This window comes from Cryptomeria japonica, chromosome 6, assembly GCF_030272615.1.
Source record: "Cryptomeria japonica chromosome 6, Sugi_1.0, whole genome shotgun sequence".
In the NCBI taxonomy this organism is placed as follows: Eukaryota; Viridiplantae; Streptophyta; class Pinopsida; order Cupressales; family Cupressaceae; genus Cryptomeria; species Cryptomeria japonica.
In genome coordinates, this window is record NC_081410.1 from 590,381,529 (window position 1) to 590,453,617 (window position 72,089).

Below are 72,089 nucleotides of genomic sequence, written 5' to 3' on the forward strand. Positions count from 1 at the left end.
TGGACAAGTCTAGTTGGTAATTTAACGAAAACCAACCTCTTTTCCATAAAAAAAATGGAATACAAATTGAACAAAGTTGTTATTCTTGACTAACTCTACTCAGAGAGATTCAAGCAAATTGGGTTCTATTCCTTTTGTTACAATAATATAAATTGATCAATCTAGATGTAAGATAATTAGGTCTATAAGAATGCATAAATGATGACATAAACTAGCTAAAATAAATTTAAAGACATGGAAAAAACCAAAAGCTGCAGATATGAAACAAAGACACAAAGGTGCATCTATGATAGTAAGAAGAGCCTAAATTTTTTTGACATAGGTGGAGGGTGCCCTATCTTAGAGGGTGTTTGACAATGGAAAACAACTCAAAGATGGGATCAATAGTCTCAAAATTCCTATCTCTCAAAGCTTCTACCAAAATATGTGCAATAATAGGGAATTGGGAAACCCTATCTAGGTCTTTTCCACTAGATTTGATGTATCAGTCTCAGTCTCTATAAACTTAGTGTTCCTATACCTGTAGTATCATAAAATTCCATACATGTACCAACACAAGAATTAAGAGAGGAAAAATGATTGTGGCTATATATAATCAAGCCCTCATTTTTCTATTTCACCTCCATAAATAGCCAAGTTGGATATGAGATAAAATTTTATGCTCTAAAACCTTCAACGTATCTAAGTTTGTGGTGAGAAATAATGTACATAAAGTTAAAAAAGAGCCTTGCCCAAGTGTATTATAGTGAACCCTATATGAACCGATAAAAATTTGGAGCATAAAATCAACTCAAGCAACTCAAGGGTGCATGAACATGTAAATAATAGTAAATTAATGATAAATATAATGTCTAAAGTTAAAAGATAGAAATAAAAGAATAACATGAAATCATACCAAACCCTTGAGGAGATGTACAATCTAACCATTAGTTAGTAATCCTTTATTATCCTCCAATATCCCTCGAAATTACAATAATGATGATTTACCAATGTTGAAAACATGATTTTGTTGATATTTTTTCATATTTGCAAACCTGTGTGTTCAAGATAGTAGTGTTTTTCTATCATAAAGATTGTATATCTAAATCAGGAAATCTACTAGCTTTTATATCATCCATGAGATGTATTTTTGATAAAAACATAACATAAAATGATCATATACAAAAATTGAGATTGAATAATGTCATGTCAATGCTGGCATTCAAAATATTTGAAATTTCAAAAGATTTTAGTGAGAAATAGTTGGACGAGATGCCTCTTGTTTTTCCGGGTGGTGATGGGCCTTGGCTTTTTCTTCCTTGCTAAGAATCTGGCTTTCGCTATGTACTTTTTTCTAGTGGACCTTCTATTGGCAACCCTTTGCTTGATGTTTTTTCTTATGAATCTTACACTATTGGTCCTATTAAGTCAGATCATGTGGTGGATCCTATTATACTTTTCATTGTTATTGATCATATTTTGGTAGTTATTGTTGCATTTCTTGGTGTTGTGAATTTGGCTCATGATCTTATGGAGGAGTTTTTTGAGGTACATTCTAGCCCTACAGGTCCTATAGAGGTGGATCTTGATGTTTTAGCTATCATTGCTAGCTAGTTATTTTCCCATAGTTTTGGTTCAACTACTCAAGATAGTTGGTTATTGTCACTTTGGTTTGTTTCAACTATTAATGTTGTGAGATTTTTCCAAGATCAAGAGCTCAATGAAGAGTACAATAGAGAGACAAAATATAGGATAAGAACAAACTGTATTCTCATCAATAGATAAATGATCAATTGTTCCATTAATTACAATGAATATGAGCCTCCTTATATAGGCAAGGCTAGGGATATGTGAGCACACAAACATGACATGTGGCTCAATAAGAAACAAGGGTAGGTAGGAAATAGGTGTGGGTAGGTAGGAGAAACAATATAATAGTCCACATGAGGTGGATCACCCACTAAATGTGGAGTGTAACAATAATATCAACACCATAAAAGATGGAAATTCTCCTACACACACTATCCCAATGGGGCACAAACACCCAAGTGTCTCATACCCAAACTACTATGAAATGCATTTCCTAAGTAATCTTAAGTAAGTGTAATAATATCCAAGATGAATAATTATTTACACCAACACCCCCCCTTAAGTGCAACTTAGGGGAATGCACTTAAGTCTACAATGCAACTAAGCAATGCAAGATGGGTCCCGACTACTATGCCATGTTAGGTACCCATGTACAAATGCAAATGCATGAAAACCAATGCAATGAAATCTCTCACAAAGCAGGGAAAGAGAGAAAAACCCAATGGGAAAAAACCCTCCCCCAAAAGAGAGTTGAAAACATACAAGAGAACTCTCATAGAAGAATGTGAGGAACAAAACCCCATGTGAGGAAAAAGTCCCCCCCATATGAGAGAAGAAGAGAAGCTAGGAAGCCCCCCCTTAATGTGGAATCTGCACCAATGATAGAAGCTCGATGTATGAAGAAAATGCTCCACGAACGTCGAACAACAATCCTCCCCTTAGGAAGAAACAAAACCAAAGGTGTATCCATGAAGTCTCCCCAATCATGAAGGGAAGATGTATGAAAAAAACTCATGATGAAAGGAATCTTTGAAAACTGCTCAAGTGTCCCCATGTCGGTGCTGAAAGATATCCCCTCCAAAGGTGGTAAACTGTGGCACACTACTAAAAAAGGCACTCCAAGAGCTAGTGGAGATGGATGTAGAACATGTCCCAAAGACTCACATGTCTCCTCAAAAAATAAAGAGACCTCCTCCAACTACTGTACATAAGTATCCACAATCATGTCAACCTCGAAAGAATGATCATGTAGAGAATGAACAAGAGGGTCATAGTGTTCCCTCGCAACAATCGAAGAAGGATCACCTTCATCAAAGAGAAGATGAATTTCATCAATGGTGTCTCCCAAATCTGCAATGTAGGATTCCACAAACAAACCTGCAATGTCTATCAAATAATCATCCCATGAATCTGAAGTTGGAAGACAATGAATATCCTGCTACACTAAATCACATGAAGGCAAAACTGTCACACTATCCACATCATCAGGTGCAATAGGTGATGTGATATCAATATGAGGAGACAAAATACAAGGCTCAAGAATGGGGTTATATGTGAGAATCCCCATGTTCAAGTGCCCAAAGTTCTCCTCAAAAACTAAACCATCACAAGAAGTGTGATCATCATGTGTAGAATCATCAAATGTGAAATCATCATCATCAACAAAATCTAAAAAAGAGTATAACTGAGATGCATGATCAACCACCCCAGTCGCAATGATAGCTCTAGTCTCTAAGTCTCTAATGAAAACTGACTCGGGTGTGAACTCCACAACTCTCTTAGTTGCGCCATGTGTGATTTGATAGATAGAAAGGAGATTGTTTGTCAAGTGGGGTACACACAACACATCATTGAAGGAGTTATCCCCAATATCAATAGATCCTTTCCCAATCACATCCATGTATGTATGATTGCCCATCAAAATCTGCGGCATGGTGCAAGGCTCAAATGTAGAGAACATAGACTGCAAAGATGCCATATGATGAGAAGCCCCTGAATCTAGAAGCCATCTCTCTGAATCATGACTGACAGTAGCACATAGAGCTTTTCCTTTTCTTGTCCCAAAAGAGTGAGTCTTCCCACTTGTAGAAGCCATGAATGCTTGCCCTTTTCCGTTTGAATGTGAGGAAGTGGAAGTTGATGAATCATCCTTCTTGTAGACAGTAGACAAATCAATGTTATGCTTTTTGATGATATGTGTGAACTCATCAATCTTCTTAAAATGGCAACGACGCTCCTCATAACCTAACTTTTTACAATAGGCACAACTAGGTCTCTCCCTCTTTGTTGAAATATCCCTCTTGGAAGAGGATGAATCTCCTTGTTGTGGAGAAGATGGTGCTTTGTTGTTAGGCTTTGATTGCCATTTCTTCTTGTTTGAGTTGTCTTTTCCTTGATTTCCTTTGTTCCCTTGATTTTCCACTAATGCTTGAGACTTAGAAGCCTTAAGAATGCCCATGATTATCAACTTAGTTTGTTCCATCATCAATATTTCATTGAAAGCATCAAATGTAGGCATTGTGTAGCTTGAACCCATTGTCATCCTATGGGTTTGGAAACTAGAAACAAATGCTGCATATTCTTGTGGAAGCTTGCCCATCAAGTTGAAGATCAATTGAGTATCCTTCTTATCAATGCCACAATCTTTGAGTTGTGCCCTCAACTCATTTGCCTTAGTGACATAATCTTGTATAGTATCAAAGTTCTTGGGATCCAACATGGTGAGACCACTATCAATTTGATATCCCCTAATCTCATCAACTTGACCATATAAGTCTTGAAACTTTTTCCAAGCATCCTTGATTAGAGTACACTTCTCAATATGAAAAATGAGATCCTTTGATACATACTTTCTCAAGGTACCAATTGCCATGATATTTTTAGTGAGCCAATCCAAGTGACCAATTGGAACAACCTTAGGATCAGCAGGAGCAACAATAGTTCCATCAATGTAATGAGTTATTCCTTTTTCCATAAGTTTACTCCATGCATCAATTTTCCAAGTAGCATAATTATGAGGAGTTAAGAGAGGAAACTTAGAAGAACCCATAGCAGCAAAAAAAAAGGAACACAAGAGCACAAAATCACAAGAGACACCCCCCCAAATTCACTCAATCAAAGTACCCCCCCAAAAAATGATGATTTTGGCACTTTATATGTAGTGCCTGTACAATAGGCCACTTGCAAACAATGGCAAGGTGGAATTCTAATTTTGTTTCACAACTGCCCCAATAGGCTGAGAACTTTAAAGAAAAAGATTAGAGAGATAGATCTATGCAATACAAATGCCAAATTGGCCAAATAAGACCATATGATGAAAGTACTATTTCTACCAACAATTTCTGCAAATTGATAGCATATTCTAAGAGTAGACAAAAAATAATGCACTTTCAAAAAAAAGGGTACCTGAAAAGGAGTTCGTATGAGCCCGAACGGAGACCTGGAGTTGCAGAAACGGGGATTGGATAGGTATAGTCACCAAAAACAGATAATTCTGAAACATCTATCTATAAAAATCAGAAAATAATTCCACCACATGAAAGTACACGAAATTCTAGCCCATTTCAAAAAAAATTGCACAAAAAAAGGAGCAAAAATGAGCAAGATATGGCCATTTGAAGTTGAACTGCAAAATCAAAAAGCTCAATGAGAGGGCCCTGCAAAATTTTTGAAAAAATGATGATGTCAGCAGACTGGGGGTTAAATTTGACAGCTGTATGACTATCATCCAAACTTCATGGCTAACGTGGTGCTAACTATGCAAGTGATTTGGCAGGTGATGTGGCAACCAACTAGGCTGCTAACTATGTGTTGCTGACATGGCATTGCTGACTGGGCAGGAGGTACGGATTCCAAAAATAATTTCCAAATTTATTTATTTATTTATTTTTCAAAAACAATTTTCAAAAAATAATTTTTTTTTTTTTGAAAAAAAATCCGAAAATTTCATACCGTACCGCCCAAATTGGGCAGAAAATTTCCTCCAAACCCAAAAATTGATTTTCGCCAAAATAGATCAAATTTATACTTGATTTTTATGGAAATGGCCTCCCAGACACAATGGTGAGGTCGAAAACGCTCTAAGATGCCTCCGAAAAATGCAGTCCCTCAAATCCGAAAATAGAAGCCTTCAACGATGTCTCCAAAAACCAATCAATGAAGCCCCAATGGCTCTAATACCATGTGAGATTTTGCCAAGATCAAGAGCTCAATGAAGAGTTCAATAGAGAGACAAAATATAGGATAAGAATAAACTGTATTCTCATCAATAGATAAATGATCAATTGTTCCATTAATTACAATGAATATGAGCCTGCTTATATAGGCAAGGCTAGGGATATGTGAGCACACAAACATGACATGTGGCTCAATATGAAACAAGGGTAGGTAGGAAATAGGTGTGGGTAGGTAGGAGAAACAATATAATAGTCCACATGAGGTGGATCACCCATTGAATGTGGAGTGTAACAACAAGATCAACACCATAAAAGGTGGAAATTCTCCTACACACACTATCCCAATGTGGCACAAACACCCAAGTGTCTCATACCCAAACTACTATGAAATGCATTTCCTAAGTAATCTTAAGTAAGTGTAATAATATCCAAGATGTCTCACCAACAAATGTTAATTGGCTATTTTCCTTGCAAGGTTTCTCGATGACTTTAAAAACCTATTATTTTTTGAGATATTTGTGGTCTCCTTCCTTGTTTGGGAATGTCTCTATGCAAGGTGGTCATTCAGGAAAAAGCTTACGGGATGCCTTTCAAAACATGTTGTTAGTTTTTTCTCTCCTTGGCTAGTTTGTGTCTAGTGCAATGTTTTTGTTTGGTTTATAGTGTGGGACTCCTTAAATAACTTCTCTATTATAACTATGTGAAGCTTTGTAGGGTTGACACCATTGTTCCTATCAATGTGAGGTTCTAGTCAAAAGCATGTCTTTCAAAAAAGGGTCTTCTCTTTTTGGTGTTCTAGTTTAGTGCTCTAGTCAAAAGCCTCTCTTTCAAAAAAGGGGTTCCTCTTTTTTCATGTTTGTGGTCTCATTTCTTGTGAGTTCCCCCAATTATTTTAAGGGTTTGGTCCTTCTCTCACTTTATTCAATCACAATAATAGGAGGCATCTAGGTCCCACCAAAATAAATTGTTTGAAAGAGAGGTAAAAGGATCTAGGCTTGCACTTTTAAATCTGGTCCTATTTTGGTATTTGATGATGACTAAACATAGAATAAGATAATTGAGTTTTACAATGGGATATTACACATCTCCTTGATTTGGGCAATAAACTCAAAGCTAGAATTAGTCCTTATAGTATCTAGGGGAGTGAAAACTAAAGAAAGTGCTATTGAGACTATGAAACTAGGCTCACAATTAAGAAGTACAATTTAGAAACTAAATTAATTATATTGGAAGTGGTTGTGATGATTTCCCTTGGACGTGAAGGAACTTACTCTATATATCCTTAACCAAATCTTCTAATTGATCAAATCTATCCACATGTTGTTTCAAGATCTCCTACCATATTATTTTACATAATATATCTTGTAATTGAAACTTGTGAAGAGTTGAGATACTCCCAAGATCAACTTTTGAACCCACCAAAGGGAGTTGAATTTGTTAAAGAGAAGCCATTGATTGAATCTACTTTTTCTTTTCCAAAAACTCCTTGATATAATACATGTGATTGGTGGTAGAGAAAGAAGGTGTATTTGATTACTGAGCCTAAGATGATTTACCCTATAGAAGATGGACATAGTCTAAATAGATTGTCATATATTTTTCTTCTTCCTTGCATAGTTGTCAATATGATTTTTTAGTTTCTTCTTTTATCTCTATTTGTATTGTTTGAGTTATCTCCAATTTCTACAACATTATCTTATCTTGTAATTAGTTTGATATAAGCTCCTTATTTTGTAACTACATTACTCTTTACTTTTGTTATGGTGTAATTATAGGGGATACTTCTCCAATCACCAAATATTTTAAGTTAGCTTCTTCCTTAGTTTCTTTTTTCTTCCTAATCTTGGGTGCAATGGTTGAGGAGTATAAGAATATATCCATGAGATCTTCTAATGTAAAATTGGAGGCTACCATATACCTTATCAATACCCTTTTTGTGATTAATCTATTAGTAGATTCCACAATGATGTAGGTTTGTATTGTCTTATCCAAAACCTCCTTCTCTAATATCTTGTTTTATAATTTATCTATATTTACCAAAGTGGAGAATTTAGGGGCCGATATGTCTTCAGGAAGGTAAGTATCCTCTGACATTACTTCTTATTGTCTATATCCTATGGTAAGACCTCCCTTCTTTCCTTTTCCTTTTTACTTTTGTGTCTCCTCTTTATAATAATTTGTCATAATTCCCCTAATGTTTCCTCTTCTAAATATTATTGCTACAGAGCTGTAGTATGGCTTCTTCTTTTCCTTGGCTAACTAAGCCCTCTCCTTGTTTGGGTTTTGTGGAAGAACTGCTTATGTGTACCTATCTGGACTTTCTTGGGGTTTATTCACTTTTCTCCTATATTTCATTCTTTGTTAGACCCCATTCATCTTATAATTTCTCTCTATTTTTCTCTATATGTTTTATATATTATTCTTCAACTATTGAATCCATGTATTTATGGTGTGTAGGAAATATTTCTACCTTAGGGTCTTTGGAGAGGCTCAAGAAAGTTTCCACATATGAGCCTATTTATGCATCTATCACCTTATAGGATAGTTATGGAATCCATGAGGTTCGAGGTTCAATGGATTCCATCAAAGTTCAAAGTCTTCATCAATGAGGAAAACAATATTTTTTGAGTACTTGTAGATTACATCATATGAAATTATCTCCCTTTATTGAATATTCTATTGAGAATATTTAAAGAACCACTAGTAGACAAAGGTGTATGAGGAAGCATATTTGAAGTGATGGATATGGTCAAGGATCTATGTCTCTACCAAATGAGAAGAGTACCATATCTTCCCCACAAAGGTTATTAATTCATTTCAAAAATTAAATGTGAGACATATAACTAGAGTCCCATACATAAAATTATAATGAGACTGCTTGGTGTGTTGAATATTGTCCAATAGCTCCTACTATAGGACCTCACAAAGGTGAATATATTTTCTCTGTATGACCATATAGTAAGTGGGATGAATGGCAATAACATAGGCGAAGTCCTCTCAATTGGTGTAATAAATTTTGTATGCTATGCCCATGGTAGAATATTTCACTATTGGATATGTTATCTTTGTCACATCCAAGCTTCCTATATTGTATGTAGCTATGTTTATTTTTGTGACTTCCACATTTGGATCATCTCACAATAATGGTTCTCACTTTTTTGCCAAAGTAGGGCATTGAAAATAGTATTTTAAATTCATTCTTTACTTTCAAACACCCATAGCAACTAAGCTGTTAAGAATTTGAAGATGATATGAACTAGTGATTTGTGATGGCAAAAATATTTTTTTAAAGTTATGTTTATGTCATCGCACATAAATTTTTTAATACACAGGATAAAGTTCTAGTCTTTTTAAATATAGATTTGCAACATCAATATCTAACTCTTGTATTTTATTTCATAATGTTTTGTTGCATTATTTTCTAATCAAGTTTTGACATCATACCAATTATCATTTAGACATAGGTGTATGCTATAACACATAACTTATTTAGCATAAATCAAAATTTAATTTGTTTCTTGGTTGGAACAAGGACATCAATACCTAATGTATAGATATTTTCAGAATTTTTTTCACTAACTTATTTTTTTCTAAATGTGTAGAAAAAAGAACTTGATGTTGGGTGAAAAATTATGTTCATTAAAACATTAATTTTTTTTTTTATAATTCAACCAAAATATATTAAAATTATATTTGATAAAAAGCTCATTTTGAGGGCTATGACCAAGGTATAAGTTGGTTTGCAAAATTCTTTCCACTTGCAAGTGCAACCCAAGCTTTGAATGTAAATTTTTTGAGTAAAATTGAATGGGATGGTGGGAAGGTATAGCCAAAGACCTTTTCTCATACAAAGGTCCTTCAAATAATGGTATGTTTAAATTTCATAACCCTTTAATATTTTTTTTAAATTACATTAATAGTTATATTTTTGCAAGACCCCCTTGTCACAATATTAAGACTAGGATGTCATTTTCAAATAAATATAATATACTTAAAAAAAAAGTAAGAAGTGGTATATTATTGTCAAATACCACAAGACTAATACTAGGGTATGCGATAAATGAAGTATGCATGCATTCAATAATTGTATCAACACCATAATCTTAACAGATAAACCACAAAAAACCTTAAATTTCATATCAAAATGATGTCACCTAAGTTTTAAATTAGAATCATGTATCTCTACTTCATAGTAAATTATTTTTAGCAAAAGCCATGCAAAATCGTGCTTAAAAATATTTATATTTTAATTGTACCATCTAAATCTTGAATCCTATCAATAATTTCAAATATATATGATAGTTTTTTAAACAATATGTATATCTTACTTATAATTTCAGATTTTGCTGACAACTTAAAATTTAAGATACCAAAATATACGATCTTCAAATTTAAGATAATTATGTATATCATAAATTTATGATATCCTAAATTAAATATAATAAAAAAATTCTTCTAAACAATAGAATTAATTTCTAACAAATAATTTTTAAAATAAATTTTTTTTGGTAGATAACTTACCCAAAAACCACTTCAACATACTTTAGTTATAATGTTCAACTTTAATCAATAAACAACTAAATTATCATTTGTGAAAATGGTTGAATTTTAATAATACAATGTTAACTAATATTTGTTTCAAACATACATGGTAAAATTCATCCATTCACATGAGAGGATTGAATTGTTATATACATTTAAGCTGAATTAATTGCAAGAAGATTGACCTCAACTACATTTGATTTCATTAACAATTATGAAATTAGTGAGAGAAAATAAAGACTATGAATGAATTTAAAAATATAAAAAATGATAAATAACAAATAATTGCATCTAATTAAAAATATAGTATATATAATAAATTACTATAAAACTTTAAAATCATATTAAATTCTTTTTAAAATACATACATCTATAAAGTATAAAACAAAAAATATATACAACATACTTTTAAAATAAGTAATGGGAAAATTGTTGTTAAATTAAGTAAGACAAAACATTCATAGATCTCTTGAAATTTTTAGTGTTGGGAAAAATATTATATTGGTCAAAACTCTCAATAATCAAATATGATGTCTTCACGAGACTAAATTTTTGATGTTGAAAAAAATATTATAATGATCAAAACTCTCAATAGTCAAATATGACTTCTTCACCAAACCCTTCTTTTATATTATATATTCTTTTTATTTTGATTAATACATACATTTTTAAAATTCAAAATTTGACGTTTTCACATTATTGGCCAAGAAGCCACATCCAATTAAGACCAAAATACTAATTAATATCTCGATTATATAGATGTAGTGTTGAGGAATACCCAAAGCACGTTCTTTGAATATTATGGTGCGTCTACTTCTAGATAAAAATTTCCTGCATTTCTACGTCTGGTGATCTTGGCACGTTCCAGGAACGCCATTGAATTATAGTAAGCACACAAATTAACAAATATATATGCTATTGAATTCAACCCTTCAAGATCGGACAAATGAAAGAATCCTTAGTATTTTCTACATTTAGTAGCGATTTTCAGATTTTAGAAAACTTTTTCCTTGAATTAAGTTGACTTTCACAAATAATTGTAACAATGTATCGTTCTCCATGCCATCTGTTCATGAACCTCTCACTGTCAAATATATTTGACTTGACTTTAAACTTTCAGAAGTGGGTGTTTTTCCATGTTTTAGGTTTCGGAGTCTGAGGCTTGTCTGACATTTCTACTACCTAAAATTGACACGAAAAAGATTCGTCGGTGCACCAGTAACATACGCATTAGTGCCTATATATAGGTCAATGAGAGCGTGCTCTTCATTGCCTGTGGTTATTTCACATTTCCAAATTGAAATGTTGAGGTTATTGAATTCACATTTCTAAATTGGGAGGAATGCGCAAGCTATAGAAGCCTAACCCATCAAAGTTCTAACTTGATTGTTAATTGGGCAAAAGTTAGATAGGACTCAGATGGATGTACAGAATCTTTCTTGGTTTTCTGTGGTGATTGGCTGTGTGATTGTATATCTCTTGTTGAAGAGACTAAGGAATGATAATTCCAAGCCTTTTCTTCCCCCTGGACCTCCACCTTTGCCATTAGTAGGAAATCTCCTTCAATTGGGAGGAGGAAAAGCCACTGAAGTTCTGCTGGCACTTTCTCAGCAATATGGCCCACTTATGACTCTCCGTCTAGGCATGAAAACAGTGATGGTAGTCTCCTCTCCTGCCATGGCGAAAGAGGTTCTCAAAACCCAGGATCACAATCTGGCTGGCAGATGGGTTTTACAAGCAGCCAAGACTCTTGATCAGCACAAATCCTCAATAGGCTGGGCTGATCACGGTCCTCACTGGAAGAAGCTGAGGCGTATTGCAGGTACCGAGCTCATGACATCAAAGAGACTGCAAGCTCTGCAGCATCTCAGGAGAGAGGAGATTTTCAGAACCATTCGGTTGATTTTTGAGGAGAAGGGAAAAAGTGTGAATATTGCACATATAGTGTTTTATATCGGTCTCAATCTGTTAGGCAACATGGTCTTCAGTTCAAGCGTGTTCGATCCCAGCAATCCGGAGTCTGTGGAGTTCAAGGATGCTTTTTCCCTGTCAATGAAGCTCGCAGGAACACCAAATGTTGCTGACTTTTTCCCATTTCTTGCTTTTCTGGATCCTCAGCGCCTGTGCCATCAGATGGCCATAAATTTTAAAAAGGTGCACAAGTTTTTAGACGTGTATATACAGGATCGCCTTGCCAAGAGAAGCAAAAACGTTGAGCAGAGCGGAGATGCAAACAAAGATTTTCTAGACGTATTACTGGATTCCAGTGGCACTGATTTGACCATTACTGACATCAGAGCCCTAATTTTTGTAAGTTTCAAGAATTGTAGTTAGTGTTTGCTTCTGGTTTTTTGGCTGGCCATGGGGGTAAAGAAGTCTTAATTTATTAAAACAGCAGAGTTGAAATCAGAAGCAGGAGAGCCAAATTGATTATTATTATTATTTTTTGGGTTGAATTTTAAATTTGGAAATGCAAGTTGACTCTTGACCAGGACTCTTGTGAAAAGAACTGTTTTCAATGAATTCATTTTTATTCTTATTGTTCCTTCGTGATGGATACTACCTAGTATTGATAATTCTCGCTATGCTTAGAATAAGGATCTACGATTCGTGATGTTCTATTTAAAAAGATTGCAATAAATTTTAAAGGGTTTTCATTTGTTGCAGGAATTGTTCATGGCCGGTAGCGACACCACAGCTACAACGATAGAATGGGCTATGGCAGAACTTATTCGGAATCCAGATATAATGAAACGGGTCCAACAAGAATTGGAAGAGGTGGTTGGTCTTAATAGAAAAGTAGAGGAAACTGACATTGATCAGTTACCATACCTTCATGCAGTAGTGAAAGAAGTGTTCCGCTTGCACCCACCCATTCCACTTCTGGTCCCACACAAAGCTGAAAAATCCTGCGAGGTAGCAGGCTACACAATACCCAAGGACAGCCAAATCATTGTGAACGTGTGGGCAATTGGGAGGGATCCTTCCATCTGGGAAGAGCCTTCGAGATTTATTCCAGAGAGATTTCTGGAGGGTGAGAAGAGTAAGATGGAGTACAAGGGGCACGATTTTGAACTGCTGCCATTTGGAGCAGGAAGAAGAATATGTGTGGGACTTCCTTTGGCTCATCGAATGGTTCATCTGGTTTTGGCTTCGCTTGCTCACTCCTTCGACTGGATGCTATCTGATGGGATGCCTTCCTACAAGCTTGATATGAGTGATGACCTTGGAGCTGCATTGAAGAAGGCTGTAGAATTACAGGCCATTGCCATACCACGCCTCCCCCATAACTTGTATTAATACAATTTTTTTTGCCCATAGCTTTTATTAGTATATACCTTTTTTTTTCAGGCTACTCCATATCTACCACTAGATTGTTGTGTTGTTAGCTAGTTTTACTTGCTAACTTTTAAATTATTAGTGTGTTTTCTTTGTAAGAGCAGCAGCTCTATCTTATGTATGTAAGTTCTGTTGTAAGAGAGAAGCAAGTCTATTTTTATTTCTTTATTTTTAAATTATTAGTGTGTTTTCTTTGTAAGAGCAGCAGCTCTATCTTATGTATGTAAGTTATGTTTTAAGAGAGAAGCAAGTCTATTTTTATTTCTTTATCTATTGTAAGAGCACCGGGTCTATTTTTCAGTCTCTCCTACGCGAGCAAGTTTTGTCCAAAACTTTTCTTATCCTATGAAAAAAAGTTGAAGTTGTTTATTAACTTGATATATATAAACATATTATAATGTTCATCACTGTATAATTTTATTTGAGTGCTTAATGAAAAGAGCTGAACTTCTTTATTGATGAGTTCAGTTTATGTGTTATCTACCTCTTTGTTTTTCTTCATCTGCTACCAAAATCGAGTTAATGGTATTTTTTTTCTAGTCAAATTCTTCAACTGAATGAAAGAATTATTGATTGACCGAATTATTGATATTGGTCAATCACAATGAAGGCCTTGTTTAGTTCTCAATATATTTTGGAGTTCTTAGTAGATGACTTTTTTCAATCTATAGATGCAACAACAAGCAGACAAGGATTTTCTTTGAGATAATAGGAAAAAGGATTCTAAGGCTCTTTTCTGCATTTTTTAAGTAGTGCTTGAGAGCATCTTCCCAAAAGTTCCAGTTGCAGCTAAAACAAAATCAAAACAAGCAGGGACATCCTTTAAACTGCATATCAAGGAATTACTAAGTAAAAACTGCAAAATTGTAAATGTGTGAATCTGAAGATTCATATTCTACTCAATTTATTGGAATAGTTAATCAGAATAGATAACATAGTGAGACTCTTAAAGATAGAAGAATAGTTGAAAAGTTTCTACCTACAAAGTTTAAATCTATTGAACTATTACTATTAAAGAAACCAAAAATCTTTCATAGCATTTTGTACATGAGCTCAATGCCTCTCTAAGTTTTCACGAGAATTTTCTTAGTCATTCCTCTAACTCTTCTTTGGAGAATGCTCTTATCTCACAAGTTTCAGTTTGTCATGGTAGAAGAAGAAATTTGTATAGAGGTGGAAGAACCAGCCTAACAAATTCAAGTGGAAGAGGTGCAAATCAAATTCCAAGTCAAAATCAATCACAAAACCAAAGGTATGACAAATATCAAGTTCAATGCCACTAATTGTAAAAAATTTGGCCAATATGAAAATATATTGTAAAAGATGTGGTCAATATGCAAACGAATGTAGAAAAAAAAAAAAGATTTCAACCAAAAAAAGTGTAAATTTTTCTAAAGAAAATCATAGTCAAAGCAATATATTCCTAGCATATAATGTTTCTCAGTAGGTTCAACTCTTTCCATTAAGAATTCAAGTAAAATTACATAGCAATTGACATCAAAATATGCTTTATAAATAACAAATTAACAAACAACTTCAACCATGTTTCGTAGCATAACTGATAAAGAAAACTTTTGGACAAAATATGCTCACAAAGAGAGGACTAAAAAATAAAGTTGGCACTCTTACAATAGATAGAGAAATAAAAATAGTATTTCTACTCTCTTAAAACAAAACTGACATAAGATATAGATGTTATAGATGTTGCTCTTCCTAAAAAACACTCTAAAATTAGGTTTTCTCCTCTTTGTTTTTCAACTACACCATGTATCTACTAGTACATTTGGAATATTAACAATATAAAAATTTATTTAGAATATTATAGATTTGAGTTTATCAATATGTAGATATTTTCACCAAGTCATGAAAAAATGAAAGCTTTGAGTATCTACAAGACTATTTGGGCATCGTAAATGGTAGTAATTTTGGTTAAGAGAGAATGTTACAAAAGGTAATCCCTATGACCATAGAAATTGTAGTTATAAAATCTTTCACATAGCACTTGATTGAGCACAATTGTAGCATTAAATATTTCATGACTTTTGACCTTATCTCTTTTATCCACCTTTCAAATCTTATCTTATATTGTAATTAGTGTATGAATCATATTTATTAGTTGACAACAACTCATACGTAGCTTAGGTTCAATAATGTCCCACAATAGAGGAATTCATAAATGCTTTTATAAGAAATGCAATTATACTTGTGATTATTTAGATAGTGTAGAAATATATAGAAGAAAATAACAAATTTTATTGTTGAGGTAGCAATAGGTCTAATTTTTTCCTAGTTTATTGTGAGAGCAAAAACTCTATCTTCTATAAGTGTGTAGCCTTATTTTCTAATAAGAGCAACAATTTAACATTTTTTTTATTGTATAGTAATTTTTTTGTGTAATAGAAAGGGTTGAGATATTTTTTAATTTATCTTAGCTTGGTGATCTATGCAACTCTTTTTGGTTAACAGAAAGAGTTAAAGTTCTTTATTGATTAATTAAGTTTGTTTGTCAAACTTTTTTGTATTTTCTACCCCCTATTTTTTCTTCATCTAGTATTGGAGCTGGAAGTTAATGATATCTTCTTCTAGCACAAGTCTTATATATCCCTAGATTTGTCAATTCAATGGAAAGAATTTTAAATATTGGTCAATCACAATGAAGGCCTATTTTATCTCTCAAGACATATGAGAGTTTTGGAGAATGTCTTTTTTGAACCTATAGATACAACATACAATGCATTATCTCAATTAGAGAAGGATACTCACAAGGATAATAGGAAAAAGGATTTTGAGGCTCTCTTATACATCTCTTAAGGAACACATTGGAGAATTTTTTTTTGGATTGTAGTAGCAACAAAATCAAAGAAAGAACTAGACATCCTTTAAAATACATATCAAAGTATGGATAAAGTAAAAATTAAAAAATTAAAATTTTTAAGAAGAGATTATGAAACTATGTCTATGAAATATTCTAAATCTATAGATTCATTTTTTAGTCTTGAGTTAATGGACTAGTGAAGCAAAGCTTCTAAACGGAGCCTACTTAATGATCCTACCCACAAAGTTTGAATCTATTGTTATGGCTATTGAACAAACCAAAAACCTTTCACATTTTTTTATGGATGAGATCCATTCTCCTCTAGTTTCTCATGAGCATAGGACTAGTTTATTTTCTAGCCCTTATTTAGAGCATGCTTTGAAGACACAAGTTTCAATTAGTCATGGTACAGGAAAATGATGATCTAACCTCAGAGGTGGATGAAGAAATTCATATAAAGGTGGAAGAAAAGGCTCAAAAATTCAAGTCAGAGAGGAGGCAACCAAATCTCAAATCAAAACCAATCTCAAAGATAAATATATGAAAAATATCAAGTTCAATGTCACTATTGAAAAATATATGGTCATTACGCAAATAATTACAAAAAAAAGAATTTTTCTTTTCAAAAAGGGGGATGAAAATTAATTAAAATAGAGGAAGAACATCAATACAAATCCACCAAGTGTCCAAAACAACCAACCAACAAAAAACAACAAAAGAAAAGAACCACCTAGAAAACCATTATCTAGGCATGTCTTCATGAATTAATTTATCTAAGTATTGGGAATAATACAAATTAAGATGCTTCCACTCACTAATATACCATTCAAGAACATGTTTAGAAGCCCATTAAGCCAAATAATCATCCACCCTATTCCACTCCTTGGGATGTAGTCGAAGGAGAAAAAATCCAAAGAATTACTTAACAAGATAAATTGTTAGGCAATCAAAGCCAACTACAAATTAGCTCCATCAATATTGTACGTGTCTAAAATATTGATCAATAATTTGAGAATCTAATTCACAAATAACCTTGTGCCAACGAAGAGCACAAATTCTTTGCAAAGGACAAAGGATATCAAGATCTTCCATAAGATTATTTGATTATACTCATTTATAGATGGAAAGAAATGAAAGGTCCACACAAGAGCTATCCCTCCCAATTCCACCAATGCGCACATGCCTAGTATTATCCCTAGTAGACCCATTTGTGTTGATTTTGAGAATTCCCTTAGGAAGTGGAGTCCAACTACCCTCCCTTTAGGTTTTCATTCTGGTGCAATCACGGTTAGGAGGGACCTCAATGAGATCTATCCGGACCATGCAATAAGAGTAAACACAACCAAAGCAAGACAAGATGATGGAGGCAATGCAGAACTCAATGAATTAGATCATAAAAACTGATTACAAATGGCAAGTAACATTCAGGCTTCAAGATTCGGCTCACTGGACTACAATATACATGCTTAATTATAGAATATGTCAACTCCGGAGCTCTAAATCTTAAGATATATCTTCTATATTCTCTAGAATGAGTTATGATGCTTAATTACATTGATTTATATGTGCAAGAGAAATCCATGTTGGCCCAAGAGGGATCAAGTGCCAAAGAACAAGATCAAACATGTAAAACCACCAGGTCAGCCTCTACCAAGGAAAATCCTCCAGAAAAATCCAAAGGAAGACGTGTGGATCTGCGGAAGGTTGGCCACATGCTAGGGAGTATTGGAATCAGTGAACTGAAGCTCCGCAAGATTCATCAATAGAATAGGTCCAAGCAGTTCTGGGGTTCTAAGCCAAAAAACTGTCTCGAAATAAGGAAGTGATAACTTGTCGAAAAAAGATCCAAATATCCCACGGTTCATGAATTAGGAAGATAATCATGTTTAGAAGCAAAATCTAGCTCCACAAGATTTGGTGAGAAAATGCAAGAAAATGCAGAAAGGAATGTTGAAGCTACAAAACAGAAAAGAAATTGAAAAGAAATATTTTTGGTTGATGCAAGACTACCAAGAACCGAGGATGCTCCTACATTAGACATCCAAGGTTGTTGAAAAAGTTAGTCCCTCACTTTGCTGGGGTCAGAGAAAAACCAAGGCGGTCCACCTCTACCTAAGAAATCCAATATGAATCTTCAACCGGTCTATCCTTCCATTTCACAAGATACTCCTTGTACTAATTGCTCTAAGTGCTACATCCAATCCTACTGTCCAAAATGTCTTCAATCTAATATGGTTCCTTCTGGGGAAATTGCTTCTCCCAGTCTACAATATTGCCTTCACTGGATTCTAATTCATGATACTGATGTAGATCTGCAATGTTGAATATAGGTGAAATACTCAAACCATCTGATAGCTCCACTTCATATGCATTTTTGCAACTAAACTTCCTCAAGATCTTGCAAGGTCCAAAATTTCTCATCTACGACTTGTTATAGGTTCCAACTGGAAATACTTCTTTCTTCAGATACACCATCACTTCATCGCCAATATCAAATTCCTTATGTCTTCTCTTCTCATCTTCTTTCTCCTTATCCTTGCTACTCATTTCCTCCAAATGTTGCTTAACCTGAATATGTAAGGCCTTCATGTGATCTGCAAATTCTTCTGCTTCTACACTCTTTCTATCTTCATTACTGATATACATCTAGGGTGTTCTATGGTAACAAGCTCAAAAGGTGTTCTTCTGATACTCTTATTCACTAAATTATTGTAGACAAACTCTGCCTGTGCAAGAATAAAATCCCAACTTCCGTTTTTCTCACCAAGAATCTCAACAAATTTCCCAAACTCCTGTTTACTACCTCTAACTATCCATCAGCCTGTGGGTGAAAAGTAGAACTAAATTTCAAATTTGTCTTCATCTTCTTCCAAAGTGTTCTCCAAAAATAACCAACAAATTTTAGTGTCTTTGTTTGAAACTATGCTTTTAGGTAACCCATGTAATCTCAGTACTTCCTTGAAAAATAGGTCAGCTATATGCACTGCATCTGATGTCTTCTTACAAGGTATGAAATGATCCATATTCAAGAATCTATCCACCACCACAAATATAGAATCATTCCCTCTCCGTGTCTTAGATAATCCAAGTATGAAATCCATGATTATGTCCTCCCAAGGTCTCTCTGGTATTGTCAAAGGTTTATACAAACCCACATTCTGACTACTACCTTTTGCAACTTGACAAACTCTACTACTCTGCACAAATTTCCTACTTATGAATATGAAGCCAAAAGCAATGTTCACTCACCAATGCTATTGTTTTGTCAACACCAAAGTGTCCGGCTAATCCTCCACTATGCTTCTCTATTATCAGATTCACCCTCATAGAACTTTTAGGTATACGAGTTAGTGCAGGATCATGGGGGGCCCAAAAGTGGCGATGTAAAAAAAATAGCCTTCTCCACTCACCTAAAAATGCAAAAATCCGTATTGACTTTTTGCTTGGCTTGGGCATCAGTACACCTTGGCATGGTAAACACCTAAGCAAATCGGATATCAGATATCCAATTTTTATTTGTAGTTTTAAATTAAAAAATAAATTATATAATATATAATGTAATATAATAATATATTATATATTACATATTATATAATATATAATATATAATATATTATTATCTTATATTATATATTATATAATACATAATATATTTAATATAATATTAGATTATAAAATATTATATAATATATTATTATATTATATATTATAATATTATAAATTATAAAATATAATATATTATATAATTATATAATATATTATATTATATAATACATAATATATAATATATTATATTATTATCTAATACGTATTATATATATTTGTGAGATTTTGCAAAGATCAAGGGCACAATGAAAAGTATAAAAGAGAGACAAAATAATGACAAGAACAAATTGTATTCTCATCAATATGCAAATGATCAACTGGATTTTCCAATACAATGAATATAGGCCTGCTTATATAGGCAAGACCATATGGATATACGAGCAACCAATCATGACATGTGGCTCAATGAGAAACAAGGGTAGGTAAGAAATACTACGGGTAGGTAGGAGAAATAATATAATATTCTACAAGAGGTGGATGACCCACCGAATGTGGAGTGTATCAACAAAATAAGACCACAAAAGGTGGAATTTCTCCTACAAGCTATATCCCTATGTGCAAACTTCCCTAAGTGTCTCAAATCCAAACTACAAAGAGATGCATTATCCTAAGTTAACTTAAGTAAAGTGTAATAATATTCATGATGAATATTTATTTACACCAACACCCCCCCTTAAGTGCAACTTAGGGGAATGAAGACTCAAGTCAACAATGCAAGATGGCTCTTGACGATACAATGTGGCATCAACTGGTGGAGAAGAACACTGAGCCTCAAGCTTGACTCCAGAAATAAAGGGAGTCGGTGCAGGCTTACAATCAGCCATATGAAAGCATGCAAGTAGATTAAGAGCATACTTGGGCTGCGATAGTGTAATCCTGGAAGGTGACCGTGAAATCTCTATCCCGACAAAGTAGTGCAAAAGACCCAAGTCAGTCATAGCAAATCTGTCATGGAAAGCAAATTCGGCTCTACTAATGATGGATGCGGTGCTCCCTGTAATGATCAAATCATCAACATAGAGCACAAGTATCATGTGTGAGTCATCCTATCATAAAATGTAGACATTCGGATTGGAATGACACCTGGTGAACCCTGCTGAGAGAAGAAAGGAATCCATCTTCGCATACCAAGCCCTGGGGGCCTGCTTAAGGCCATAGAGAGATTTCCTTAGTCTGCGAACCAAGGAAGTATCCTGGATGAAACCCTCTAGCTACTCCATATAAATATCCTCATCAAGGTCACCATGAAGAAAATAACTCTTCACATCCATCTGATCTACAGCCTAACCATGAGGTGCAGCAATAGCAAGTGTCAAATGAATGGAGTTCATCTTGGCTACGAGCGCAAAGGTCTCTGTATAGTCAACACCTGGAACCTGAGAGAAACCTTTTGCAACAAGTCGAACCTTATACTTATACACACTACCATTTGCTGCAAACTTGGTCCGATAAATCCACTTACATCGAACCATCTTTCTCCCCTTAGGGAGATGGACCAAATCCCATGTGTTGTTCCTCATCAAGGAACTATACTCTTCCTCCATAGCTTGGTCCCACTCAGGAACCCCTGATGCTTCCCAAAATGTCTGTAGATCGGAAGTGGTAGAAATGAATGCATGTGGAAGGTCCTGATGCTGTGATCGAGTCCTCCGTGTATCTGAAGGATCCCCAACAAGAGAACCCACAAACTCAAGTGTCTGTCAAGCCCAACAAGGTCTAGGTGGAGGTGGAGAATGAGGCTCCTCAACTGCAAGTGGACCATGTAGAGGGGTAACCTTGAGAGTTAGAGTTGAAGGAGTCTCATCATCTAAATCACTAGCATCACTATCCACAATGGAGGAAGGTGGAGGAGGTAGAGAGGCTAAGCTAGGAGAGCTTTCCTCAAAGTGAACACTCCTCTTAATAAACACCTCATGTGTCTTAGCATGCATCAATCTATATGCCTTAATACCCTCAGGATATCCAACAAAAATGTAAGGCCGACTCTAAGGTTCCAATGCCTTGTGTTTCTGCAGAGGTATGCAAGCCCATGTTGGACACCCAAAGACTCTAAAATGTCTCACAATCGGTTTCCTACCAGCCCAAGCCTCAAAAGGAGTAATACCTTGCAAATCTTTGTGAGGAACCCAATTCTAGATGTGTGTGGTACAACAGATAGCCTCTGCCCAAAAGGTGGGATCAAGAGAACGTGCGTGTATCATACAACTAGCCATTTCTTTCAGAGTTCTATTCTTGCATTCTGCAACTTCATTCTATTGTGGAGTGTATGCAACAGAATGTTGAAGATCAATCCCCTCAATTGTACAAAAATCCTCAAGTCTTTTGTTCGCATATTCCCTTCCATTATTTGTATGAATAATCTTGACCACTTTCTCGGATTGCTTCTCCACACAAGTCTTGAAGTCCTGAAATCTATCAAATACTTCACTCTTATGAATGAGAAAGTAGACCCAAGTGAAGAGGGAGTAGTCATCAATGAAGGTGAGGACATAGCAGGCCTTGCTAAATGAAGGTGTTGGGAATGGATCTGCTAAATCACTGTGAACAAGTTGAAGAACTTCCAAAGCTCTCCAAGCTTTCCCCTTATCAAACTTCTCCTTGAGATGTGTGCCCATGGAACAACTTGAACATACACCCTCTGAAAAACTGATTCGAGGTAGACCTACGACCATGTCTTTATTGTTGAGGTGCTGAAGATAGCAATAGTTGAGGTGACCAAACCGCTCATGCCATATCTTACCTTTTGAATTTGAATGAGTAAGCAAAGCCCTAGAAGGAGAACTTGGCACAAAGTGGGAGAATGAATAAAGCCTTGAGTTGTCATTGACTTGTCCCACTACTACCAAGGCATCATTATCAAGTTCCTCTACCACAACTGAATCTGGTGTAAACTCAACCTTTTTTCCATTCCCATAGTGAGTGATTTGGTAGATAGAGAGAAGATTGGTAGACAAGTTAGGAACATAAAGAACATTCTCAAATGTTCCATCATCCATGTCAATTGAACCTTTCCCTTCAACTTCTACTTGTGTATCATCACCTATGTAAATGTGAGGTACCTTAGATGGCTCCAATGAAGAAAACTGCTCCTTTGTAGAACCCATGCGATAAGAGGCACCCGAGTCAAGTATCCACTACTATGAAGAACCTATTGTAGCCACAAATGCTTTCCCATTTTCCTTAGACTGAGGAAGAGGAAGGAGATGAATCCTTCTTTGCGTAGGCTGATGGTAAGTTGATGTTGTTTTTCTTAAGAAGAATTGTCAACTCATCAACTTGCTTGGTGTGGCATCGATGCTCATCATGACCATACTTCTTGCAATATGCACAAGTTGGTTTATCCTTCTTGGAATAGGATGAAAAATCGCCTTGTGATGGAGAGGATGATTGCACTTTTTCCCGTTGTGGCTTTGAATTAGATTGCTTCTTCTTCTTGTTGGAATCTTTGCCTTGACTCCCTTGATTAGCCACCAAAGCCTTGGACTTTGACGACTTGAGGAGCCCCATGTTCAACAACTTAGATTGTTCCAATATCAACATTTCTATGAAGGCATCAAATGAATGAATGATGTAGGAACTCCCCACCATCAAACGATGAGTTTGGAATCTTGAAACAAATGCTGCATATTCTGGTGCAAGCTTGTCCAACAAGTTGAATATAAACTGAGCATCCTTTTTGTCAATTCCACAATCCTTAAGCTTTGCTCTTAGCTCATTTTCTTTGGTGACATAATCTTGGATTGTATTAAAACTCTTGGGATCCAAGTTGGTGAGCTCATTGTCAATCTTGTAACCTCTAATTTCATCAACTTGACTATACCATTTCTGAAACATATCCCAAGCCTCTTTGATTGTAGTGCACTTCTCAATGTGAAAAATGAGATCATCTAATACATACTTACGTAAAGTTCCAAGAGCCATGCAATTCTTAGTGAGCCATTCTAACTGAGCATTAGGATCATCCTTAGGATCATGTGGTGCTGCTATTGTTCCATCTATGTAATGTGTGAGACCTTTTTCCATTAATTTGCTCCATACTTTAATTTTCAATGATGCATAATTATGTGGAGTTAAAGGTGGAAATTTATGAGGACTCATTGCAACAAAAATGAAAGAGCACAAGGAAAGAGAGGAACAATCACACAAGACACCCCCCAAATTCACTCAATCAAAGAACCCCCCACCAAAAAAAATATGATGATTTGACACTTTACACTTAGTGCGTGTACAATGTGCCACTTGCAAAAAATGACAAAGTGGACTTCTAATTTCAACTTTACAACTACCTTAATAAGACCAAAGAAGACTCAAACTAATAATGCAAGAGATCTAAACTAAGATCCAAGCAAATTACAAGTACCAAGTAGGCCAAATAAGACCAATATTTGAAAGTACAATTTCCACTCAAAATATCTAAAATATGATCATATATTATAAAAGTAGACAAAAAAATATGCACTTTAAAATAAAACGATACCTGAAAAGGAGGTCATATGAGCTCAAACAAAGCCTTTGAAGTTGCAAAATTGAGGATTAGACAGGTACAGCTGAGAGAATCCACAAATTCTGAAACACTTGTGCAACAAAATTAGAAAATAACCATACCACCACGAAGAGCACAAAAAATTATCCCAAATAAAAAAAAATTGCACCCAAAAAGGAGCAAAATTGAGCAAGTTATGAGCCTCCAAAGTTGACCCAAAAATCGAAACTGCTCAGTGGAGAGGGGTTAAATTTTTTTCAAAAAATGTTGACTGGGCGCTAACTGAACGGTTGAATAGGCAGAAAGAACGGACCCGCAAATTTTATTTTATTTTTTAACTAGAAAAAAAATTTCAGATTTTTTAATTTTTTTTTGAGATCCAAAACTTTTGTACCGTATTGCCCGAATTGGGCAAAAAATTCCTCCAACGCCTAAAATTGGATTTTCGCCAAAATAGGTCGAGTTTATACTCGATTTTTATGGAAATGGCCTCTCAGACGCAATGGTGAGGTCGAAAACACTCTACGATGCCTCTAAAAAATGTTTTCCCTTAGATCCGAAAATAGAAGCCTTTCAAGATGTCTCCAAAAACCAATCAATTGAAGCCCCAATGACTCTGATACCATGTGATATTTTGCCAAGATCAAGGACAAAATGAAAAGTATAAAAGAGAGACAAAATAATGACAAGAACAAATTGTATTCTCATCAATATGCAAATGATCAACTGGATTTTCCAATACAATGAATATAGGCCTTCTTATATAGGCAAGGCCATATGGATATACGAGCACACAATCATGACATGTGGCTCAATGAGAAACAAGGGTAGGTAAGAAATACTAGGGGTAGGTAGGAGAAATAATATAATATTCCACAAGAGGTGGATGACCCACCGAATGTGGAGTGTAACAACAAAATAAGACCACAAAAGGTGGAATTTCTCCTACAAGCTATATCTCTATGTGCACACTTCCCTAAGTGTCTCAAATCCAAACTACAAAGAGATGCATTATCCTAAGTTAACTTAGGTAAAGTGTAATAATATTCATGATGAATATTTATTTACACCAACAATATTATATAATATATAATATAATATAATATAATATTATATATTATATAACATGTATTATATAATATATTATTATATTATATTATATAATATATAATATATAATATATAATTATATAATATAATATAATATAATATGTATTATATAATATAATACGTATTATATTATATAATACGTATTATATAATATATTGGATATCCGATTTTAATGTATAAATTTGTGGTCCCAAAATTTTTTCCCATTGCTGCCTTTTTTTTTTACTGTTGCCACATTAATCGCAATGACAAAAATTGGATATCCGATAAAATCCGATATCCGATTTTATTACTCATATTTTAGAGAGAGAGAGAGATTATGGGAAAGGGAGAGAGAGAGAAGGGGGGGAGAGGGAGAGAGAGAGAGAGGGAGAGTGGAGAGAGAGAGAGAGAGAGAGAGAGAGAGAGACCATAAGGGGTTGTATGTTGTCTTTAGGGGTCATATGGTGTCCCATGACCCCTTAGGACACCATATGAGCCATAACGACACAATTTGGTGTCTTAAGGGGTTGTATGGTGTCCTAAGAGGTTGTACGACATAATATGACCCCTTAGGATACCATGGGACCCATAACGACCCAATATGGTGTCTTAAGGGGTCATATGGTGTCCTAAGGGGTCGTAGGACACAATATGACCCCTATGGACACCATATAACTCATAACGACCCAATATGGTGTCATAAGGGGTCGTATGTTGTCCTTAGGGGTCATATTGTGTCGCATGACCCACTAGGACACAATATGACCCACAACAACACAATTTGGTGTCTTAAGGGTTCATATAGTGTCCTAACGAGTTTGTAGGACATAATATGACCCCTTAGAACACATAGGACCCATAATGATCCAATATGGTGTCTTAAGGGATCATATGGTGTCCTAAGGGGTCGTAAGACACAATATGACCCCTTTGGACACCATTGGACCCATAATGACCCAATATGGTGTCATAAGGGGTCGTATGTTGTCCTTAGGGGTCATATTATGTCCTATGAACCCCTAGGATACCATATGACCCCTAACAACACAATTTGGTGTCCTAAGGGGTCATATGGTGTCCTAAGAGGCCGTAAGACATAATATGACCCCTATGGACACCAAAGGATCCATAACGACCCAATATGGTGTCATAAGGGGTTGTATGTTGTCCTTAGGGGTCATATGGTGTCCCATGACTCCTTAGAACACCATATGACCCATAACAACATAATGTGGTGTCTTAAGGGGTCATATGGTGTCCTAAGGGGTTGTAGGACACAATATGTCCCCTTAGGACACCATATGACCCCTTAAGACACCAAATTGTGTCGTTAAGTGTCATATAGTGTCCTAAGGGGTCATACAACACAATATGACCCCTTAGGACACCATAGGACCCATAACAGCCCAATATGGTATCATAAGGGGTCGTATGTTGTCCTTAGGGGTCATATTATGTCTTACGACCCCTTAGGACACCATATGACCCCTAACGACACAATTTGGTGTCTTAAGGGGTCATATGGTGTCGTAAGGGGTCGTAGGACACAATATGAGCGCTATGGACACCATACAACCCATAACAACCCAATATGGTGTCATAAGGGGTCGTATGTTGTCTTTAGGGGTCATATGTTATCCCATAACCCCTTAAGACACAATATGACCCATAACGACACAATTTGGTGTCTTAAGGGGTCATATGGTGTCTGAAGGGGTTGTAGGACACAATATGACCCCTATGGACACATTAGGACCCATATCGACTCAATATAGTGTCATAAGAGGTCGTATGTTGTCCTTAGGGGTCATATAGTGTCCCATGACCCCTTATGACACCATATGACCCATAACGACACAATTTGGTGTCTTAAGGGGTCATATGGTGTCCTAAGGGGTCATAGGACACAATATGACCCCTTGGACACCATATGACCCTTAACAGCACCATATGGTGTCATAAGTAGTCATATATTGTCCTTAGGAATCATATGGTGTCCCATGACCCCTTAAGACACCATATGACCCATAATGGCGCAATTTGGTGTCTTAAGGGGTCATATGGTGTCTTAAGGGGTCATAGGACACAATATGACCCCTTGAGACACCATACGACCCCTTAAGACACTAAATTGTGTCATTAGGGGTCATATGGTGTGCTAAGGGGTCATAGGAAACAATATGACCCCTTAGGACACCATAAGACCCATAACAACCCAATATGGTGTCATAAGAGGTTGTATGTTGTCCTTAGGGGTCATATTGTGTCCCATGACCCATTAGGACACAATATGACCCATAACAACATAATTTGGTGTATTAAGGGGTCATATGGTGTCCTAAGGTGTCATAGGAAACAATATGACCCCTTAGGACACCATAGGACCCATAACGACCCAATATGGTGTCTTAAGGGGTTGTAGGACACAATATGACCCCTTAGGACACCATAAGATCCATAACAACCCAATATGGTGTCATAAGGGGTTTTATGTTGTCCTTAGGTGTCATATGGTGTCCCATGACCCCTTAGGACACAATATGACCCATAACGACACAATTTGGTGTCTTAAGGGGTCATATGGTGTCCTCAGGGGTTGTAGGAAACAATATGACCCCTTAGGACACCATATGACCCCTAACAACACCATATGGTGTCATAACGGGTTGTATGTTGTCCTTAGGGGTCATATGGTGTCCCATGATCTCTTAGGATACCATATGACCCATAACGACACAATTTTGTGTCTTAAGGGGTCATATGGTGTCCTAAGGGGTCATACGACATAATATGACCCCTAAGGACAACATAAGACCCCTTAGGACATCATATTGGGTCGTTATGGGTCCTATGATGTTGTTAGGGGTCATATAATGTCCTAAGGGGTCGTAGGGTATAATATGACCCCTTAGGATACCATAGGACCCATAACGACCCAATATGGTGTCATAAGGGGTCACATGTTGTCCTTAGGGGTCATATTGTGTCCTACAACCCCTTAGGACACCATATGACCCATAATGATGCAATTTGGTGTCTTAAGGGGTCATATGGTGTTCTAAGGGGTCGTAGGACACAATATGACCCATATGGATACCATAGGACCCATAACGATCCAATATGGTGTCATAAGAGGTCGTATGTTGTCCTTAGGGGTCATATTGTGTCCTATGACCCCTTAGGACACCATATGACCCCTAACAACACAATCTGGTGTCTTAAGAGTTCATATGTGTGAGATTTTGTCAAGATCAAGGGCACAATGAAAAGTATAAAAATAGAGACAAAAGAATGGCAAGAACAAACTATATTCTCATCAATATGAAAATGATCAACTGGATTCACCAATACAATGAATATAGGCCTTCTTATATAGGCAAGGCCATATGGATGTACGAGCACATAATCATGACATGTGGCTCAATAAGAAACAAGGGTAGGTAAGAAATACTAGGGGTAGGTAGGAGAAATAATATAATATTCCACAAGAGGTGGATGACCCACCGAATGTGGAGTGTAACAACAAAACAAGACCACAAAAGGTGGAATTTCTCCTACAAGCTCTATCCCTATGTGCACACTTCCCTAAGTGTCTCAAATCCAAACTACGAAGAAATGCATTATCCTAAGTTAACTTAAGTAAAGTGTAATAATATCCATAATGAATATTTATTTACACCAACACCCCCCCTTAAGTGCAACTTAGAGGAATGAAGACTCAAGTCAACAATGCAAGATGGGTCCCAACTACTAGGCCATGATAGGTACCCATGTACAATATGCAAATGCAAGAAAAACTATGCAATGCAATCTCTCACAAATAGAGAAAGGGAGAAAACCTAGTGGGAAAAAACTCCCCCCCAAAAGAGAGATGAATGTACAAAAGACTCTCAAAGAAGAAGGACAAAACCTCAAAGAGGAAAAAGTCCACCCCATAAGAGAGGAAGGAGAAGTCAGTTGACCCTTCCTAATGACACATTCCGCACCCCCAAGAAAGCTCACAACTACTGGAACTTACTCTCGGTGATAGGTTTGGTGAATATGTCTGTAACTTGCTCCGCTATAGGACAATACTACAAATCAATGACCTACTCTTGAATCAGCTCTCGGATATAGTGCATATGAATCTTGATGTGTTTAGTCCACTAGTGTTGGACCAGGTTCTTCAAGATAGAAATAGCACTCTGATTGTCAAAATGTAGAATTGTCGGTCATGGAGTGGTGAACCCAAACTCTGTGAGAATCTGCTAAAGCCAAATAGTCTCAATTGCTGCATTAACAGTGCCTCGATACTCAACCTTAGTTGAAGAAAGAGAAATAGCATGCTGCTTCTTGCTCTACCAACAAATGGGGCTTGAACCAAGGTGAAAACTGTAACCTGAAGTAGACTTACGATCATCAAGATCGCCAGCCCAATCGGAGTCTGTGTAACCAACCAAGCGAAGTCTTGTGCCTGCTGCATAGTGAATCCCATAGTGATGTGTACCCTGGATGTAATGAAGCATGCGTTTGGCGGATTTCCAATGAAGCTCATGTGGTTCCTACATGAAGCGGGAAACCATGCCAACTGCAAATGAAATATCAGGGCATGTATGGATCAAGTAGATGAGACTACCCACAAGCTGACGATACAAAGTGGCATCAACTAGTGGAGAAGAACAATGAGCCGCAAGCTTGACTCCTGAAAGAAAGGGAGTTGAGGCAGCCTTACAATCAACCATATGAGAGCATGCAAGTAGATCAAGAGCATACTTGGGCTGCGATAGTGTAATCCCAGAAGGTGACTATGAAATATCTATCCCGAGAAAGTAGTGCAAAAGACCCAAGTCAGTCATAGCAAATCTGTCATGCAAAGCAGATTTGACCCTACTAATGATGGATGTAGTACTCCCTATAATGATCAAGTCATCAACATAGAGCACAAGTATCAAGTGAGAGTCATCCTGTCACAAAATGTAGACATTCAGATCAGAATGACACCTGGTGAGCCCTACGGAGAGAAGAAAGGAATCCATCTTGGCGTACCAAGCCCTAGGGGCCTACTTAAGGCCATAGAGAGATTTCCTTAGTCTGCAAACCAAAGAAGTATCCTAGATGAAACCCTGTGGCTGCTCCATATAAATCTCCTCATCAAGATCACCATAAAGAAAAGCACTCTTCACATCCATCTGATGTACAACCCAACCATGAGCTACAGCAATAGCTAGTGTCAAGCGAATGGAGTTCATCTTGGCTACGGGTGCAAAGGTCTCATTATAGTCAACACCTGCTACCTAGGAGAAACCTTTCACAACAAGCTGAGCCTTGTACTTATCCACACTACCATCTACTGCATACTTGGTCCGATAGATCCACTTACATCAAACCATCTTTCTCCCCTTAGGGAGATGGACTAAATCCCATGTGTTGTTCCTCATCAAGGAACTATACTCCTCCTCCATAGCTTGATCCCACTCAGGAACCCTTGATGCTTCCCTAAATGTCTATGGATCGGAAGTGGTAGCAATGAATGCATGTGGAAGATCCTGATGTTGTGATTGAGTTCTCCATGTATTTGAAGGATCCCCAACAAGAGAACCCACGGAGTCAAGTGCCTGTCGATCCCAACGAGGTCTAGGTGGAGGTGGAGAATGAGGCTCCTCAACTACAAGTGGACCCTGCGGAGGTGTAACCTTGTGAGTTGGAGTTGAAGGAGTCTCATCATCTGAATCACTAGCATCACTATCCACGATGGAGGAAGGTGGAGGAGGTAGAGAGACTAGGCTAGGAGAGCTTTCCTCAAAGTGAACACTCCTCTTAATGAACACCTCATGTGTCTCAAGATCCATCAATCTATATTCCTTAACACCCTCAGGATATCCAACAAATATGCAAGGTCGACTCTATGGTTCCAATGCCTTGTGTTTCTGTGGAGGTATGCAAACCCATGCTAGACACCCAAAGACTCTGAAATGTCTCACAATCGGTTTCCCACTAGACCAAGCTTCAAAAGGAGTAATACCTTGCAAAGCTTTGTGAGGAACCCAATTATGGATGTTTGTGGCTCAACTGATAGCCTCTACCCAAAAAGCGGGATCAAGAGAATGTGCATGAATCATATAGCTAGCCATTTCTTTGAAAGTTCTATTCTTGCGTTCTGCAACTCCGTTCTGTTGTGGAGTGTATGTGATACAATGCTGAAGATCAATCCCCTCAAATGTACAAAATTCCTCAAGTCTTTTGTTCACATATTCCCTTCCATTATCTGTGCGAAGAATCTTCACCACTTTCCCAGATTGCTTCTCCACACAAGTCTTGAAGTCCCGAAATCTATCAAATACTTCACTCTTATGAATGACAAAGTAGACCCAAGTGAAGCGGGAGTAGTCATCAATGAACGTGAGGACATAGTGGGCCTTACTAAATGAAGGTGCTGGAAATGGACTTGCTACATCGCCGTGAACAAGTTGAAGAACTTCCAAAGCTCTCCAAGCTTTCCCCTTATCAAACTTTTCCTTGGGATGCTTGCCCATGGAACAACCTGAACATACACCCTCTGAAAAAATGATTCAAGGTAGACCTGTGACCATGTCTTTAGTGCTGAGCTGTTGAAGATAGCGGTAGCTGAGGTGACCAAACCGCTCATGCCATAGCTTACTTTCTGAATTTGAATGAGTAAGCAAGGCCCTAGAAGGTGAACTTAGCACAAAGTGGGAGAATGAATAAAGCCTTGAGTTGTCATTGACTTGTCCCACTGCTACCAAGGCATCATCATCAAGTTCCTTTACCACAACTGAATCTGGTGTAAACTCAACCTTTTTCACATTCCCATAGTGAGTGATTTGGTAGATAAAGAGAAGGTTGGTAGACAAGTTAGGAACATAGAGAACATTCTCAAATGTTCCATCATCCATGTCAACTAAACCTTTCCCTTCAACCTCTACTTGTGTATCATCTCCTATGTAAATGTGAGGTACCTTAGATGGCTCCAATGAAGAAAACTGCTCCTTTGTAGAACCCATGTGATATGAGGCACCCGAGTCAAGTATCCATTGCTGTGAACAACCTGTTGTATCCACAAATGCTTGCCCTTTTCCCTTAGAATGTGCGGAAGAAGAAGGAGATGAATCCTTCTTTGTGTAGGCGGATGGCAAGTTGATGTTGTTTTTCTTAAGATCATTAGTTAACTCATCAACTTTCTTTGTGTGGCATCGATGCTCATCATGACCATACTTCTTGCAATATGCACAAGTTGGCTTATCCTTCTTAAGTGGTGTCCCCTTCTTGGAAGAGGATGAAAAATCGCCTTGTGGTGGAGAGGATGATTGTCCTTTTTCCTGTTGTGGATGTGACTTAGATTGCTTCTTCTTCTTGTTGGAATCTTTGCCTTGACTTTCTTGATTCCCTTAATTAGCCACCAAAGCCTTAGACTTTCAACACCTGAGAAGCCCCATGTTCAACAACTTAGATTGTTCCAATATCAACATTTCTATGAAAGAGTCAAATGAAGGCATAACATAGGAACTCCCCACTGTCAAACGATGAGTTTGGAAGCTAGACACAAATGCTGCATATTCTAGTGCAAGCTTGTCCAACAAGTTGAATATCAACTGAGCATCCTTTTTGTCAATCCCACAATCCTTAAGCTTTTGTCTTAGCTCATTTTCTTTGGTGACATAATCTTGGATTGTATAAAAACTCTTGGGATCCAAGTTGGTGAGCTCATTGTCAATCTTATAACCTCTGATTTCATCAACTTGACCATACAATTTCTAAAACATATCCCAAGCATCTTTGATTGTAGTACACTTTTCAATATGAAAGATGAGGTCATCTGATACATACTTGCACAAAGTTCCAAGAGCCATGCAATTCTTAGTGAGCCATTCTAATTGAGCATTAGGATCAGCCTTAGGATCAGGGGGCACTGCTATTGTTCCATCTATGTAATGTGTGAGACCTTTTTCCATTAATTTGCTCCATACTTTAATTTTCCATGATGCATAATTATGTGGAGTTAAAGGTCAAAATTTATGAGGACTCATTGCAACAAAAATGAAAGAGCATAAGGAAAGAGAGGCACAATCACACAAGACAACCCCCCAAATTCACTCAATCAAAGAACCCCCCCAAAAGTGATGTTTTGGCACTTTATACTTAATGCCTGTACAATGGGCCACTTGCAAAAAATGAAAAAGTGGACTTCTAATTTCAATTTTACAATTGCCTCAATAGGGCCAAAAGAGACTCAAACTAATAGTGCAAGAGATCTAAACTAAGATCCAAGCAATTTACAAGTACCAAATAGGTCAAATAAGACCAATATCAAAAAGTACAATTTCTATTTAAAATCTCTAAAATCTGATCATAGATTATGAAAGTAGATGACAAAAAATGCAGTTTCAAAAAAAATGGCACCTGAAAAGGAGGTCGTATGAGCTCAAATGAGGCCTTTGAAGTTGCAGAATTGAGGATTCGACAAGTATAGCTGAGAGAATATGAAAATTCCACAAAACTTGTGCACCAAAACTAGAAAATAACCACACCACGGCAAAGAGCATGAAAAATTAGCCCAAATCAAAAAAATTGCATCCAAAAAGGAGCAAAATTGAGCAAGTTATGGGCCTCCAAAGTTGACCCAAAAATCCAAACTGCTCAACGCAGAGGGGTCTAAAAATTTCCAAAGAAAATGCTGACTAGGTGCCAACTGGGCGTTGACTAGGCACTGACTGGGTGCTGCTGACTGTGCACTGCTGACTGGGCAAAAGGTACGGATGCCAAAAAAATTTTTTTTTTTTTTTTTTTTTTTAATTTCAAACTGGAAAATAATTTTCAGATTTTTTTTTTAATTTTTTAATTTTAAAAAAAATCCAAAAATTCCGTACCGTACCCACCCGAATTGGGCAGAAAATTTCCTCCACACCCAAAAATCGATTTTTGCCAAAATAGGTCGAATTTATACTCGATTTTTATGGAAATGCCCTCCCGGACGCAATGGTGAGGACAAAAATTCTCCAAGCTGCCTCCAAAAAGTGTAGTTCCTCAAATCCAAAAATAGAAACCTTCCACGATGTCTCCAAAAACCAATCAATGAAGCCCCAATGGCTCTGATACCATGTGAGATTTTGTCAAGATCAAGGGCACAATAAAAAGTATAAAAATAGAGACAAAAGAATGACAAGAACAAATTGTATTCTCATCAATATGAAAATGATCAACTGGATTCACCAATACAATGAATATAGACCTTCTTATATAGGCAAGGCCATATGGATGTACGAGCACACAATCATGACATGTGGCTCAATGAGAAACAAGGGTAGGTAAGAAATATTAGGGGTAGGTAGGAGAAATAATATAATATTCCACAAGAGGTGGATGACCCACCGAATGTGGAGTGTAACAACAAAACAAGACCACAAAAGGTGGAATTTCTCCTACAAGCTCTATCCCTATGTGCACACTTCCCTAAGTGTCTCAAATCCAAACTATGAAGAACTGCATTATCCTAAGTTAACTTAATTAAAGTGTAATAATGTCCATAATGAATATTTATTTACACCAACAATATGGTGTTCTAAGGGGTTGTAGGACACAATATGACCCCTATGGACACCATCGGACCCATAACAACCCAATATGGTGTCATAAGAGGTCGTATGTTGTCCTTAGGGGTCATATGGTGTCCTATAACCCCTTAGGACACCATATGACCCCTAACGACATAATTGGGTGTCTTAAGGGGTCATATGGTGTCCTAAGGGGTCATAGGACACAATATGACCCCTTAGGACACCATATGACCCCCAACGACACCATATGGTGTCATAAGGGGTCATATGTTGTCCTTAGGGGTCATATGGTGTCTGATGACCCCTTAAGACACCATATGACCCATAACGACACAATTTGGTGTCTTAAGGGGTCATATGGTGTCCAAAGGGGTCGTAGGACACAATCTCGAGAATGCTTTGGGATTTGGCTTGGAAGTGACAAGCCTAGAAAGTCAATTGAAAAAACGTGTTTTTTGAGTATTCCTTGATTTTCCAGACTTTACACTGGTGGCTGACAACTTTTTTTGTAGCCAAAATTGAAAAAATGAAAAGGGTTTTTTAAGGATGTTCTCAGCTTTCCAACAATATAAGGCTTGTCTTATCTTGACTTTAATAAATAATTATTATTTATTTTCTAATTGAATTCTGACAATAGTCCTAATTGATAGACAGATTGAAAAACACTCATAACTTTCAAACGATATAACATTTTTTGAATCTGAAACATGCATCACATCCTATGCTTCATCTACTATAGGGAAAAATTTTTAAAAAATTAAAATCATAAGGTTTTGACCAAGTTAAGGTGGTCAGACATAGGAGTTTCTGAATTTCTGAAAAGTTGTAGTTAAAAATTCATAAATAATTATTTACTTTATAAAAAATTATAAAAATATATGTGTCACATCCAGACATGAGTCCAATACTTATATTATAAATATTATAAAAAATATTATGATTTTATTGTGATTAGGGTGGTCAGACATACGTCTACTTCTTATCTTTTTCCTGAAATTTAAGTACCACTGCATTGAAATTTGAAATTTTCATCAAATAAGATTTTTAAAAAAATAACTAGTAGCTTAGAAACTACATTCAATTTTCTATAAATTCTCTTCTTACATATTTTAAAAATAGTGTTCACAACTTATTCAAATTTTCATGTCATGTTGCATAACTCTGATTTTCTGAAATTTCATTGCCACTTAAGGGCCTATTTTGGCACACCATGATCCTGCACATACTCATACACAACTGAACTCCTCTGAATAAAATCCCATCCTGAAAAAAAAATAATCCAACCATTGACTTCTATCTACCATAATTGGTGCTCTACATGCTTTCCAAGGTTCTGCAAAATCCGAGTCATTATCATACAAAGTCTTCAACTCTTCAAAGCCTAATACTGCCACTCTCATCTCTGTCAGCAAATTTCTTCTTCTACTCAATGCATCAACAATTTTGTTTGACTTTCCACTCCGATGCTTCAACATAAAGGTGTAACACTGCAAAATTTTATACCCATCTCATATGTCTTTGATTCAACTTACTCTGACTGTTCAAATACTACAAGGATTGATTATCAGTATACAATAGAAATTCCTTAGGCAATAGGTAATGTATCCACTTCTTCAAGGCTTGAACTATGGCATGAAATTCATGATCATACACTGAATATCTCCTCCTGGCATCATTAAACTTTTCACTAAAATAAGCTATTTCTCTCCCTTCCTGACTTAACATGTCTCCAATTGCATTCTCACTTGCATCACAGTCCACTTGAAATACTTTGTTGAAATCTGGTAAAGCTAACACAGGCTACTCAATCACTTTCTCTCCAACGCTTTCTAGTGTAGTCCATTCAACAATTGCTCTAACCTTCTCAGGGTCCATCTTCAATCCATCCGTAAATATCACAAATTCCAAATAGACTAGCTCTTCCTTCATGAAAGTAAACTTCTTAAGATTTATCAATAACTTCTCCTCTCTTAACCTCTGCAAAACTTGTCTTAAATGCAACAAATGCTCCTCTTTTGTCTTACTAAAAATCAGTATGTCATCCAGATATACAATAACAAACTTACCCAGGAATTTATTCAATACCTCATTCATCAACCTCATGAAAGTTCTTGGTGCATTAGTCAACTAAAAAGGCATCACCAACCATTCATACAATCCTTCATTTGTCTTGGATGTTGTCTTCCACTCATCTCCTTCTCTAGTTAGAATATGATGATATCCACTCTTCAAGTATATCTTTTTATAGTATTTATCTCCACTCAAGAAATCCATTATGTTATCCATCCTAGGTAAAGGAAACCGATACTTCACTGTGATCTTGTTTATTGCTCGGGAATTGGTACACATCCTCCATTTTCCATTCTTCTTAGGTGAAAACACTATTGGTACAACACAAGGGCTCAAATTTCATCTGATTGAACCTTTCCTCAATAGTTCATGCAATTGTTTATTCAACTCTTTATTCTCTTTCAGTGTCATCTGGTGTGCAACTTTGTTAGGAAAACTAGCTCCGAGAATCAGGTCCATGCAATGACTGATACTCCTCACAGGTAGTAATCCATTAGCCACATTATCTGAAATGATGTCTTTATATTCTGTCAGCAATTCTTTTATCTCCTCCGGTTCTTCTTCTTCTTCATGTTATAGGTTGTCAGTCCTCTTAGGAACTAAGGAAAAATATACATATTCATGTCTCATTCCATCCAGGAATTTTATTTCATCCACCAAATAGATTCTATCAATCATATAGAATTCACTCTTTAGGGTATCCTCCAAGGGTAACAAGGCTTGTTGCATCCCATTCACCACAATGGTTATATGTTCTTTCTTCCATCATGTATTTCCTATCAATCAAACTACCAAGGTCTACCTAACAAAAGGTGACAAATATCCATAGGCACAATATCACACAAAACTTCATATGATAATTTCCAATTTTCACTTTTACCAAGCATTGCTCACTCACTAACAATTTTTTATCATCCTGAATCCATTCTATCTGATAAGGCTTAGGGTGTTAAAATCTTTCTAACTTCAATTTACTCACCATCTCTTCTGAAACAAGATTATCCAAACTACCATTATCAATAACTACTTTATAGCACTTACCAGATACCTTACATTTGGTCTTGAAAAAATTTCTCCTCTGCAAGGGTTCTTCATCCTCTCTGGTATGACGCAAATCTCTCCTCATAATCAACAGTTCTTTATTATATGGTTTATTAGTTGATCTAGTGGGGCTTTCTTCTACTAATGTTTTTCTTCCAGTGTTCTTTGTCTTCTTACATTCAGAAGAACAATGTCCTTCTCGTCCACATTTAAAAGAAAGTTCCTCTAAACACTCTCTTATCTTGCCTTTTGTCATCTTTTCCTAAACTTTCATTCCGGTAACTATCAAGTTCTCTCCTCTGGTAGAAATTTCTATCATCCTTCCAGTATGAGCTACCATCTTTAGTTACTCATTTTTCCTTGTTTTGATTTGTATAGGTTCCTCTTCCTCTAGAATATCCTCTACCTCCTTGAAATCTTCCTCCGGAAAACCTTCTACCTTTACCTCATTGTTTCTACTCATGTATTTTGTTCAACTTTTCTTCTGCTTTCAACGAATATTGGTAAACTTATTCAACACTGTACAACTTGATCAAATTGAGTTCATCTTGTATATACATCCACAATCCATTCAAATATCTCACAACTTGTTCAACCTCATCATTGACATGTTTGGATCTCATATTCAACTTGTAAAATGCTTCGGTATACTCCTTCACACTTGATTCTTTCTGCTTCAAGTTCTGCAACATTCGGAATAGATTTACTTGGTAATTAGTTGGCATAAACTTTGATTTTATCTTAGCAACCATCTACTCCCATGTTTTGATCTTCTCCTTGCCTCTTCTCTATTTGTCAACCTGCAAATATTCCCACCAAAGATATGCATGACCTTTCAACCTGGCATAGGCATATTTCACCTTTCTTTTCTTCTACGGTGTTCTCAAAATCAAAGTACTTCTCCATCTTTGAGATCCAATTCATTGATTCATTTGAATCTAATTTTCCATCGTACTCTGGTGGTGTAAAATGTGATTTAGTGTTTTCCCTACTCAAAACCCTCAAGAAACTTTCTTCATCCAGATTGATCGCTGGTGGGTTTGCTACTTGTTTTGCCAGTGCTTCTTATTCTTCTTCTTTTCTCAAATCTTCCATATGTAGGCCTCTTCTTTGGGCTCTCTCAATGACTTCTAACTGGCCTACAATTCCTCTCAACATTTCCATCACAACAGGGTCTACATTCCCACGCGCTCCACCATTCCTAATTCCTCTATGTACCATCTTCATGCCATTCATCTGCAGTTGTAGGTTGGATCCATAATCTGCCACCCCACAACAAAATTTTAGGACAATGTAATCTCTGGAATGAAATCTTTCTCTGATACCACTTGGTGTAGTCACGATTAGGAGGGACCTCGATGAGATCTATCTGGACCGTGTAGAAAAAGTAAACACAATGAAAGAAAGACAAGATGATGGAGGCAATGTATAACTAAATGAATTAGATCATGAAAAATGATTTAAAATAACCAGTAACATCCAAAGTACAAGTTTCGGCTCAGTGGCCTACTACATACATGCTCAACATAGAATCAGTCAACTCTGGACCTCTAAATCTTAAGATATGTCTTCTATATTTTCTAGAATGAATTATAATGCTTAATTGCATTGATTTATATGGTCTAGAGGGATCGAGTCAGCCCAAGAGGGATCAAATGCCAAAAAACAAGATCAAACATGTAAAACACCAGGTTGACCTCTGCCAAAGACAATCCTTTGAAAAAATCCAAAGGAAGAAGTGTGGATCAGAGGGAAGGTCGACCACACACCAAGAAACATTGGAATCAATGAATTGAAGCTCCACAAGGTACAAAAAGGATCTACCAGATTCATCAATAGAATAGGTCCAAGAGGTTCTAAGCTAGAAAACCATCTCACAATCTAGAAGCCATAACTTACTGGAAAAAGATCCAAACGTCCCGTGGTTCAGGAATAAGGAAGATAATAATGTTTACAAGCAAAATCTAGCTCTGTAAGATCTTATGAGAAAATGCAAGAAAATGCAGAAAGGAATGTTGAAACTGCAAAACAAAAAACAAACTGAAAATAAATATTTTTGGTTGATGCAAGATTGCCAAGAACTGGGGATGCTCCAGCATCACATTCTAGGGCTATATTTTCCCTTAAATGAAAGTGACCCTAAACTATTTCTAAACAATCCTAGGATCTATCTCATCTCAACCTCACTAGTATCCAAAGGGATATCCACGTCACATTTTGTAGATATTATATCTTGAATCATGTTAATAATCCTCTTACAAAGTTGGAAAAGTGAGATATCCAAGAACTTGCATGCAACTAGATATCTTCATAACTTTTTCATCTACTATGTAAGCTATACCACATTAAACATCTACACCATGTTCATCACCTTGTATCAACTTCCATAGATTCTCAATCAATGGGACCACCTCTCCAGCCAAGTGTTCTTGACTCACAAGTCGTTGAAGACCTTGCCTTTCTTTGTCAATACTCATCAATTATTCATTAGAAACTTGTATTGAAGGTTCATGCTCATAATGAGAAGTATGAGGGGAAGGATTTTTAGTATTGTTTTTAATTTAATTAAGTGGGGAGGGGCCCTAACCTATTATAGATTAGACAACATACATCAAGCCTAGAGAAAATAGTAGGGTTACCCAAAATAACTCAATAACAAAATTGTATAGTTGAAAAACAACAACTAAATATCCTAATTGGGGCTAAGAAGTGAGCCTAGAGGAACAATCAAGGTTCTTTGAGATGGAAGAGAATGACCCTTTTTATTCTTATGTACAAAAGTCCAATAATAATCCTTAGCTTGAGAAGAAAAAGGAAAAGTTTTGTTTGAACTAGCTGAGGTAGTAGTAGAGTCCAAGAGAGGGGTAACCGAAACTAGGAGAGGAACCTCATAGTTTGGGAAATGAGAATTTGAAACTAGGGAAGGAACAAGTCTCATACTCAAGAGGGCACTAGAAATATCTAGCAAGGCATTAGGTGGACTTGAGGCCAAAGGAGAAAGAGTAGTAACCACTAGAGAAATACGAGACAGTTGGGTAGGAGCCACAAGGTTCGATGAACCACAAGAACTAGACAATTGATGAAGAGGGGGGATTCGACACTAAAGAAGATTTTGAGTCCAAGATCACAAGTAAGATAATAATATGATGCCTTTCATCATCCTTCCACTAGGTAAGAGAGAAATGTTGATGAGATCCACAAGGACAAGAAGAGGCTAAGTGCCCCATAGAAAATAACTACAACATCTAAATAAAATCCCTTCGTAGTCCAAGCATTGCCTCCATTGTAGCTCACCAACTTTAAGAAAAATCTCAGCAAGAAGGGTTTTGAACAGGTCTAAATCCACTATAATTTTTGCAAATGAGGTATGGGAGAAAATACTGGTATTAGGTTCAACTTTGATAAAGTAGACCAAAATATTGTGAATTGATTGATAAGCAACAGTGCACTAAAAGTGCAGCATGAGGTGAGAGAGTTGGACATAGGTAGGTGAAACCTCTACAAAATGCAAAAGGAGATTAAAGGGGTATATGGGTGGAGAGATAAATCATAAGATTCCCATTTGTAAAGGCTCATGGAAAGGATATAAACCCTGTTGAATATGTATTATCAAAATAAATAATAAAAAACCACGAATGCAAGGATAAATCTCCAACTTACCCAACACCAAAGGGTTCTAATGTGTAGATATACATGATTTAAGTGATGGGAGAGATAGCCACAACCAGTAGTGCATATTTTTTATGATATGTGATTCATTCTAAAACCTCCTTTCCCATTAACACCTCTAGGACAAAGAAATAGCATGGGAGGAATTTTGTTGGAGGGGCCGAAGCACCCAATAAGGTTTTTGAAGAAATTATGTAAATAAATTCTTGAACATGAAATTTATTGACACATTAGCCTATGAGGTGAAAAATTGGGTGTTATTAAATGAGGGTAAAATAGAGTTGGAAATGTCCACAATGATATTGCAGATAGGGGTACCTTTTCTAGAAGGGCATTAAATAGGGGACTCATTGTAGTTGGCCAACGACAAGAATATTGGGTTTATAGTTTGAAGGTGAGAGGCCATGGGTGGAAGCCATTGTAGGAGTAAAATTTTCTACTTTTGATTTTTAGTAATGTTAAGCAAGGTAGGTGTTGGACTAAGAGAAGATGATTATCCTAAGATTTTAGGTAGGAATAATTTAACACTCAAGTCAAGCTAGTCACCATTAGTAATTGAAGCACATAATGACATAAGTATAACTTCTCACATGAGTACTATATTTTTTAAAATGGGTTATGAGACTCATAAACAAGTACAAATTTCAACAACACACAATTGCTCCTAAGAAACAAAGAAGGAAAGATAAAGGCAAAGATAGAGGAATTGGTTTATTCTTGCAATTCCTTTAATTAATTGATAAAATATATTAAAAATATGAATAAGGATGGGTCTCACATCTCATCTTATCATCCATTTATTCTCATACAATATCATACTTACCTTTTCTTGCTCACAACATTTACTACTTGCGAACACCTATACACAAATCTTGATGGCTACTCGGATTTCTCTTTATACTTATGCCTCTAGTATTCCTTCATAACTTTCCTTGATATCTATTTATGTACCTACCTATTATTTAATCTTCCTTATGACATGTTCCTTACTCTTGGTAAACTATTTTGGATTCCTATTGACTACACTAATTTGTATCTTCTATTTTCTTATCTCAACTACTATAGAACCCCTTTTCTTGGTTACCTCTATCCCCATAAATTCTAATATGACCCTCCCAAACCTTCTCCTCTTCTACATGTATTATTCCTTCAATATTTCCTAAATCATTGGACATTAAAAATTACCTATCAACACATCCTCATCTATGATTTCATAAATATTAATCATCCACCCAAATATCACATGAATTATATGTGATCATTCTCATGCATGCATTTACCCTCCACCATCTGCACATGGCCTCTTAGCTATTCATGAACCCTCCTATGCTAAGATTACCTATACAATATATGTTTTAAATTCAACAATACATATGGAATATCTACATCTACATATAAAATTAGCACCTTTGTTAAAATTTCTTCCTCTTTACCTCTATGGCCTCCTCTCACTTGACCAGTATTTTTTTATTCTAATAAAAACCTCATGCTCTCCATATTATGACCAACAAACCTTGTAGTGTTATCATGCTATTCATTTTATGTTAGCAACCTCATTGATCATCATTATGACCACATTTCACCTTGCAACATCATCCTAATATTTTCTTCTATCCTCACAACCTCCTTATTTCTACAAGTGTACTTACTTAGAGCATCTCATTTCCTTTATTGTAAATTCATTCACACTGTGATGGCTCCCCCATTAATAGTTGTAAGAGAAAATGCATAGTACTTTTGAGTTTGGTGTCTCTTCTAGATGGTTAATACATCACCTCTAACCCATGATAATTTTAGGAACCCCAGATGATATATAATTTTATCATTGATTTGTTTTTTATTAAGGTAAGTTGGGGAAGTGTTCCCAACATGTACATTTTAGTTCATAACAGATCAAAAACAAATTGGAAAACTTGGCAGAAAAGCCAACAAAAATCAACTATCAACTAGATATCAAAATTACATGTATAAAGAGTACGATCATATAACAACATAGTCCAAAAAAACAACCAATAGAAAAAGAAAAAAACACAACAAGGGGATCCATATAAAAATCATTAATTTGTTGATTCACTTGAGTTATATTTTTTTTAAGGCATCTAAGTGTCACCTTAGTGAATTTCAATAACAAAGGGACTCCATAGCTGATAGAAGATCATAGGAGCATAATAATTATACTTTAAAAATTAATATTGCTTAGTTGGTAGCCTTCAAGCCATTGAATGCCGATTAATTTTAAATTTTGGTTTGGTTTAGTTCTATAAAAATTATTTGCACATTTATAAGGGTTAAATTTTCTCCTTTCAAGTTTTTTTGTAGTAATTTTTAATAAATTTGTGTGTTAATTATCTTAACATGAACTTTGAGATCTTTCTCATCAAAATGATATCACATTAGTATTTTTTATGAATTATCACTAGTAATTTGATTTTTTCTTTCTAAAATAATATGAATTAACTATGTATAATATCCCTATGATGCCATTCAACTCACAATTTGTGTACCTTTGTTGGTATGTTGTACTTGCAAGATGTGGACCTTCACTAGGTCATTTAGCTCATGGATTTGAAGAAGGTAAAAATACCTTAGGAAGTAAGGACTCATAGTAGCAGTCTCAATAATAAATCCCTTAGGAAAAAATATCCCCTAAGTGGTTCCTGTTGGATATTACTGAGAAGTTTGCTGGAATGATGTGTTGTCATTGATGTCAACATATTCTTCTATGTATTCTAGTGTTATAGTCAATTAAATGAGTTGGTTTGGCCAGTGTGTTGCAGTTGAGCTATTGTGGTTTACTGGGTTTAGAGATACTTATCTCTAGTTAATTCAGCTAAAATTTATGTGGTCCGCATGATGATTTTATTAAGTTATGAGGTTCAGGATTATGGTTCATTGTTCAATTATTTGTGTTATTCAGTGTTCTCATTTTTACTCTACATTGCTCCAGAATTACATTATCTTGGTTTATAGATTTGGTAGTGTTTTGGATGTTCATATGTGTCCTCAATTCAAATGGTTCATGATTTGGAAGTTCGCAAGTGAATCTTTCAGTTTGACAGTCACTTCAGCATGTGTTCTTGAGGTTCAGTATGTTGATGATGGAGATTATAGTAAGTGGTGTTGTTGTGGTGATTCATGTTTCTTGTGGATGTTTCTAGATCAGGTCATATCCATGTTGATGGTCTGCATTGATCATTGTGCACGTTATTGATCATTTTCTTGATCAGTGGTGTTCTTCATGTTATACAACATTCTTGGTGATTGTAGCGTGTTGCGGATGTTTGAGGCAAAATTATTGGAGATGTTTATTTGTTGCGGTATTTATTTAGGTGCAGACTATGTCTTAGCTAACACTGTTTTGGTCTGCATGTATTCCTGTAGTAGGTGAGGTTATATTCTTGTTATTTGTGTTGAGGGTTGAGATGACCTTGAATTATAGGTTAATGATTTGTATAAATATATGTTTAATATTCATTTGTGAGATTTATATGTGTTGTATCTGTGAGTGCACATGATCGAGTAAGTGTGTGAGGAAGTATTTATATTTTTAGGAAGTGTGAAGAGAAGTGTGTGGCAGATCAGACTGTGCTTAACCAAAACTATAACCAGGCATGTGGAGATTCTATTTGATGAATTCATGATCCTCCGGATATAATCCAAATGTTTTTTAAGGCAACAAGTCTTCCTCGGGGTTGTAGCCCTTCTTGTTTAGTGATTTGAGTAGTGATCTTTAGGTAGTGTGCCTGAATGCATGTGCATTCCCCATTGTAATATTTCATTTACTCCTAACAGGGTATTATCTCATTGTGGGTAGGTTCCCACCATGGTTTTTCCCTTAGTTGGGTTTTCCATATCAAAAATCTTGGTGTTATGTGTGTTATTGATCTGGTGTTAATTTGTACTTTCTGATGCAAGAGCATCCCTAGTTCATGGCAATCTTGCATCAACCAAAAACATTTTCTTTTTCAGTTTTTTTTTGTTTTGCAATTTCAATATTTCTTTTTGTGTTTCTTTGCATTTTCTCACCAGATCTTGCAGAGCTGGAATTTTATTTTGGACATGTTCTTCTACCTTATCCTATGTCTATGGGACACTTGGGTCTTTTTCTAGGAAGTTATCACTTCCAAAATCTAAGACAATTTTCTATCTTATAACACTGGAACCACTTGGACCTATTTCTTAGGTGGAGGATCTTGTGGATAATTTTCATAACTTGTGGAGTTTAATTTCATTATTTCTAATGTTCCTTGGCATGTGGCTGACCTTCGCTTGGGTTGCACTTCATTATATGGGTTTTCTAGAGGGATCTCTTTGGCAAAGGCCAACCTAGCTATTTTACACGTTTCATTTTGTTCATTGGCCTTTGTTCCATCTTGGGTCAACGTGGATCATTCTTGATCATATAAATCAATATAATAACGCATGTAGTAATAAATTATTAGGACATAGAATAATAATCCTGAGGTTAGGAGGTGACCCAAAGTTGGCTCGTCGCTTGAGTCCGAATGTTGCATAACATGCATGTTTTGTATTCATGCTTGTGAGTCAAATCTTGTGAGCTCGCATGTTGTCATTAGTTTATAACTGATTTCCACGATATAATATAGTTTTTTTCTGCATTGCCTCTATCACATTGAGTTGTTTCTACTATGTAAATCTTGTTGTGTAGTCTGAATTGTTCTTTTTGAGGACTCTCTAAGCGTGACTGCACCAAGTGGTATCAAAGCGAGTTTACATTATAGAGATTGTGGAGTCTTGTTCAATTTTGTTGTAGAGTGGTAGCTTGAGGATCCGACCTGTAACTGTAGAGGACCGGTGTAAAGATAGCCCAAAGAAATGCTAGAAGTGGCACAATGTGTAGGAATGCAAACCCTTCTATGATAGAAATGTTGAGAGGAATTATATCCCAATTGGAAGCTATTTAAATGACCTAGAGAAGAGGTCAACATGTTGAGGATATGAGTGATGATGAGGAAGAAGAAGTAGCTAGAGAACAAGGAGCAAATCCATTGGCGAATGATCCAAATGAACAAAGGTTTATAAGAGCATTGTCTAGAGCGAATACCAAACCACATTTTACCTCACTGGATTATGATGGCTGATGAATACTAAGAGTGGGGGGTGAATTAGTATACCAAAAAATACTGAACTTAAACACTTAAACAGTTTAGCAGAAAACCGGTATAACAGTTTTACTAACAAACCAGTTAACACAAATGCAAACCAAATGGCAAATAAGGCATTCACCCATAGAAGCACAATCACAATAACACAAGAGATTTTGATGTGGAAACCCAAATGGAAAAAACCATGGTGAGATGAAACTCACAATTAACTAGCTGTAGAATAGTAACCAGACTGGTTAAGGTCATCAATGTTCTTCACCAAAACAAATCCTATTAGGAATCTCAATCTCTGTTAGGAGATAAGTCTGATTAAAGACTACCTTGTGAGAGGATTTCAGATCCACAGATATGAACCACCTTGTTAGAGGATTTACAAAGGATTTTCTGGGCCTACTTGGTTAAGGGTTTCCGACTTGTCAAAGATGTGAGTAATCAACAAGTGAATGATCTAGCAAATAGCACAGTTTGGTTGGTTAGATCCATGATAGCTCATTGCTAATGCATTTCAGCATTACTTCAGTCTTCAATAAATTGACACTCTATTACAACACATAGACTTGATCTTTTCTCCTAAGATGGCACATACAAAAACTCATCAACCACCAAAAACCCTAACAACTACATCTCCTAAAACCCTAGACATGATGTCCTTAAAAAGGAATCTAATTTCATATCGGTCCAATAGGATTACATTGCAAGTTCCTAGGTTCATTACAAAAATATTGGTTGGTAACTCTCACAGAGTATTACCGGTTCATACAACTTTATGGATTACTAGTTGGTAACTCATCATAGAGTAATACTGGTTTAAACATTAAACCAATTACCGGTTGTCCAAAAATGAAGACTAGGAAAATGATAACCATCGCTTCAGTTTCTTCGCTCCACTTGAGATCCTCAAACTGCTTGAGGTCTCCATACCGCTTGAGATTGGTAAACACTCTGCAAAACACCGATAGCCTATAGACTATAATGCAATACCAGTTTGGAACAAATACCAGTTGAGCATAACTCATACATACAAAAACTGATCTCAAAGCAAGTGTGTGTCCATCAATGACAATCACAACATAAACATAAAAAATGCCAACAATCTCCCCCTTTGGCATTGATGGCAACACTTAGGAAAATTTTGACATCTAAGTGTTTTACAACAAAAATATGCCATAATCAAAACTACTCCCCCTAAGAATATATGCTATCCCTTTTACAGAAAATACAATGTATACTACTCCCTTAGAGAGATAAACATGAAAGTATACATAGCATACATCAAAATTTTGAATACAAAATACTACTCCCCCTTTGCCAACAATGACAAATTGTAGCTGAATAACCCTTGTGTCCATTAGCATTAAAATAATAAGAGTTTATGATAATAAAGAGTGAAACTTGTCAAACACCAATTATAAGTCTTGCATAAATGTCTTCATGGATACATACCATGACTCAAGCAATGAGGTAGCAACCTCACTCTCCGTTTGCATCTGGGATACCTGTTCCTCCATGGCATCCAAGGTACTCATCTCTTGAGTAACCGTCAAGGCACCCAGATTGAGATAGCATTTCTGAAGTATTTGTAGTCTTGATAGTAGAACCAGTTGTAGTTCCTACAAATCCCTGGTCTGGTTTCTGATCTCCAAATCAATTCTTGCAGCCTGAAGTTGAAACCGGTGAACAGTTTGCCCATAAGTGGTAAAGGAATCATATGGCGTCTTGAAGGTGCTTATGAATGTCTACAAATCAGTTTGCAGTTTGTCTTTCTGAGAAATCACATCATCACAGAATAGATGGGGTTGACATATCTTGCTGAGTAGTAGATTCCCCTCATCTAGAACATCTTTAATGTCCTTCTGTGCCTTCTGTAGATCGGACCAGAGCTCATTTAACTTTTTCACCAAGGTAGTGCTCAAAGCCTTTTGATGCTTCTTTTTGGTATTAGCTTCGGCAACATCTTCTAGGCATTGCACTTGGTCCTCTACAATTGTGCATAAGAGCTTCAATTGAGCTAAAGAGGAATCGGTACTTGGGAGATTGGTACCGGGAATCAAACTGGTGAGTGTTTCCACTGTAATTTGAATCACATCTTCCTCATTTTTCCTCCTTAGTGCATCCAATCGCTCTTGAGCAAGCTTAATGCTTTGCAATAGCTCTGTTTCATTTGTAGACTGGAGGTCAATGGGACTGGTGATGTCAGCCAGTTTGGCTTTATCACCATTGCCTTTGGGATCTCTGTATGAGCACTCTTTGTCGCTTCCTCCTTTTCTTTGGCTTTCTGCTTATCTTCTTCTGCCTTCTTCTTCTCTTCAACTTCTTTCTTTCTTTTCTCTTCTTCCTTCTTTTTCTCCGCTTCCTATTTATTGTCATCTTCCTTCTTCTTCTTCTCCTCTTCCTGTTTCTTGTCATCTTCCTTCTTCTTCTTCTCCTCTTCCTATTTCTTCTCATCTTCCTTCTTCTTGTTCTCCTTTGCCTATTTCCACTCTTCTTTCTTTTTCTCCACTTCTTGTTTCTTCTCATCTTCCTCCTTCTTCTTCTCCTCTTCCCGTTTCTTCTCATCTTCCTTCTTCTTCTTCTCCTCTTCCTATTTCCGCTCTTCTTCCTTCTTCTCTGCTTCCTATTTCTTCTCTTCTTTCTTTCTCTTCTCCTCTTCCTTTCTCTTCTCCTCTTCCTTTTTCTTCTTCTCATCCTATTTCTCCTGTCCTGCCATTTCTGATGGTGTATCAGGGGTAACATCTTCACTGTTTAGGGCATCAACATCAATGGGGTCCATTTGCTCAGTGACCTGTTCTCCCTCATTGTTATACACCTCATCATGTTTTGCAACTTCCAGTTCTTGTTCAGCCCTCTTGTTGGCTTCAGATACTTGATGTAATTTCAAAGCAGTTTGAGCATGAGAGTGGGTATCTTTTACCACCTGAGGGACTTTCCCTTCTAGCAACAAGAGTCTCCTTCTTCGCATAAAGAAGAGGCCTTTATATTTTTCCATAACTTCATAAAGTTCAGAATTAGACACATCAGGAAAATATTGTGCAAATATTTCCTCTCTTATTTCCTATTCTTTTTCTATGGCAATGCACCATTTGTTGTCCAAATAATTATATAAAGAATCTGGTGTCACAGATTTAATTTTGATGGCGGTCGGTCATTAACTCATAAATACTGAATAACTGTCTGTTCTACTTCCTCCTCATTATCATTTAAATCATCAAAATAATCTACTAAGTCACTTAGCACTTTCCTCTTAATATTCTTAATGGTTCTTTGACAATGTGTCAAAGGTTTGTAAGATGAGATATCAATATTTATCGGTGCTAATGATTCCAGTTCACTGCTGGTTGCCTTTGTCTTCTTCCTCATTCACCTAGTCTTCATAGGCAGTTCTTCAGATACAGTGTCTTCTGAGTTTGGTGTGTTTCTTTTTGTTTTCCGCTTTCTCTCAAAGACTTTGGTGGGTGCAACTTCCAGTTTCTTCTTTGTCGGTGACCACTTGGTCACTTTAGGACTCGCTGGAGTAACCCGTGCCAATACAGATGGTACTGCCTTCCTTTTCTTCATTGAGGGCTCCTCAACCGGTGTAATCCTCTCCAAATAGGTGTCAGTTCTCTTCTCCTTGGGATCAAGCGGTAAGGCAAGTAGAGTAGAAGCATATCCATCCAGCATGTCGTACATTACCTCATAACCCATAGGCTCCACTTCTTCCTTTCTAGGCTCAACAGCCTCCATTATGCACTCATCTACTTTGATGATAAAGCAGATGTCCTCTTTATACTTCTTGACAATATCACTAGATATTCTCACCCTTTGTCTCATCTTGCGTCTGAACTCATCAAAGTATTTGTTCAGGACTTCAGGGTAACCAGTTCTAACTGCTTGTAGACTTTACCAGATTTGCTTTGTAACCGGTTGGTCAGCAGACCACTGAATATCACTGACTCTTGGAAAGTAGCCTGGGAAGTAGAAGAACAATCCGACCAATAGTTGTCTGAATTTAAATCTCAAGGCATTGTCCTATTTTATTGACTTCAGGTTCAGTAGGAGTTGCCTTTGCATACAAGCGCATAAATCAAATGAGGCATCTTCCATAATCATCCTGTACCCAACATTTACCACTGCAATAGAGAAAAAGTTGAACGTGCTAGCATAGAATGTCTGGTAACCTATCACCATGTAGACATACTTGACCAGATCGTCCTTGATGGTATTTATGGTCATTCCCCTTTGGTTGCTCACAAAACTGATGAGCTTAGTCATTTTAGTCTTATTGATCTTCCTTACGGTTGACACTTCCCCAATGTTAGAGAAACCAGTGACAGCATGAGTCGCTTCTGGTGTGATGTCATGCGTCTGCTCTAAATACATTTTATCACCATGCACTCTTCTTAGAATGATGCAAATGTGATCATCTGAGAATTCTTCAAGGAAATAGACCGCATTGTGAAGCTTCTTCTTTTCCAAGATGTTGAATTCCGGTTTGATCTTCTTATCCTTTCCGTAGAACAAACTCAACTGAGAATGGATCACTAGAGATCCTAGGTCTTCAATTTTACAGTCAATGTAATCCAAAATACCTTCCTCTACTATAACACGAGCAAGAATTTGGGATAGGGAATTATATTTTGCCTTCTATTGTATGAAATCAACTGAATCAATGGGTGCACTAGAGCTAGAGTGAGATGCTGAAGCCATGATAAATAGAGAAACTCGAGAAATACCTTTGAATGTCAAGATTTAGGGCTTGCAATTTCTGCTTCGATACTCATCACTTTATCTATTGGATTACCGCTTTGGGTTCTACACTTGACCGATTGATGATATCTTCATATTCTTCTTTGGGGTTTTGAAATCTCTCTGAATTGCAAGACAAATCACCTTTTGTTGTTCTACGCTTGAAAACTTCTTCACTCAAAAATTGATAAGTGAAAATGACTTGAAAATCCTTTTTAAATGAATTCTTCACCTACCCTAATAAATGCTCCACTATTAGGGTGTAAACCCTAATTTGCCTTTTACCATTTCTAGTCTTCTGCCAATTGACAAGTATTGCATACTGGTTAAGGTCTTTTACCGGTGTTAACCGGGGGTTTGAAACATTTCACCGATTTGTTCCCCCTAAACTTTCCTGTAGCTTAGTTTGCCGATTCAGAGATTTCCACACTAGGTGCAGAAATCAATTCTTCTTGAGACACTTCTTCTGGCTTCTTTTTCTAGGTTTTCTTCATATCCACATGAATAGTTTCAACATCAATCTTTCCTTCCGCAGTGACCGGTATATCATCTGATATATTCTTTCTCATTATGCAAAATCTTGTTGTATGATCCTCTTGGTTGCAATGATAGCAAATCATTCCAGGTGCTCTCCAAGGTCCATTATTCATGTTTCCATTCTTCCTTCTGCATGTTGTAGCTGTGTGGCCACTACCATGACAGATCAAACAAGTTGTTCTCCATCTGATTGTCACTTGATAGCCACTGCTTCCTGACTAATGATTATAGGCATTAAACCAGTTAGGATTTCAGTTCTTAGAGGGTTCAAGAAAAACTCCTTGACTCCTTTGAGGATACCTTTCAGTGTTGTGCATGACAGACCTGCATTTAGATGCTTTATGCCCAAACTTATTGCATGCATAACAATTTCCATTGAATCTATTGGATCTAGGCTTATTGTTTAAAAAGTAAGGAAAATTATTGTAAGCCTTGTTTCTACATAAATTGGCAGTGTGTCCTTCCTTGAGGCAATTAAAGAAAATAGGTTTGAACTTTTTCTTACCTTTATCCTTTGATGTCGGTTACTTCTTTGATGCTGCATATTTTTCTCCAGAGGTCTCACCTTCTTCATAACCAGAAAAACCAAGTCCAGTGGTATTCTTCAGCGGTTTAGCTGATTCAAGCTTCTACTCTAGCTTGACAGTGCTCTTATTGAATTTGGCAAGTATTTCCTTTGACTCAGTAAGTTCTTCGGCAATAGCAGCATTGGATTCCTTCAAGGTTTCATTCTCAGAAATAGCCATGTTTATTTCACCTTTCATTTCCCCTTTTTCCACTTTTCTCTCTTGGAGATGAGTGGTAAGTGCACTGATTTCTTGCTTCAGCTTGGAGATCTCATGATCTTTGTCTTTTACCAAATCTTTAGCTTTTCACCGGTTCTCAAGTTCTTGACACATCCTAATAGTCAGTCCTTCAAGTTCCCTTCTTAAGTTGGCATTAGACTCATTCAGCTTTTCAACTTCTCCAACTAGGGCTTCAATGTCCGCTTCATCAGAGGAACTATTTTCAGTTAGCTCCATCAGTTTCTCAGCATGCTCTCTCCTTTTTGCCAGAGAGGCCTTATACTTGACTTTGAGTTCATCATAGGCTTTCTCAAACTGAGTGAGCTGATGAGTAAGTTCCCTCACAGTGTACTCCCCCATATCTCTTTCCAAGTGGTTAAACTTATAGAAAGGTTGTCTCTGATACCAATTGATGAATACTAAGAGGGGGGATGAATTAGTATACCAAAAAATATTGAACTTAAACACTTAAACAGTTTAGCAGAAAACTGATATAACTGTTTTACTAACAAACCGGTTAACACAAATGTAAACCAAACAGAAAATAAGGCATTCACCCATAGAAGCATAATCACCATAACACAAGAGATTTTGATGTGGAAACCCAAATGGGAAAAACCACAGTGAGATGAAACTCACAAGTAACTATCTGTAGAATAGTAACCAGATCGGTTAAGGTCATACAATGTTTTTCACAAGAACAGATCCTGTTAGGAATCTCAGTCTCTATTAGGAGATAAGTCCAATTAAAGACTACCTTGTGAGAGGATTTCAGATCCATAGATGTGAACCACCTTGTTAGAGGATTTACAAAGGCTTTTTTGGGCCTACCCGATTAAGGGTTTCCAACTTGTCAAAGATGTGAGTAATCAACAAGTGAATGATCTAGCGAATAGCACAGTCTGCTTGGTTAGATGCATGATAGCTCATTACTATTGGATTTCAGCATTACTTCAGTCTTTAGTAAATCCACACTCTATTATAGCACATAGACTTGATCTTTTCTCCTAAGATGGCACATACAAAAACTCATCAACCACCAAAAACCCTAATAGCTACATCTCCTAAAACCCTAGACATGATGTCCTTAAAAAGGAATCTGATTTCATGTCGGTCCAATAGGATTACATTACAATTTCCTAGGTTCATTGCATCTAGACACATTTGATAACATGACACAAATCACCATCAAATTGTCGGTGGATGGTAACTCATCACAAAAATACCAGTTGGTAACTCTCACAGAGTATTACCGGTTCATACAACGTTACCGATTACCGGTTGGTAACTCATCACAGAGTAATACCGATTTAAACATTAAACCGATTACCAGTTGTCCAAAAATGAAAACTGGGAAAATGATAACTGCCGCTTCAGTTTCTTTGCTCCGCTTGAGATCCTCGAACTGCTTGAGGTCTCCATACTACTTGAGATTGGTAAACACTTTCTGCAAAACACCGATAGCCTATAGACTATAATGCAATACCAGTTTGGAACAAATATTGGTTGAGCATAACTCATACATATAAAAAGTGATCTCAAAGAAAGTGTGTGTCTATGAATGACAATCACAACATAAACATCAAAAATGCCAACAATGGCAAGTTGTATTTGGATGAGTTGCTAGATTGGATCACAGAGAGAGAAAAGTAATTTTATTTTGAAGGAACTGTGGAAGATAAGAAGGTAATATTTTCTTGCACTAAGTTGAAAGGTCATGCATCTCTTTGGTGGGAACATAATTTGGAGGTTGATAGACAGAGAAGAGGTAAAGAGAAGATTAAATCTTGGGAGAGGATGATTAGCAAGTTGAAATCAAAGTTTATGCCTACCTATTATCAAGTGAACCTATTCTGGAAGTTGTAGAACCTGAAGCAAGAGGAGTCTAGTGTGAAGGAGTATACCGAAGCATTTTACAAATTGAATATCAAATCCAGACATATTGATGATGAGGTTGAATAAGTTTCTAGGTACTTGAATGGATTGCAGCTGTCGATACAAGATAAACTCAGTCTAATCAAGTTGTAGAGTGCTGAAGAAGCTTACCTAAAAGCAGAAGAGAAGTTGAACAAAAGGCATGAGCTAAAGAAAAGAGGTAGAGGTGGAAGGTTTTGTGGAGGAATATTTCAAGGAGGAAGAAACTATTTTGAAGGAAGAGGACCCTATACAGATCAGATAAAAGACAAGGAAGTTAGCAGAGATGGTAGTTCATACCACAAGGATGATAAAAAATTTACCAAAGAAGAGAACCTGATGGTTACCAAGATAAGGGTTATGGAAAAGAAGACATAAGATCTATAAAAGAGTATTTAGAGGAACTTGCTTTAAGTGCAGAGGAGAAGGACATCATGCTTTTGAACGTTAGAAGGTGAAGAACACTAGAAGATAAGAATTGGTAGAAGAAGACCATACCGGATCGGCTAATAAATCGGAAGATGAAGAATTGTTAGTGATGAGAAGAGATTTTTTTCTTACCGAAGATGACGAGGAGGAATTTATTCAAGACTAGATGTAAGGTATCTGGTAAGTGTTATAAAGTTATTATTGATAGTGGTAATTCAGATAATCTTGTTTTGGAGGAGATGGTGAATAAGCTGGATTTGGAGAGATTGAATCACCCTAAGCCTTATCAGATAGCATGGATTCAGGATGATCATAAGATAGAAGTAAGTGAACAATTTTTGATGAAATTCAAGATTAGATCTTATCATGATGAATTTTTGTGTGATATTATGCATATGGATATTTGTGATATCTTGTTGGGTAGACCTTGGTAGTTTGATATATAGGTAATACATGATGGGAGGAAGAATATGTACACTATTATTGCAAATGGGATGAAGCAAACCTTGTTTCCCTTGGAGGAGCCTTGGATGAGACATGATAATGTATGTTTTGCTATAGTTCCTAAGAAGAATGAAGATCTAGAGCACGAAGAACAACTAGAGGAGATAAAGGAGTTGTTGATAGAGTATGGAGATATCATTTCAGATAATGTGCCTAATGGATTACCCCTATGAGAAGTATCTCTCATTGCATGGATCTGATCCTTGGAGCTAGTTTTCCTAATAAAGCAGCACACCAGATGACACCGACAAAGAATGAGGAATTGAATACACAAGTGTAGGAATTGCTTAGGAAAGGTTTGATCAAAGAAAGTTTGATTCTTTGTGTAGTACCAGCAGTGTTAGCACCTAAGAAGAATGGAGAATGGAGGATGTGTACCAACTCTAGAGAAATAAACAAGATCACATACCTAAAATATAGATTTATTTTGCCTAGGATAGATGAAATAATGGATTATTTGAGTGAAACCAAATATTACACAAAGATAGACTTGAAAAGTGGATACCATCATATCAAAATCAGAGAAGGAGATGAGTGGAAGACAACATTTAAGACAAATGAAGGACTTTAGGAATGGTTGGTGATGCCTTTTGGATTGACTAATGCACCCATTACTTTCATGAGACTGATGAATGAGGTATTGAAGAAGTTCTTGGGTAAGTTTTTTATTGTGTATTTTGATGACATTTTGATATTTAGTAGAACCAAGAAAGAACATATGTTTCATTTGAGACAAGTTTTGCAGAGGTTGAGAGAAGAGAAGTTGTTGCTAAACATTAAGAAGTGCAGTTTCATAAAGGAAGAGTTAGTATATTTGGGATTTGTGATATCTACAGATGGATTGAAGAAGGAATCCTGAGAAAGTAAGAAAAATTGTTGAGTGACCAACACTAGAAAGCATTGGAGAGGTGAGATCATTTCATGGATTGGCTAGTTTCTACCAGAAGTTTATCAAAAAATTCAGTTCAGTGTGTAGCCCTATGATAGAAGCAATGAGAGGAGATATGAAGGATTTCAAGTGGACAACCGGAAAAAAATAGGAGTTTTGAATTGTTGAAGCAGAAGGTGATTGAACAGCCTATGTTGGCTTTATTGTATTTTAGCAAAGTATTTCAAGTGGACTATGATGAAAGTGGGAATGCAATTAGAGCAGTGTTAAGTTGGGAAGGTAGATCGGTAGCATATTTCAGTGAGAAGTTGAATGATGCAAGGAGGAGATATTATGTGTATGATTAGGAATTTTATGCCATAATTCAAACATTAAAGAAGTGGAGACATTATTTGTTGCCTAAGGAGTTTATGTTGTCTACTGATCACCAAGCTTTGCAGTATTTGAACAGTTAGAGTAAGTTGAATAAAAAACATATGAGATGGGTGGAGCTCTTGCAAAGTTACACCTTTGTTCTGAATCATAGAAGTGGAAAATCAAATAGAGTTGTTGTTGCTTTGAGTAGAAGGAGAAATTTGCTATCAGAGATGAGAGTGGAGAGATTAGGTTTTGAATAATTGAAGAGCTTGTATGAGGATGATCCAGATTTTGTAGAACCTTGGAAAGCTTGTAAGGAATCGGTTATGGTGGATAGAAGTAAGTGGTTGGACTATTTCATTCAAGGTGAGATGTTGTTTAGAGGAGTAAAGTTATGTATACCTAGGAGTTCTATAAGAGAAAGTTTGATAAAGGAGAAGCATAGTGGAGGATTAGCCAGACACTTTGGTGTTGATAAGATAGTGGCATTGATTAGTGAGAATTACATTTGGCCTTAGGTTCATAAGGATGTTAGGAAATTTGTGCAAAGCTGTAAGATTTGTCAACTTGCTAAAGGTAGTAGTCACAATGTTGAATTGTATAAGACTTTGACAGTTCCAGAGAAACCTTGGGAGGACATAAGCATGGATTTTATACTTGGCTTGTCTAAGACACAAAGAGGAAGTGATTTTATATTTGTGGTAGTGAATAGATTCTTGAAGATGACACATTTCATACCTTGTAAGAAGACAACAGATACACTACATGTTGCTAACCTATTTTTCAAGGAGGTGGTGAGATTACATGGATTACCTAAGAGCATAGTTTCTGAAAAAGATATTAAGTTTGTTGGATATTTTTTAAGAACACTTTGGAAGAAGATGAAGACAAACTTGAAGTTCAGTTCTACATTTCAGCCATAGACTAATGGATAGGTAGAGGTAGTGAATAGGAGTTTGGAAAATTTATTGAGATGCTTAGTTTGAGACAAAACCGGAAGTTGGGACTTGATTCTTGCACAAGAAGAATTTTCCTATAGTAAATCAGTAAACATGAGTATCCAAAGAATACCTTTTGAGATTGTTACCAAAGCACACCCTAGAGGTATATCAGAGTCAAGGGATATCAGTAATGAAGACAAGAGGAGTATTGAAGAAGAGGAATTTGCAGAACATATGAAGATAGAGCACACTCATGTCAAACAACATTTGGAGGACATGAACAAAAAGTATAAGGAGAAAGAATATGAAAAGAGGAGAGATAATTTGATGTTGGCAATGAAGCAATGGTATATGTGAGAAAAGAGAGATTCCCAGTTGAAACCTATAATAAGTTGCAGATGAGGAAGTTTGGACCTTGTAAGATCTTGAGGAAATTCAGTTTTGGAAATGCATATGAATTGGAGTTAATGGATAGTTTGGGTATTTCACCTATATTCAACATTGTAGATCTACATCAATATCATGAGATAGACTTTAGTGAGGATAGTGTAGTAGACTTGGAGAAGTAGATACCCCAAAGGATACCAAATCAAATTGAAGCCAATCTAGATAGTCAGATTGGGCATAGTACCCGAAGTAACAAATACAAAGAGTATCTTGTGAAGTGGAAAGACATACCAGTTGAAGATTCATCATGGATTTTGTTGGGAAAATGGTGTCTCAACCTTGCATTTACATGAGGTTACTATTTATAGTAAGTTTTCATTTGAGCATGAAATGGTGTGAAATTCTCCCCGAATCTTCTAGTTGGCTAGATAAGCATTCTGGTAAAGTTATGTCACAAGATCACAACTAATTTTGAAGAAATTAAGTTTTCTATTTTTGAGGGGTCTAATGAAAGGTTTAAATTTGATTTTGAGGAATTTAAAGGCTCCAAAATGCCCTAAAAAGTGGGTGTAAATGGCGTAGAGGCTTATGAGGCAATAGAGCACTTCACGAGCTTTCTAGCACTTCAAATGGTTCATTAATAAGACATGCGGTTCTCAAGTTATGGCCTCTGGAAGTTTGTACTCCTGAAATAGGAAATATAAAATACATCGGACACATAAATAGGGTGTAAAAAGTGAGGAACATGTTATAGGGCCTCTAGAAGGGAAATAAGGTCGGTTAAACCTTATTGCGTGGTTTTAGCCCATGGTTTGGTAATACCGTTTGATGGTTTCTTGTATTGAATCTCCTATATATGAGGTGCATGAGATAGAGGTTGTGTGTAAGAGTCTTATAGCTATTGAGTTACCTCTGAATCTCTAATTAGTGGTAATCCTCCTAAGAGATTTCTCTACAAGTATATTATAATTTATTTTTGATTGCTGAATAATATATTGGGCGGCTTTTGGAGTGTGGGGTTTTTTCTCTCAAAAGGGTTTTCCCCACGTAAATGATTGTGTTATGGTTTCAATGTTATTATATCTATTTCTATTTTCTATAACTGTTGTGATGATCTATAAAAAAATTGCATTAACCTCTTTTCAAGGTTAGTGTAGGAAGTTGTTCTGCTACTTAATTTCCTTACAAGTGGTATCAAAGCTTGATCACCTTTGGTTTTAGTTGTGGGTTTTTGGGTTTTTTGAACTAATCCTTATTTGAGTGGGAGCTTTTGCAGAAGACACTTTTTGATCTTGTTGTAGGAATTTTTAAAATGGAAAGTTCATGAGGGAAAATAGAGGTGGAGAAATTTAATGGAACAAATTTTGAGATGTGGAAATTGAAGATGGACTATTTGCTAATAGATCGAGATCTATGGGATGTTGTTGATGTGAATGTCCAAAGACCCTCAGATCCTACTACGACAACTCGATATGATGTTATGGACCGAAAAGCCAAGGGTCTAATCAGACTGTGTCTGGCAGACTCTATTCTGATCAATGTCCACGAAGAAAACACTGCAAAGAAGCTATGGACTAAGCTTGGTGAAATATATCAAGCGAAATATTTATTAAATCTGATTTTCTTGAGGACAAAATTATATTCTTGAAGATGGAAGAGGGTGGATGAGTTACAGACCACTTGGAAGCATTCAATATATTGGTGGCCCAATTAGTATCTGTCGATGTTAAGATGAATGAAGAGGAGAAATGCCAAATATTGCTTTGTTCTTTGCCTGATTCGTGGGATTCACTTGTTATGGCTATCGGCAGTACTTCTATTGTTTTGAAGTCTGAATATGTGGTGGGTTCTCTACTTGGTGAAGAGATGCGAAGGAAGTTATCCCATAGTTTGAAGGAATCCCTAACTATTTGTGGAAGACCTAAGGATAAAGGCAAGAAGAATGAGAAGTGTGATAAGTCCAAATTGAGAGAGAGATCAAAATCTCCTAGAAAGTCCAAAGTCATTTGTTGGAATTGCGGTAAACCAGATCACATCCGTAAGGACTGCAAAAAATAAAAGAAGAAAAAGAAGAAGATTGTTTCTTATTTTGAGTCCAAGAAGGAAGATGGCAATGCATTTATTGTATCTTTGGTGACTCATGTAGGTAATGATGCCTAGTTAATTGACTCAGGTGCATCTTTTCATATAACTTCCAATAGAGATTGGTTTTCTGAATATGAATAATTTAATGGAGGTAAGTTGTACTTGGGTGATGATTCACATTTAGACATTGTTGGCCAAGGTAAAGTTAGAATCAAGTTTTCTGATGGTAGAATAAAAAGGATTAATGGTGTGTTGCATATCCCTAGTTTAAAATGAAATATGTTATATGTGAGCAAACTAATAGATGCAGGTGTGTAGATAATCTTTTCTGAAGCAAGATGTAATATTATTAAGGGTGCTATGATAATTGCTAGAGGTGTCAGGATTGGCACTTTGTATAAGATAGATGCATACACTATTGATTGTAATAGCACTTCTGTAAAAAGTAAATCTGTGGAATATTTGAGGGTTTTAGCTTTAGCAGATGTAAATGATTTTTGGGTACCTAAGGGTGCTCTTTCTTCTGAAGAAAATTTACCTACAAAGAAGACTATGTTATGGCACTGAAGGATTGGCCACATTGGAGAAAAGGGCCTAAGGACCTTGAAAAATAAAAACCTTGTTGAAGGTTTAAATGATTGTAATCTTGCCTTTGATTTTTGTGAGCATTGCATTTATGGAAAACAAAACCGCATTCAGTTTTACTCGAGTTCTCATAAAACTTGTGGTGTTTTGGATCTTATTCATTCTGATGTGTTTGGTCCTATAGATGTTCCTTTGATTGGAAAATCCACATATTATGTTTCATTTATTGATGATTTTAGTAGGACATGGTCTATTTTCTAAAGAGTAAATCTAAAGTTTTTAGTTGATTTAAAGAATTTAAAGGAATGGTTGAGTTGTAGACTGGAAAGAAAATTAGAAGTTTGAGGACTGATACTCTAATGATTTTGATAGATTTTGTAAAGACTGTGGCATTAAAAGATAGAAGACAACTTTGCATTTTCCACAATAGAATGGAGTTGCAAAAAGAATGAACATGATAATGATGGAGAAGGCTAGGAGTATGGTGAGTGGTGCTGGTCTAGAACAAAAGTTTTGGGCTGAAGTTGTTGCCACTACTTGCTACCTGATTAATAGGTCTCCTACATCAGCTCTTATTGATAAAATGACTATAGAAGCATGGTTGGGTCACAAACCTTGATTGAGTCATCTTAGATTTTTTGGTTGTGAGGCATATGCACATGTGCCATAGGAGAAGTGGAAAAAGTTGGAGAAAAAGGTTGTGAAATGTACCTTCATCGGGTATAGTTATGGTGTGAAAGGATATAAACTTTGCGACCTTATTCTACAAAAGACAATTCATAGTAGAAATGTTATTTTTAGAGAAATTAAGCCTCCTTCTATTACATTGCAGCTAGAATAGACTAAATAGGAAGATGTGATTCAATTTCCTTCTACACCTGAAAGAGTTGAATTAAGACCCCTTGATAGGCAAGAAGTTGAGGAGAGATTGTTTAGCTCTGAATCTTCAGAAGAGGAGGAAGAACCTCCAACTCATCTTGTTTGAAGGTCTACAAGACATAGACAACCACGTGAAAGGTATTCACTTGATGATTGGAGATTTATTTTTTCTTTGAATACCAATGTGGAATCTATAGAAGAGGCATTAGGTATGAATGATGCATAATCCTAGAATATTTCTATGGAAGAAGAAATGGGAGCTTTGAAAAAGAATGATACATGGGATCTTGTACCATTTTCTGAAGGATGAAAGCTTCTTGGTTGCAAATGGGTGTTCAAGAAAAATATTGGTTTAGATGGAAGCATTGATAAGTATAAAGCAAGGTTGGATGCAAAAGGATACTCTCAAGTTGAGGGTGTTGATTATGGTGAGATATTTTCTCCTGTTGCCAAAATGACGTCCATTAGATTTTTTCTTTCTATTGTTGTTGCTTATGATTTAGAGGTTGAGCAAATCGATGTGAAAACTGCTTTCCTCTATGGTGATTTGGAGGAGGATATTTATATGACAGAGACTAAGCACTATGCGGTGAAAGGTGTGAGGATTCCCAAAGATACTAGGAGGGGGGGGGTGAATTAGTATCTAACCGATGGATGGATTTTTTAAACTTATTAAATGAATTGCATGCCAAAATAGAGTACCAGTAAACCAAAAATAATGTAGTAAAAAAGATCAGTAAACACAACATAGAAAGCACACCATAACACAATATTTTTAACGAGGAAACCCAATGTGGGAAAAACCTTGGTGGGATTTGTGACCCACAATATTCTCTCACTGGCCAATAAGTGAATATTACTAATACAATAGGGGCCTACACATGTAGGAATGCCAACTGCCTAAAGCTCACTGCTTAAATACAAAAAGGGAGGTCTCACTGACTTACAAAAATGGATTATGTAAATCCAATATCATGTACTACTTCGGTTCAGCATCTTCTATGCCAGGCTCAGTACTGGTTTAAGCTCATACAACTTCCATAAACCTTATTCCAAAATTTGCCTTAATATTCACATCTGCCTATTACATTCCTTCCATGCATTTCTTGCTTCTTACAAATGATTTACAAGATCTCACACTTATATGAGTCCTAATACAATTTGCCTTCTCGGATTACAAAAAGATTTTACAATTAAATACAAAATATAATAAACAAAATCCTGTCAACTAGGGTACTGGTAAGCATGTTTGTAGTTGTCGATGCCGGTGTCGGTGTCGGTGTTTGTGCCTGTGCCAGTGTCTGTCGGTGCCATAGGATTGTAAGGTTACCACCAATGACAATATCTTCAATCACCTACAGTTTCTCATTGGAGTGTGCATTTTCCAACAAAAGGTAAAAGTAATTTGGTCTGTAAATTAAAGAAATCCATGTATGGCCTCAAACAAAGTCATAGGATGTGGTACCAGAAATTTGATACATATGTGTTGAGTTTGGGATTTGAGCATTCTAAATTAGATCATTGTGTTTATTATAAAACTGATGGTGATCATTTCTTGTATATTGCATTGTAAGTTGATATTTTATTCATTGGTAAAGGGAAAGGTACGATTTCAGAACTAAAGTCTCAGCTTGCTGCTAAATTTGAAATGAAAGATCTTGGTGCAACAAAACAAATTAGAAGAGATAGAGTGAACATAAAGCTGTGGCTAGGCTAGAGTAAGTATGTGAATTAAGTATTACAGAGGTTAAACATGCAGGATTATAGACCATTGTATGTTCCTTTTACAGTTGGAATGAAATTATCTTCTATAGATTGTCCTTCATCCCCATCGGATATGGAAGACATGAGTAGAGTGCCTTACCAAAGTGCAGTTGGAAATTTGATGTATGTTGTGGTCTGTACTAGACCAGACATTGCCCAAGAAGTGGGAGTTTTGTCTAGATATATGTCTAATCCTGGTAGATTTCATTCAGATGCAGTCAAAAGAGTTCAGATATTTGAAGGGTACCTTAGATTATTCTTTGTGTTATCATTATAATTCAGTTAGAGACGTGATTTCCCATGATATTCATGATTATGTGGATTCAGACCGAGCGGGTGATATTGATAGCCTAAGATCCACCAGTGCTTATGTGTTTACTTTATTTGGTGGTGCAATTAGCTGGATGAGTAAGCGATAGGCTATGGCTGCTTTGTCCACTACTGAAGAAATTTTTATGGCAACTACTGATGCTTTTAAAGAGGCCATTTGGCTTAAGAGACTATATTCAGACATTGGAATAAAACAAGGAGTTGTGACAGTTTATTATGATAGTCAGAGTGTGATCTGCCTAGCTAATAAACCAACATTCCATGCCTGGACCAAACACATTGATGTTTAGTATCATTTTGTCAGAGATATGGTCAAAGATGGCAGGGTGAAGCTAGTTAAGGTAGAAACTTTGATGAATGTTGTAGATTCTTTAACTAAGGTTGTGAGCACAAAGAAGTTCAGATGGTGCTTAGAGTCTATGGGCCTCATGGCCCCTAGCAATTGATTTATTGTGTTGATACTCCCTTTGCTCTTGCAAGGTGTTCAAAAAGTGGGAGATTTGTTGGGAAAATGGTGTCTCAACCTTGCATTTACATGAGGTTACTATGTATAGTAGGTTTTTATTTGAGCACAAAATGGTGCGAAATTCTCCCCGAAGCTTCTGGTTGGCTAGATAAGCATTCTGGTAAAGTTACATCGCAAGATCATAGCTAGTTTTGAAGATATTAAATTTTCCATTTTTGAGGGATCCAATTGAAGGTTTAAATTTAATTTTGAGGAATTTAGAAGCTCCAAAACACTCTAAAAAGTGGACGTAAATGGAGTAGTGGTTTATGAGGCAATAGAGCACTTCACAAACTTTGTGGCACTTCAAACAATTTGTCAATAGGACACACGGTTTTGAAGTTACGACCTCCAAAATTTTGTACTCCTAAAATAGGAAATATAAAATACATAAAACATATAAATGAGCTATAAAAAGGGAGGGACATGTCATAGGGCATCTAAAAGGGAGATAAGGTCATGTACACCTTATTGGGTAGTTTTAGCCCATGGTTTGTAATACAATTCGATGGTTTCTTGTATTGAATCTCCTATATATTAGGTGCATGAGATAGAGGTTGTGTGTAAGAGTCTTATAGCTATTGAGTTACCTCTGAATCTTTGATTACTGGTACTCCCGTGAAGAGCTTGCTCTACAAGTATATTGTAATTTATTTTTTTATTGCGGAAATAATATTGGGCAGCTTTTGGAGTGTGGGATTTTTCTCCCGAAAGGGTTTTCCCCACGTAAATCACTCTGTTATGGTTTGAACGTTATTATATCTATTTCTATTTTCTGTAACTATTGTGATGATCTATAAAATTTTTTGCATTACCCTCCTCTCAAGGTTAGTGTAGGAAGTTGTTCTGCTACTTAACTTTCTTATAGATTTCTCATGGAGAGGTAGACCAACTTGGCTTTCCTTTGACCTCAGCAAAGTGGTGGACTCACTTTTTCAACTACCTAGATGTCTAATGTAGGAACATCCTCAGTTCATGGTAATCTTGCATCAACCAAAAACATTTTCTTTTTAGTTTGTTTCCTATTTTGCAGTTTCAACATTTCTTTTTTGCGTTTCTTTGCATTTTCTCATCAAATCTTGTGGAGATGGATTTGTATTTTGTACATGTTCTTATACCTTATCCTATGTCCATGGGACGTTTGGGTCTTTTTTTGGCAAGTTATCGCTTCTAAAATATGACACAATTTTCTGGGTTAGAACACCAGAACCACTTGGACCTATTTCCTATGTGGTGGATCTTGCAAATCATTTTCATAGCTTATGAAGCTTCAACTTGTTGTTTCCAATGTTTCTTGGCATGTGGACGACCTTCCCTTGGGTCCTCACTTCATTCTATGGATTTTACGGAGGGACCTCTTTGGTGGAGGCTAACCTGGCTATTTTACACATTTTGTTCTATTCATAAAAATTTGTTCCATCTTGGAGCTGCAATCATCAGATTGAGCCATGCACCTAGATCTAAGAATTTTAAGAGGATTCAAACCTGCTCCTTGAAAGAGCTCCTAAAATGTTAGGACTAGGGCACCCATCACCATGGTCCTTCAAAATTTTTGCACACTGAAGGTGGATTGATTTGTCACTATAAATAATGCCTATCTTTAAGATCATAGATCCGTACCTATTTCTTGCACACAGAAAAAAGGGAAATAGGTTGGGAGTAGGGGTTATCCTAAGTGAAACCCTAGTTTGGAATCAACCTTGTGTGAAATATTGTAAATACTGAAATAAAATGATGGAGTGATATAGTTCAAATTTGTAATGACTAATAATGATGATTTGCTTCTTGAATGTAATCACATATGTTGTATGAAATGTCATGAACATGGAAAACCCTAATCACACACACATTCTTGCATATGAATGTTGTAATTTTATCCATAATGGTTGAATGAAAATGTTGATGTAGACTTGATGAATTCTTGATTTTCTGATTGAAGACTTCACATAACTTGCACTTTCACTTCACAAGAGGCTCCTTCAAATTCTAGATTTGTTGGATCCTTCAAATGAGGAAAGGAAAGGCTATACATATATATGAAACCCTAACTCTATTTTTTATCATAGGATGACCTATAAATGATATATTTTCACACAAAGATGGATTTAAACATTATAATACCCCCAAAAGAAGATCCTAAAATTTGGGGAGAAAAAGTTGGGACCGATGTGAATCAAATCGGTTTGACCGACTTTTTTTAATTTTTTTTAGGGATGTGGGATATTATGATTATAAGGTGTTCCTGAACTCTATGCATGACAATTCAAGGTGTGTAGATATGAAAAATCGATCCTTGAAGATCAAAATAGGACCTAATTAAGGCTTTGATGAATTAATTGATTAAAAGGATAAAATAAAAAGGGGCACACTTAGGGTTAAGGGCCCAATTTATGATGCGTAGAGTGATAAAAGAGGACTTTAGATTTAATTAAATTGATTAATTAAATTCTTAAAATAAATTTAAAATGTAGAATGCAACATACTAAGGTAGGTGCTAACCTAAGCGTGAAATTATACCACCCAATTAAGGGTGTACAATTTATGATGCTACATACCTACTAGAACATACTCATCTATTTGATAACTATTAATCATGCACCTAAATATCACATGAATTGTATGTGATCACTCTCATGCATTCATATGCCTTTGTCAATTTTCTTAGGTAATTTAAGTCTTCTAGTGGATCCTTTTAGCTCCTCTATACCTACTCACTATCATTCATGATAAATATTCATGTTCTATGATCAATCATCATTATTCCTTCCTACCATTTGATATTACCATTAATTGATAGTCCTTTTTTATGTTTTTTAACCTACCCATTTTATTTCCTAATAAGTGGTCCTTTATTTCCTTCATTCATGAGGTATGAGAAATATATTACAAGATTCCACCATATGTTACTATTTTGTTACAACCAAGAATTTATTGACATCATCGCTTCTATAAAAATTATTTACAATGTTTCCATAGCTTCCTTTTTCTATAAAAGATTCTCATAGATAATTTATTTTTTATTAAGATAAAACAAGTTTTATAGGGACCTAAAACCCAAATCCAAGTATAGAGAAATCAAAATATCAATGACAAAGTCCAAAACGAATAGCCAAATAGAAAATTAAATAGGTGCAAGTCCCCACAGATCCCAACTAACAAACAACACTAAGGCCTCGAGAAAACTAGCAAAAAGATAAACAAAAGGTCCTAAGAGCTCAATATTTTTCTCAATAACATCCTGAGTGATGTCTTCTAACTCCTCCATGATGCTCCTCATCATACTTTTCTACTGATTCCTACTCCTGGTCCTAGTAGACGGGCATGTAGAAACTTGTACCTCTGATCCCTGTGGTACTTTTCTCATAGCTAATTTGTTTCTCATACACAACCACTAATTAACTCTTAACTTCATATTTATATTTATTACATATTTTATGGAATTTGATCATGACATCCAAACAACCTTCAAGCACCTTCAATATTACTCACACTGCTTATGATTCTTATTCTCCATCATAGCTCCTCTTTCGTTACTGATTCTACTACACCATATCCACATGGCCTCTTAGATCATCATGATCCCCCATGTGTTATGTGTGCATATACAATAAATGTTTCACATTCAACAAAAAATATGGAATCATTTAGATCCACATATAAAACTAGCGACTCCCTTACAAATTATTCCTATTTATCTTTGTGGCCTCTAACTTGACCACCACTTTTTTATTCTACTAAGAACCTTATTTTCTGTATATTATGGTACAAACCTTCTAGTATCATCATGCTCTTAATTTTATAGTAGCAACCTAATTGATCATCACTATGACCATATTTCACCTTGCAACATCATCGTAATATTTTCTTCTATCCTTGCAACTTCCTTATTTCAACTAAAAGTGTGCTTAATGTGTAGCACTAAATGAGTACATTGTCTCTTCCAAACAGTTAACACATGACATCTAACCCATGATAATTTCTAGTACCCAAGATGATGTTACATAATTTTATCATTGGTTTGTTTTTTATTAAGGTAATTTGGAGAAGTACCCACAACCTATACATTTTAGTTCATAACATATTAAAAACAACTAGATGCACTCGATAGACAAGCCAACAAAAGTTGATTATCTACTAGATATAGAAATTCTATATATAAAGAGTATATTAAAAAAATAACATAGTCTAGAAACAACAACCAGAAGAACATCAAACAACACAACAAGAGACTCCATATAAAAAATCATTACTTTGTTGATTCACTTGAGTTGTATTTTCCAAGGCCCCACCTATAGATGAGCATAGATAATTCAAAGTTTAATAGTACCTAGAGATTATTTACTTGGTTTTGTTGATATGGATCATTCTTGTTTATGATTAGATCATGAATATGGTTGTCCTACATGTGTAGGATGGTTTGATTACACTTTAAGATTATTTTCTCCTATAACATGACACTCATTTATCATTAATACACTTCAAACACATATTTATATAAGGATTAGAAAATTCCTTCTATGAAAGGTTTCGTCAAGATAAGGTTATTCCTATAATCAACTACAAAAAGGTTAAGCACAACCATTACCATCTAACAAGACATAGTTAACAAACTTAAGAACCCAATCTTGAGACCATGTAAATGTTGGGGTCTTTATAATAATGGTTCAATTCAAATATATGAGTATTATTCATTTTTAACAAAAATTCAAGTAGCCTTGACCCTAGGTCCTAACTTTGTATGTCGATGAAAGATACATTATAGTATTTAATCTAGAATCATTAAATTGCACTTGTAGTTATGATATTCACATATGGAAAGGAGGATAACTCATTATTTATTTAGGAGAAATATAACAGTATCTTCCCTATGAACATTCATTAGAAAGGCTTTAAACTTTAAACATTGAAAACTATCAAGAGGACATGAATCCTATGTACATGAATGGAATACTCTTTTTGTTAAGGTATAGTGCTATACAAATATATGTTGAATGAAATTTGACACACACACACACACACACATGTATATGTATGTGTGTGTGTCTATACACATATGCACACACACACACACACATGTATATGTATGTGTGTGTGTGTGTGTGTGTGTGTGTGTGTGTGTGTGTGTGTGTGTGTGTGTGTGTGTGAACATATATGTATATATCCGTATACACACACACACACACACACACATATATATACACACACACACACACATATATATATGTATGTGTTTATACATATGTATATGTATGTATACATAGACACACACACATATATACAGACATGTACACACATATATACATATAAACATATACATATGCATATGTATGTATATATATGTATATGTGTATATGTATGTATGTGCACATGCGTGCGCACACACACACACATACATATATACATATACATATACATATACATATACATATACATATGCATGTATATGTATATGTATACATGCATGTATGTATACATACACATACACATACACATACACATACACATACACATACACATACACATACACATACACATACACATACACATGCACATACACATGCACATACACATACACATACACATACACATACACATACACACACAAATATATATGTGTACATGTGTGTGTGTGTATGTGTGTTTGTGTATACACACACACACATACACATACACATACACATACACATACACATACACATACACATACACATACACATACACATACACATACACATACACATACACACACACACACACACACACACACACATAAACATACACATACACATATACATATATATATATATATATATATATATATATATATATATATATATATATATATATATATATATATTGTTGGCTTGATGATTGTAATGAATTCATCATATGTTGTCATTGATGAAACACATACACACATATGTTTATATTGTCTACTGGTATGACTTCAAGTTGTTTATACTACAACCGGTATACTATAGGTTTATTTCTAACCGGTATTTGGTGACAATCAGTATATGCATGTAGATACCCACTTGGTTATACTTGACTCAGCATCAACATGAACATTCAACAGAGACTATCTCAGAAGAATCAAGGACAAGCAGTTTAACTCTAACCGGTATTAAGTTTTCCAACTGGTATTCATAGATTGTGTGATGAGTTATCACCACCATTAAGTTTGGAAGTATTTTTGTGATGAGTTATGATCACTTGAGAAGATACACTGCACCTAGGAAATTGTGTTATGATTTCTTGAGGCCGACATGAAATCTAAATGTCTATTTATTGACATCACAATGAATTATTTTATATGAGAAAAAGTGATATGTTATGTGTAAAGGAAAAAGTGTTAAGTTGTAGAATATGTTGAGAAGTAGTGTTGAATATGCTTAAAAGGATCTGATCAAGAAAGTATTGTGCTACACAGATAGATCAAACAAATCATGTTGTCTTCTAACAATTACAGCAGAATCAAAATCCCCTAACCGGGTAAGCTCTAACAAGATTCATTGTTCAAATCCTCTAACAGGGTGATCCATTAGTTTGCATTCAGAAATCCTCTACTGAGGTTACTCCTAACAGGGTACTACCTTTTATAGGGTATATATTTTAATCAATCTTTGGGATCTCTAACAAGATTCGCTCCTAGCAGAGCACTTTGTAGACCTTAACTGATAAATTATCTATTACTACAGACAGTTAACTTGTTAGTTCCATCTCACTGTGGTTTTTACCTATTTGGGTTTTCCACATGCAAACACTTGCATTATGGTGGATGTTTTACTTATTGTGGATGTTGTTATATCATTTTGGATTGCATGCATTTTGTCTAAAAGTTTTGTTAAGTTCATCTATCGGTTAGTGTTTGAAGTAGTTTTATTTTTGGTGTCACTGATTCACCCCCCCTCTTAGTGCTTTTCAAGTCCATCAATTGGTATCAAATCCCAACTTCTTTGAAGAAAAATCGCTTAGAAGGGAGCCTTAAAACCACCATGGGAGAGATAAGCTACTTTGGGATGGCTACAGAGCTTGAAGCTAGTAGAAATGAGCTTGAAAACCTTAGAATCAAACTGAAAGACTTAGAAGTCAAAAGGAGAGACCTAACTGAACAACCGTTGAAAATATCTGATAACAGTTCTTCATATGAGGCTGATATTGATGCTTTAGCCGAGGAAGTTGAAAATTTAAATGGTGAGAAACTAAATCTGAGGAGAGAGTTAGAAGGTTTAACTATCTGCATGAGTCAAGAACTGGAAGCCAAAATAACAGTTGAAGATGTTATGAAGGAAAGAGATTAAGAGATTGTCAAGATCAAGCAGGAAAATGTCACTATGCATGAGCATTTGGTTGCAGAAAGAGAAGAAAAAAGGAATTTACAGCTAGATATTGAACT

The 72,089-nt window shown here is 36.0% G+C and overlaps 1 protein-coding gene across 1 annotated transcript; it reads left to right on the forward strand.

Annotated features, from left to right (window-relative positions):
• Positions 1-11,577: 11,577 nt before the first annotated feature.
• LOC131035689 (geraniol 8-hydroxylase) lies at positions 11,578-13,763 on the forward strand. Its single transcript, XM_057967428.1, has 2 exons — positions 11,578-12,596; positions 12,954-13,763. The coding sequence occupies exons 1-2, from the start codon at positions 11,706-11,708 to the stop codon at positions 13,584-13,586; spliced, it is 1,524 nt and encodes a 507-aa protein (XP_057823411.1). The 5' UTR covers positions 11,578-11,705; the 3' UTR covers positions 13,587-13,763.
• Positions 13,764-72,089: the final 58,326 nt, after the last annotated feature.

What these genes read in the sequence shown, in the direction of transcription:
- LOC131035689 (XM_057967428.1), top strand. Translation starts at nt 11,706, where the DNA reads ATGGATGTACAGAATCTTTCTTGGTTTTCTGTGGTGATTGGCTGTGTG. An exon ending in ACATCAGAGCCCTAATTTTT is followed by an intron (nt 12,597 to 12,953) that starts GTAAGTTTCAAG and finishes CATTTGTTGCAG; the next exon opens with GAATTGTTCATGGCCGGTAG.